This window comes from Malaclemys terrapin, chromosome 18, assembly GCF_027887155.1.
Source record: "Malaclemys terrapin pileata isolate rMalTer1 chromosome 18, rMalTer1.hap1, whole genome shotgun sequence".
In the NCBI taxonomy this organism is placed as follows: Eukaryota; Metazoa; Chordata; order Testudines; family Emydidae; genus Malaclemys; species Malaclemys terrapin.
In genome coordinates, this window is record NC_071522.1 from 10,373,440 (window position 1) to 10,443,879 (window position 70,440).

Consider the following 70,440-nt stretch of genomic DNA (forward strand, 5'->3'; position numbering starts at 1 on the left):
TCAAGCTGCTTGTGTTGCGAAACAAGCTTCCCTAAGCTCAGAGCAATCCAAACAGGACGCTGGTGCAAAATCCACAAAGCAGGTGGTTGATTTGTTTTGAGCTTCATGAGAAATGCAGAGGCACTGGGAAAATGTGTGCCAAATGCACAATGCGAAAAGACATTTGAAGCATGTAAAGGAAAGTATTAGTTCAACTGCCTGAGACACTCACATCCAATTGAAGTTCAGGGGCACTTGGATGATTAACACCTGTGTGCTAATCAATGCTAGAATTTTCACAAGAGCTTGTGTGTCTTAACCCACCTCTGACTCCTCTTCTGACCTGGTTTACACCATTGGTATTTCCCCTTCTTTGCACTAGTGTGAAGTAGAAGAATCCGCAGCTTTTAGGCAGCATCATCTGTTAAACAAATCCCCGAACTCTGCTTGGATTCAACACAACAAAATTAAACTTCTTAGTAAACTACTTTGCACATTTTTATTTTATTTAAAAGAGGTTTAATTAATGGACTAGGACTGGAAGACATTACCAAAAAACCCTTGTGAAAGATGCATTGTAGTCATTTATTGAATGTTTTCCAGGGGGAGCAAGTTCTTTTGGATCAGAGATGCCTCCTGCTTTGTACATTCCCTCCCCCCCACCCCAAAGTTACAAATCCCCACTATGCAGTACAGGAACCCAAGGGTAAAGAGCACAGTGATAGCACTTGTTTTCCCAGGTCATCAAAAAAGCAATGCAAATTAGCATAGTACTGGTGCTGACAAAGAGACCGGACTCCTTGGGCAGCACGATATGGTTTTGGACTAGCAATCATCTCTCACTGTAGGTCTTCATTTACGTGGAAAAGGACATTCAACTCTGTCGGCATACCATGACCTGCAGTGGGGGTATCACCTCTTTGCCTTGGGACTGCACCGGCAGGAAGCATGCTGTATTTAAGGGGGGCAGGCAGAAGCAAGAAGGAAAAAAAGTCAATATTGTTCATTCATTGGCATCTGCCATGTCAGTAACATCCATTGCCTGCAATGGAAGTTCTGCTGGGAGCGATCTCAACCCAGCATGCAAAAAAAAAAAACCAAAACCCAAAACAAGACATTATCCCTAGCGTTAAGTGCTATGGGATTTTTAGTATTCTTTCAGCCAAAGGGAAAAATGCCTAGTAATTTTAAGTTGTGTAAAGACACATGATTCAAACCTGTAGAAGTTTGCCGATTACCTTACAATTAAAAGATGATTAACTTCTGATGCTCATTCAAATGTGTATTAAAGCGGCTGCTGGAAAAAGGGCAAACTCCCCTCCCCCAGGCTATTCCAACAGAGGCCAGGTTTAACTCTTCTGCAAACTGCATTTGTACAGTCCACTTTAATGCCAACACTGATCTAGGAGAGGCACTGGGATTTTCCATTGTAAATGGATTAATGACAGGTACTTTTTTAAAATTTCGTTTTAAACCCTTACTCCTTGGATGCAATTTCCTAAGTTACTCAGGGTCAAGCAGAGAGCACAGGGGCTGCACAATGACCTATGGATCGTGAAATCAGAATGTAAACAGTATGAAAATCCCACGGCCACTCGGACCTGAACAACAAAAGAGAGGCTACAGGACCCAAATGGCTATATCCTAATGTAGCAAAACGCAGTACCTTTCCCCTCACTCTTCACAGGTTTCAAGCAGTTAGACAAACCAATATGGCTGCTTTTCCCCCCCTTAGAGCAGCAACTAATAAAACAGTATCGTTTGGCTTGGAATCCAGGTTTCGAGCTAGAACTGAGCACGAGGATGGGTGTTCTTGCAAAACAGTGTCCCTTAGTCAACATAAAATGACCTGAGAAATGTCCTACCTCCAGACCATTCATTTGGAATTCAGATATATGTACAAAGTCGAAATGGACTGATGACACACACACACACACACACGCGTGGCACACACACACACATACCCCCCCCAGCCGTGACAGCCACTGGCTGTGCTCACCTAGGGTGTTCTCTCGCATGCTGCTGCATCCTGGCCACCTTTCCCCCTTCGCGTGGCGGACACGAGCGCAGTCAGATTCTAGTTCTCAACTTAGTTCTTTGCATTGTGTATTAATTGTACCAGTGCAATAACATTGTCAAAAAAAAAAGGAGAAGCTGCCCCAGGGGAGTCCAAGACCCTGGTTCAGATTCAGAAAAAGGGGAGGGTTTAAAATTTTTTTTTTTTTTTTTTTTTTTTTTTAAAGCGAGGTACACTTTAAGCAGAGCTCTGTGCTGGGGGGACCTCAGCAGAAGGCATGCTCAGCTCAGCCTCTCTCTCCTCGGAGACGGCGTCTTCTGCTTCCAGCTGTTCGCTGCTCTTCACGGCCTCTTGGAGCTGCTGGCGTCGCTGCACCTCTGCTTTAAGGTTCTCCAAGTCCTTTTGGCTAGGGAGGGAGGGAAGCAGAAAGGGGGGGGGCCTGTATTACAGCCGCTTCAGGAACGCGAGACGAGGAGGCTGAACATTGTTGGGGAAGCCTCTGGGATTTACCAGCAGCTCTTGAGCCGAGTGCCAGGACAGAGTGTCTTGGCTACTGCAGTCTGGCCGGGCTCAGCTCACTGCTCAGCATGGAGGATTGGGGAAGGATGGGAAGGGATATAAATACCCTGGGCCTTTCCAAGGCTGGATCATTGCATTGGATTTTGTAATTGCCTCACTGGACTAGTCCTGTAGGGCAACAGCTCAAATCCTTCCCAGCCCTGAACTGGCCCATCAGTTTGCTCCCATCCAATTATCTCGACAGTGACTTCTTGTAAACTTCCGTATAGATTTATACCAGACACTTACAGGCCCTGCTACCTCATCAGTGCCAGATTAATAATCCCTGGGGCACAGAGATTTGCAGGGGCAAATTGATTTTTCCCTCCAACAGCCATGCAGTGGGGCACTGGGACGAGACCAGGGAAGAAGCCCGCTGACGCACGTAACACTCTACCTGAGTGGAATGAAGAGAATTCCATTGATAATGTTGAGCTGCTCCAGCACGCTCGCCATACTGGGAGCGGTGAACTAGGGTTAAAAATAAATAAATCCAGTCAGTCATTTGTAAGCCACCCTAACGAGCAGAGAGACCTCAGCATTGACTCACTTGATAATACTTCCTTACCTCCTAGGGGGGCGGAAGGATAAATCAGGTGCACCCGGTACATTTGAACTGCACCTAGTGCAACGGGGCCAATCTTAGTACTACTGTAGTAAACCTGATTAACAGTGCAATGCTGGAGGCTACAGAAATGCCCATGTAGACAGGAGAGATGGGAGACAGAGCAGGGCAATAGGACGGACTAGCTATATCAATTCTGGGACCAATTACATGGGGGCTTTTTAATTTCAGGGAGTAAGGAAAGATTAAACTTTATGGTCTCTTGGATTTGAGCCATTCCCTCAGAATTTGACAGGAGGGTGGGAATGGGGGCTGGAGGGGGGAGGGGATTAGCCTTGGTATATCTAAGGATTTGCCTTAGTCCCTGGCCTGAGAGCATCACCTAATTCGAATTGCGTCCATAATCTTGCTCAAGATGTTTCATTTTAATCTCTCCAATGCTGTAGCTGAAAAAGGAGTGGGAAAGCCACCAGCGATCTGGAAAGCACAGAGCTGCGGGGCTGTCGACACAAACGTGTTCCTCTCATCCTCAGTGGTTCAGTGCCTCTGCAGAACCAGTGGTGGGAGCAGCCAGGAACCCAGCAGTACAGTAGTTACTGCACAGCCAGTCCCAAATAGCATTCGCCGTGTGTGTTTGGGCTTTTCCCAGTCACAGCATGAGAACGTCGCACCCGCAAGGTGCGCGTACAGATAAGAGCAGCTGGTTTTGGAACCAGACTCTTCACACGTTAATTCCTGCAGTGCTGACGGTTGGGCATGGCCCTGCTAGGATATGATATGCCGTCCAGCCTCCTGTCAGGCTAGCTCCGCCAACACAGTTAGGCTGAACGTTTATTTATGTGGTGCTTGCTTTCCATGGATCTCAAAACGCTTTGCAAAGACCAGGGACCATTTTACAGAGGAAACGGAGACACCAAGACGCCTACAGTCAGAGTGACTCAGTGGCAGAGTCAGAACTAAGGCGTTCCAGGCTCCCAGACGCATTTTCAGCGAGTGCCTGATTCTTTTGTATGGATTTTTCCAGCTGGGACTGACCATGTTGCAGAGCAAATCACTCAACCTCCTAAGTTTAGGGGAGATCAGAAGCCAGCAGGTTCCTAGGCCTTTCTTGCAGTTATCTGACCATGAAACCTCCTGAAAAATTCAAAGCCAACAGCATGTGTGTCACCTCGGTGCATGAACTAGTGTTACAAATGAAGGTTTCAAAGAGTCCATTTGAAAAAGGCACCCTGCGGTATCGGGTGCTTTCCAACTAGCCCATTTCTGCAAACCTACAAACCAAGACCCCTGAGTTTCTCTTGGGGGCAAAAGAAAGTCTTAACTATGAGGTTATGGGTAAGGAATCCAGAAGAACATTGCTAAGCAGGTGGGGTTTTACAATCCAAAGGTTGCACTTGGTCCCTTCTGTTTTGGAAGATCCCACCTGCCAAAGAAACCCTGTGCAAGTAAAATGGGGAATACCGGTAGAGTGGGTAATAGCTCCCAAACCAGGAGAAACAAAGTTCACCAATCACAACTGTTACTGCGGCAAATACCCAGACTGCCCTAATGCATGCAAGTTACCTTAAGTGGCATAATGTTAGCATTGGATCCATTCTTGTAGATCTCATTCATTGTGCGTTGAAGAGCTACTGCCTGCTGAGTCAGGTATTTCAAGTACTCGGAGCTTTCTTTGGTCTTTTCGTGGTGTTCTCCAAGCTGGCCAGAAATAGTAATAAAAAAAAAAATTATATCAGAACAAACCCCGAACTCTGCCTGAATCACAGCATCGAAATGGTTATTTGAGACCGTGTAAGATTTCACCTATTGAAACCCACTGGGACTGGATTGTGTCTCACCGTAGAAGGAGTGTGGATGACCTGGTATAAAATGCAACCCTGCCTACAGGCAGCTGCTTATCAAAGCTGTGCGCTTGCATCAAGTAGATGCATGTTCTCGCTCAGGTTTAGAGAGGTTTCCTCCACCAGGCCGAGCATGTTGTCAAGGAGAGCGAGCTCAATCAATTGCCTGGCTTCTTTGTCAAACAGGTTTGCCCGAACACGTGGGCAGGTTTGCTGCGTCTCAGTGAGTTCTGCAAGCAAGAGACTCCCCCCGGCCCAGGACTGGTTTGTGTGTTAGATTTGGAAGGGCGTTATCGAGAGTGAGAAGTGCACTCTGAATCTTGCCACTGCTTTCTCAGATCTTAGTGTTCTGCAGCAGCGATGAAGCCTGGAGGTGTTTCAGGCAGACTGACGGGAGACCTTGTGGCAATACTAGGAAAGACTAGCTTTCTAAAGGCACGTGGCAAGACAATCACCTCCTAACAGTCTAGGAGGAGTTCTCCACCAGCTGTTCGTATGAACAAGCCTCCCCCACGTTGTAAGATGCAGGACGGTTTCAGCACAGGGGCTTCACACTGGAAAGCCGAATGGGGGAAGCGAAGCAAGCATAGGCCACTGACCTGATTTTTGTAGATTGTGTAGCCTTCCTTTTCATGCTGTAGAGCTGATCGGAATTCTGCTTTACTCTCGTACACTCGGGCTACCAAGTGATGGCTGCAATGGAAAGGAAGAGACGTGGATCTAGCTTTAATGAACGCATGGTCAATCAAGGGAGAAAGAGTTCTTCTCTGCTGCAAAGAGGTGCATGCAATGCTCAGTGCTAAGAAGACAAGAACAGCCATACGGGTCAGATCAATGGTCCATCTAGCCCAACACTGTGGCCAATGCCACAAAAGGAATTAACAGAACAAGGCAATCATCAAGTGATCGATCCCATCATCCAGTCCCAGCATCTGGCAGTCAGGCTTAAGGACACCTAGAGCATGGGGCTGCATTTCTGACCATCTTGGCTAATAGCCAGTAATGGATCTATCCACCATGACCATAGCTAATTCTTTTTTTTAAGTTTTCATCTTCCCATCATCCCCTGGCAAGGAGTTCCACAGGTTGACTGAATAAGTACTTCCTTTTGTTTTAAATCTGCTGCTACCTCACCATCTCAGCTCAAGGGATGACCAGGGTCAAAGGAGGCGGCAGTGTTAATGGTTACCTTCTCTCTGGTTAACTCTTCAGATTTATTCCATTCTAGGTTAGGAAATTACGCCTAAAACCTAGCAAAAGTAGATCAAAACCTCATCACTCCAGCCAGAGAAGAAAAGTCACCTCAGACTGGACTTGAGATGTTGATTTTTTGGTCACTTTCTGCTGCTTGGCAACAGGAAGCTTGTTTTCTGTTAAATGCCAGTTGTACGTTACGTGCTCAGCACTTCCAGATAATGCTGAAGGCCATGAGAATATCTAAGTGGTGAGGCTTCTCTCCCAGCCAGGTAATTAGAATAAGAGGAAGCAACCCAGGGTCCTCCCCTTTCTAAAAGGGCATTTTGTTTTATTGGAAAGCGAACACGGGAATCTCTTAATTAGCCAGCCCTGAGTCAGAATCTTACAAGAAAGACAACTGGCAGCAATAGCGACAGCAACAGCTGCTGATCCAAGTCACCTGGTTGTTCTCCAGTTGGGAGAGTCACCTTGGCTTGATCTCAGCAGCGCGAACATTCTTGGAATGGAAAAAGCTTTCTACATTTGGCTTCATTATTCTAAGGGAAGTTCTGGATCTCAAGGCACATCCTAGTCCCATGGAGGCATGCAGGAAGATGTTCTCTGCAGAATTTGTATCCATCAATTGTTGGAAAACAAATCAGACTCGTGTGGGTGCGTCAGAAGATTTCTCTTCACCCTGACGAAGTGCAGATGGCTGCAGCGTGGGGGTGGCAATTCCGAGTGGGACAATGCCCACTGGCCAGTTTTTCAAGGGAGATGTCTGTAGGATCTGATCCTAAGAGGTGCCGAATGCTCTCAGCACCCAGTGGAGTCACAAAAAAACACTTCATAGGATCAAGTCCTTAACGTTGAAAGACAAACACAAACGATCTCTGTCTCTAAGCTAGTTCAGCAAGAACCAACCACCAGGGGCTTTCCATCATCTCAGTCCCAAAAGTACTGATGATATTTACCCCTCTCCTCCCAGCCTTTACTGTTTGCATTCTTACACAGTAAGCAGGGATCTTACTATGTTTGTGGACAACACCTAGTACCTATTGTGGTAGGTCCTACATGTAAATAATTCTAGACCCAGGATTCTCAACCTTTCGAAGTAGCTATCCCAGACTCAGACGAATCAAGCATCACTGCCTTCCAACTGAACTGGGCGGTCGAGCTCACATTGCAGCAGTCATAAATGGTTGGGGGAAAAGAACGATGTGAAAGAATGGAGGCTTGCACACAGCTGACCAGGGACAGCACTCATAAGCCAGAGTGGGGCCCAATCCCAGATGCGACGAGGGTAGATTCGCAGTCCGACTTTCCTATACAGTGTCACACCCCCCCAAACACAAACTTCAATCCATTTCCCCAGACCGCGGCGCCGTACCTCAGTGCAACCTTCAGAGACTTGGAGCCGTGATACTTGGAGTTGATCGCCAGAGCATTCTCCAGGAATCGGAGGGACAGGTCGTATTCCATAACCCCATGAAGCACCAAACCAATATTGTTCTAAGGGCAATCACCATACACAGGTCAGAGAACAAGAGGGAGTTTCAAAAGGTGACTCCTGACTAAGCCTTTCTAGCTAAAGACACAGAGAAATTTGTGGGCCTGTTATTTTTATTAGCTCTTTGTCGAGGGCCCCACAGAGATCAGGGCCCCGTTGCACTAGGCACTGTGCACACACAACTAGAGACAAACTGTGCTCCAAAGAGCTCTGAGCACGGCAGACAGAGGGGTGAGAATGGAAGTACCCGCATTTTACGTACAGGCAGGTTAAGTGACTTGCCCAAGGTCACACAGGAAGTCTATGGCAGAGCTGGGAACTGACCCCACATCTCCTGAGTCCTAGTCCAGTGCCTTAGCCACAAGACCACCCTTCCTCTCTACAGAGCTACTATCTATGCATCAGCAAGCTTGTTCCTTCCCCCCATAGTGGGAAAGTAGGAGCAATAACGCACGTTGGAAGGGATGGAGAGACATTTGCCTATTGACGGGATTAAAATAAGCGAACAAGCTTCACAGAGCCTAGACAAGGAGTTTACTCAGAAAGATCACTTACGTCTAAGAGTGCCATTTCTGGGTGGTCTTCTCCAAATACCAACAGCATGAGGTAGCGTGCGCGGTATAGTAAGTTTAATGCTGTGGAGAGTTGGCTGTTGGCAAAGCAATACAAAGCAAGGTGCATCTACAGTATAAGAAAAACATTCAAAGGTTAAAAATGTGGCATCAGATCCTCAGTACAAATAAACCAGTCTCCCTCCCACCTGCCCCCCTTTTGTTTGGGGGCACTGAGAAAGGCACTGCCTTTAAGAATAAAAATAATTCAGGTTATAACCATTACTCATCTATTAGTCAACTTAAAAAAGCCTGATATGCCGTGTGAGATATAGCGCTAAGATACGGCTGTGTTATATTATATCTATATATATATATATATATATATATATATATATAGATAGGAGGTTTAGGTTGGATATTAGGAAAAACTTTTTCACTAGGAGGGTGGTGAAGCACTGGAATGGGTTGCCTAGGGAGGTGATGGAATCTCCTTCCTTAGAGGTTTTTAAGGTCAGGTTTGACAAAGCCCTGGCTGGGATGATTTAGTTGGGAATTGGTCCTGCTTTGAGCAGGGGGTTGGACTAGATGACCTCCTGAGGTCCCTTCCAACCCTGATATTCTATGATTCTATGTCAGTAGCTTCAGAAGGTATTTCAAAGTTGACCAGCATGTATAATATCCCAACCGTTACACAGAATTTTACAAAATTGGGATTGGGGAGGGGGACTATCTATCTATCTATATACATACATATATATATACACACACACACACACACACTTTTTATATATAGATAATATAAATATCTGGCAAACCAGAGCAAAAAAGTGTCTCACACACGGCAAGACAAATATAAATCAGAAAAAACAAGACTTTTGTATTATCTTATGGTTGAGCTATTCATTTACATCATCGTAAGCCTTGGTGACATTTCAGTGTGAGCAACTGCAGGATTGGATTTTCGGAGAGAAGCTTTGAATACAGCCTTCTACAGAACGACAGGGCCACACTGACAACGGGAGGTTAGTGGGGAAGAATCCATTTCAATCTCTCTCTTCCCGTCATTGCTATAAGTGGGGTTTTTTTTGCGTGCATATAAAGTATTAGCTTAAGGGCCTGCTTTTCAGGACTTCACTTTTAACGCTTAGGATTCAGTGCCGCCTTGAATGAACAGAGAGACTCACTTTTCCACACATCTTGTTCCTAGCAATAAGACACCTAAAGAAAAGAAATGCCCCCAAGAAAGCGTGCAGCATGGGAACAACAGGTTTACCAAGAGACTGCTTTACAAAGTTAAGGAGGCTGCAGCTGTTTTGCAAATGTGGGCATAAATGTAAGTCGCACAGACATCAGGGGCGAACGCTCCATGCACTGTTCTCTCTTTATACTCACGTATTCTTGGATTGTGTTGGGATGCTCAATGCCCAGGACCCTCTCACTCATTAGCACCGCTTTCTGTTGATTACTTAAGGCCTATGAAAGAATAGCAAACAGGAGGATGTAGCAAATTCTGAGGCTTACGTCTCAAGAGATACTTGGGTGGGAGCAGAAGAGAAGAAGGTGTCTTCGTTTCCAGCCTCTCTCTCAAGAAACGAAAGATGTTCAGCAACAGTTTCCATTCATTTTTGGACTTCAGCAAGAGAAATGCCTTCCAGCAACTCACTGAGAAGTCTGGGTGAGTTGTGCCAGGGCACAGCTAGGTTTGCCTCTTGGTAACTCTTCTGCCTTGGCAAGTGGGAGACCCAGATTTCATTTCCATTGGGAGTCAAAGGATATGCTATTCTCTGTTCCTGGGGTGCACTCTGATAGCCCAAACCTGAAGGGCTGTTAATCCCAACACTCCTCAGCCCAAATGAGCCAGCAAGCAGGTCATTGCTGGGGAGGAGGACACATGTTCTGGGTACTAGATAAGAGAGCCTTCAATAGGAGACAAGGAGAAACCAATGACCTCCAGTGAGGACTACGGGTAAGGTAACAGAATCCAAGTGGGCTTCTCATCAGGATGCCCACCTCTACAGTGGTGAAAGCTACACAGAGTGCTGGCCACATGGCCCTTTGGCTAGCTAGCTAAGATAGTGCTGGCCACATAGCCCTTTGGCTAGCTAGCTAAGATAGCCATAAAGGGAGAAAGGGGAAACCCACTGATGCAAATGATTTTGTTTCCTTAAATAAAATTTAATGCTTCGGTCACTGCTTTTCCAAGAGAGGCTAATGAACCCGTAAATCACTCTTATGCAGTAGGGAAACAGGTGTTCTACCCATTCCAGAGACAGGAAAACAGACAGGTGTACGTGGCCAGAGACAAGACTGGAATGAGAACCCAGGAGACCTGGCCCCAGGCCTGTTCTCACATCCACTTCTCAGCTCAACTATCCTGCTCATTCTGCAGTTATCACAGAGTCGTTAAACTGAAGGCACAAAGGGCAGACGGGAGGGGGAGAAAACAGTTACCGCTGACCAACCAGGACATTTCTTAGGGAAGCGGCAGACGGGTTGAGTGTACCTCTGAGTAGTCTCCCATGATATAGTTGAGGCGAGCCAGCAGCCGAAGGCAGGCACAGATTTCCACATGCATAGCACCGTACACATTGTTAAACAAGTTTAAGGCTTCATTGATGAGCTCACAGCCCTCCTTCAAGAAACCTACAAAAACCCATAGGAAATGTTAGAACATAAGAATGGCCAAACTGGATCAGACTAAAGGTCCATCCAGCCCAGTATCCTGTCTACCGACAGTGACCAATGCCAGGTGCCCAGGAGGGAGTGAACCTAACAGGTAATGATCAAGTGATCTCTCTCCTGCCATCCATCACCACCCTCTGACAAACAGAGGCTAGGGACACCATTCCTTACCCATCCTGGCTAATAGCCATTGATGGACTTAACCTCCATGAATTTATCCAGTTCTCTTTTAAACCCTGTTATAGGTCTAGCCTTCACAACCTCCTCAGGCAAGGAGTTCCACAGGTTGACTGTGCGCCGTGTGAAGAAGAACTTCCTTTTATTTGTTTTAAACCTGCTGCCCATTCATTTCATTTGGTGGCCCTTAGTTCTTATATTATGGGAACAAGTAAATAACTTTTCCTTATTCACTTTCTCCACACCACTATAATATATTATAAAATCACGATTCTTATTAAGTGTTAACCTGGGACCTCAATTTCCTTTTCCTGTAACTATAGAGCAGAGAGAAGACTGGGGAACTTCCTTTGCTGAATCTCTGGGCTACTGTATTACCCATAAGCAATGAGAAAACATAACTCCTAATGCCACAGGAAGAACAAGCATCATCCATAAAGAGGGAGGTCTAGACGGCTCAGGGAAGTAGTAATGGGACACACAGTTCTCTACCATTAGGATACCAGTTCATGTTATGATTCTGCCTTTTCCTTGTTTTTGGTAAAATCTAAAATTTCTCTCTCTAAGGGTAGGTCTACACTTACCTCCGGACCCGGAGGTAAGCAATCAATCTTCTGGGATCGATTTATCACGTCTTGTCTAGATGCGATAAATCGATCCCGGAAGTGCTCGCCGTCGACGCCGGTACTCCAGCTCGGCGAGAGGAGTACGCGGCATCGACAGGGGAGCCTGCCTGCCGTGTCTGGACCCGTGGTAAGTTCGAACTAAGGTACTTCGAATTCAGCTACGTTATTAACGTAGCTGAATTTGCGTACCTTAGTTCGAAATGAGGGGTTAGTGTGGACCAGGCCTCAGAGAGAAGTTAATTCACCCATCTAATCCCGATCTGGGTCCTGTGAACCTATGCTAGATTTCAGAGATCCGACAGTGGTTTAATAGTTTGTGTGCGGTGAGATGGAGATCTCAGTGCCCTTCCTAGAGGTCATGAAACCCTTGTTGGTAGTTTCCACTGCGGGACTGCTTTATGACTGGGTGTGGAGACTGTATTTTCCTCTCCTCTCTAGAGGGTGTCCCCCTAGAACAGAGTTAAGGGGTAATGATTGACACAGGGCAGCCTGCACTGTGGCTAGACAAGGTCAGGACACAAAGCAGCGTTCATAAGAGGCGGCACATGTACCTTGCTGGACCTTTGCTTGCCCGCTCTGGAAGAAGTGGAAAGCATCCGAAGCTTTGGGGTTTACGTGCTTCACGACCGGGAAGATGTTGAGAATATCCTCCTCTGTGAAGGTGGGTTTGTGCCGGTTATCAAAGTTATACTCTTTCAACAGGATCTGAAGGAACCAAACAAACAAAGCCGACATCTTTCAGCTACTTTCCTCCCTCTCAAAGCCCTTCATGGACATCTGGGGCAAATGTAACCCTCAGTGGCGCTTGTGTGACCCCACTGAAGTCCAAAAGGGGCTACCTGGATGTAATTGAGGACAGAATCAGGCCTCCCAGGACGCTGTGCAACCAGTTGCGCAGCAGGCAAATGTCTCCATTTCCCAGACAGGCAACACTGAGGCCCAGAGATGTTAAGGAGTTTGCCCACGGTCACATAGCACGTTGGTGGCAGAGCTAGAAATAGAATCCAGCCGCTCTCAGCCCTAACAACAAAATCACACTCCTTTCCATACTGCAGAATCTAGAGGGGAGTCAAATTCCTCCAGTTCCAAACAAGACAGGCCAGCAGCTTTAGTTGCCAGGTCAGAGACAGACAGACAGACGGGAGAATCAGGGGAAGCGTTAATGCACACACTGCTAGCTGCCCTTTGGATTTTGTTTTTACATTGGTTTATGTATGAAGATGTGGGGACAGTGTCTTGAAAGAGGGCCATGGTGGAGGTCTGTCATGGAAGGCTGACTCATTGTATGCCTATATTAAACCCCTGCAGCAAACCAACCCCTGTTTCATTGTAGGAGCATGCTGGAGGTGCTGAGCTCTGGGTTGTGCCAGCACTTGCATTATGAACCCTGATGTGCAGAGATTTATAGCCTACGATAAGGTGCCATCTGAGCTGAATCTTGGCACAAAAAATCTACAAACGGGAGCCATTTGTTTTCAGTAAAGAGGACAGCATCGTCCTGCTTTGTAAGGCAGAAGATAAGCCTATTCCCCCTAAGAGCAGTGGTTTCACTTTGTATTGTGCAGGGCCATTTGGCCCGCACCAGAGACAGGACTAGACAAAGGACTTAGACTGGAGCAGACCAATCTTCTTCTATATAGCATGTTTACCCTTAATGCAACTACACAAAATCCCTTTGCGGGGCTAGAACTGGCATTTCAGCACTAAATCTGTGGGAGGAATGAAGGGCCAGGGGTGGGAATCATCTTTTGAAAGACCTTGTGGTCTGAATCAACATATGTCCCCTCTTAGTAAATTTCCCCATTGGAGAAAGTGATTAAGGAAAGCCGGAGGACTTGGCTCTCACCTGGATTCCAGTTTTGAGTGAGATCTCACGTAGGAGGGTGATTTTCTGGAGGTTACACACCTCCGCTGCTTGGTCAACATTCTCACTGCAAAAAAGCGAGGCGAGAGCTTGGGGTAAGTTTATACTCAAAAGTGTCCACCTAGGGCGTGCCTGAACCCTCCTCCCGGTATAGTTAGGCACTAATCCACAAAGAAGGTGCAACCAAACTACATCAGCAAGCAAGGAGCTTTCCTGGCCCAGAATGCTGGGTGTACACCAATGCTCCTTACTTCAGTCCTACGTGCATCTTTTCCCCTCCCCCGCCTTACGCGTTAGCGATAGGGCTGCTGGATTCAATCTTTTCCTTATTTGTACTAAAATCTTAAGTTTCTCTGATGCCAGAGAGAAAAGTCATAATTAGATGGTTGAATTCATGGTTAAATCTTGTGTGCGGAGTGTTTTGTTTTGGGAAAAAAAAAAACTTTTATTCATTCGTAATATCCGTTAAGTGTTTTACTCCTCTTACATCACTGGCAACCTCTTCATTTCAGAGTCTGGCTGAGATCTGTCCTTGTTTTAGGAACATCCACAGATTTCACGCCCGCCTGACTCCTGGCCATGAAATCTCTACTCCCCTCTCTGCCTGTCTCGGGCTGGATTCTTGTCCCCACATCTAGCCTTCACACTATCGCCTCTGCAGCTTGTGCCGTCTGAATCAACCTTCTGGGATATCTCTGCCGCATGAATTTGATCTCATTTAAAATTTCACCAGTAATCCTAATTCAACCCTCCCCTGCCCCACCACCACATCTGCCTCGGTTTCTCTCCATCTGCTACTTAAGCCTTTTTAAAGTCTGCTTCCAATGCTTAAGGGATTTTATAAACAATACCGGCACCCTTCGCAATAACGCTACTGATGAAAAAGGAAGGGAAAGTGACGATAATTCATTCTATTTACCATTCAAGATGAAAATCAAAGTAGTTCTTTGCCTCAGAACAAATATTCTTCCAAAGCTCCTGAGGGGTCATGCTGGCCCAGGCAGTGTTATCAGCATTTCCAAGGTTCCTGTTTTTCCTTTTCTTATTCTTCTTCTTAGAGACCAGCTCATCAGCAGGGAGATGGGCAACTGGATTCAGGAAGGAGCTTAGAAAGCAATTGAGGAAGTGACTGATGGCTGCCGATAAGCCAGACAACTCCACGCCCTGTAGCAAAATACTGTAAGTCAATTGTGGAACCTTCTCTGCATTACACATGCAGCAGTCTGACCCAACTCTAATGGAAATCCAGTCCCATCTGTACAGCAAATATCATCGTGGTGCCCGACAGAGATAGAGGGAAGGTCTGCCAGGATGGCGTGTCTCAGAGCAACAGAACAAACATGCATGAAGTGCCACACAAAAAGTCATGCACAGTTTCTATAAAACTCCAAAAGGGGCAGGGCTAGGGGGAAATGAACAACTACTGGGGATCTGGAGATTCTAATGTGGAATTCTTGTAACAGATTTCGTTGCTTCTGGAACAATGCATTGCTCCATGTCCTAGAGTTCATGTAATAAACAAGCATCTTTGGAGGTCAAAAGCACTACTGTTTGCTTAAGCAGAGTAAGTGTTTTACAGGCAAGACAAGCTGTGATTTCACTCTTAAAAGCCTTCAGTGTAATCAGTGAAATTCTGGGGAAGAAAAGCATGAATGATAATCCTCTGGGAGTGCTTCCTTCAAGTGGGAACTTGTTTTCTCTTGGATCCAGGTCTCTACCTATATTAGGCCTAATGAGATTTTACTTCCAGTTGCTAGGCAACATCCATGAACTAGCTAATGAGAAAACAGATTTAAACAGCTTCTATTTCTGAAAAACCATTAACGAGAACCTCACATGGCAAGAGTTTAGACAGCCGCTCGTACCTGAAGGTATGTCTTGAAGATGTGTTTGGCTGATCGAGTGATCAATTCGCTGATTCCAATTTTCTACTCGAAGGAATAAAGAGCAGGGACTAAGAAAATTAGTCAATAGAGGGAAAACACAAACACACCACACACACACACACACACACTTTGCTTTTAGATGTATTTTGATCCATATTGACAAAGGGCCCAATTCTGCAATCGTTACTACTGCGGAGTTGTACCCTACTCTACAAATTACAGTGTAAATTCTTGGAGGCAGGGAATGCTTTGTTCAGAAAGGGAGGGCAGCATGCAGGGCAGGCCCCAATCCCTGGTGGGGGCCTTCTAGGAACTATTCCATTCCAATGGGACATTCCTGGAGCAATGTACTCACTACTCAAGGTGAGCCAGGGTGGCAGAATCAGGCCCCAGCGTAACCTCCTAACCAATCACAAGTAACATCCTTTCCATTCAATCCAGGGCCCCTGTGGGTCACTACATGGCCCAAAAAACGCAGGTTGTCTCGGACCGATCGGCAATGCCTTTTACCCCAAAGTGCTTTACGGACCCTCAAGGCACCTAGCCTCCCTAACCAGAATTAAAACAGAAATATGGGATTAAAACCTTCAACCCCTGCAATCAAAGGCTTTTTCGCCTAGTTTCAAAGCCTGGTTGTTTATTTTTACATGGAGAACGTAATTAGCCGAGTTGGAATGTGGCCAGGCCCCCACTATCCCAGCGGCAGCCAAAGTGACAATCGGAAACGGAACCCGCCGCTTACGTAGATGTGATCCAGCTGTGGGCGGGCGGGGGTCTTGGCGATGAAGTCGACGACTTTGCCTAGGTAGCGCATGTTGATGCCCCTCTGGTGCATGGCCTCTGCTAACGTGGTGCCGTCCATCGGGAGCACGGTGTGGTCAAGGCAGTCTTTCACCTGCAGAGCACATGGAGCTTAGGGAAAAGGAGCCACCGGCCAGAAATGGGACATTTTGAGCCAGGTGTTCAAACACGCCCAGCACCCGCTAGCTCTCGTGGTCCTCAGTGGGCGCTGCGCCCCTCCGAAAAGCTGGTCCTCTCTCAGTCTGGGCTCTATGTTTCAGATCTTTTTGGGGCAGGGGCGCAGCGCATAGGGCCCCGATTCTTGACTGGGGCTCCTAGGAACATTTGCCCCAAACAGGATTCTCAGGAGCTTTACACATCTGATAAGCATCCTCCCTGCCTCTGCCTGAAATGCAGGCACAGACCATGCATGCCCATGGCTGGAGAAGCACAGCTGTATCAGGGAATGCTATGCAAATCCACCTGGTCTGGAGCCGTTTACCCAACCTCCTGCAAGTGTGAACCTACCAACTAAGGAACAGGGAGAAACAAGAGAGTTCTTTGCATCAGTAGCCAGGAGGAGAGACCACCACATTTCCCATGCTCTCTACAAATCACAAGGGACTGGACCAAAAAAAAAAAAACACATGAGGTAGGGTTGGGCTGGGGAGAGGGGCCGGGGGGGGGGGAGGGGGGGGGGGAAGATACTGGTTTCTTGTGCTGGCAAATGGAAGTTGTGAAGTACAATGAACAATGCAAATGTAAATGCATCCCCTTGAGTTCTAAATACATTTATGCAAGTTACCTTCACATATTGAGAATGGGTGGGAGGTGGGTACACAACAGCTCTATACATGTCTGTCACCTAGTTTGCCTGCCCCTGCGTGCATGTGCGTATGTACACACACACACACACACACACAGTTGTGTAGTATTTCTGATCCCTAGTTATGCTGCTCATTGTAAACTAAGTATTCAACAAAGAAAAAAAAAATTGAGCTTGTGCCCTTTTTTATTATTTTCCTCTGGTATAAGGGGGAAGGGTTGATTTTTGTCAGGGTTTTTTAAGATTAGAGTTTTGGGTGTTGAGAGTTATGACGAATACTGAATCAGTGAAATGGTGACATCAGAAGCGTGGGAAAGCCAAGCAATTGATACAGGAAGATTTTCATTCATTGTTTATTTCTCTCTTAGTCAACTCCAGTGACTAAAGAGCACTTTGGAGAGAAGAGAGCTTTGTAGGTTCACCAGCTCGACCCTTCAATTAGAGCACACGATTGCACACCGCACACAAGTATCTGCCCCCCAAAATGCCTTCAGGAAAACAGGAAACAGCAGACTTGTCATGTCAGATATTTCTTACATTAAAAATCAGAAAGCGCTCTTAAAAAATAACCCCCTCCACAGGCCTTTCAGTTCTAGCAAAAAGAAAAAGGGCACAAATCCTGTTTGTTGTTGTGGGGTTGTTGTTTTTTTAAGTCACCATCAATCCATGCAGGGGCAGTGTGAGGGTGAGCAGGCAGAGCACATTTCCACTGTTGCATTTTGTGATTACAGTGTATTTTGTAGTGCATCTTAGCATTGTATTTACATAGCTTTCTCTCTACCACATTGAGTTCATACTCAGAAGTTCCTGTCTGCAGACATGACGTGGTCAGTGTTTAACCCACGCCAGGGAAGCAATCCCCTACACTGGCTGGAAGAGTGATTGGGGTGATCCAATAGGTCTGTTTCATTTGCAATTTCCATGATACTATAACTGAAGAAAGATTATTTTACAGCTTCAGAAAATGGGAGTAGGGTGAAGTTTATGATGGGAGGAATTTAAGCTACACATAAGGAACATATTTGACAGCAAGGGCAACTGACGGACTTCCAAAGGGAATTTACTCACCAGCAGATTCAAAACTGGGGTAGATTATACAGTAATATATCCAGGATGCCAAGGGTCAGACTGAGGGACTTGGGGGCTTTTGTCAGCCATATGGCATTTATTGGCTCCATCTCTTACTAAAGATTTATAAATACCGTTGATCGAGTTCTTTGTTCTGTGGCACATTTTCCCTTCTAAACTAGGGGCTGTGAAAGAGAAAACCCCTCTTCTCTTTGCACCACCAGAGAGGTTTACATTGTTCTTTGTACTTCACAACTTCCATTTGCCAGCACTAGCATCCAAACATTGTTTAAGATGAGAAATAACTGCACAGCTGCGTTGACTGGCCAGATCTGAGGCAAGATTTGATGGAGGACATCAGCGCAACCCCCCAGTGCCTTACCAAGCCTGGGATTTGGCATGACAGTAAGAAAGCAGCGGCATCCTTTAATAACTGCTTCTGATCCTGCATTTCCTCTTTGCTGGACTCAGGGAAACGAACACCTAGGAGGGAAATTGAAGAGCTGAGAAACGGAAGGACAGAAAAAAAACCCTTAATTCTTAAAATATACATATAATAGCAGGTGGCAATAAACAGAAGTGCTTTGCCCTTTCCTGTTTTAAAGATGCTCTTTAAGACCTATCAGTTCTGCAGAGCAATGCCAGCTGGAATAACCATGATCCATGCTGCGTTTGTTACAGGCTGCTTTGCTCCGCTCTGTCCCCGCTCATTCTCGTCTTTGTCTGGCACATTCCGAAGAGCCATGCACACTTACAGGGCTAAAATGAAGAGTCGGTGAAATGAGAGAGGGTATGTTTTGTCAGAAGGATCAACAAATTCTGCAAGCACTAGAAGCTCCTTAAGCCCTTCCATTAGATGGACTCAGGTTAAAATAACCTCCTTTAAGCTGCCATCCCATACAGAGTCAGCCGCAGCCCTGTCTTCACCATCAGCATTAAAAAGGTGCTTGTGGATTTCAGCTGAACACGGCTTCTACCGCATTTATATCCAGGCCAAAATACAGAGTCAAATCCTGCTGCTTTCGACCGTGCATGTGCAGATCCTGTATCAGGCCATGGGGTTAGGACACTCACCCCCAAAGAAATAATACAGCATCGAGGAAGCGTTTCCAGCATCTAATTTAGTCATACCCAGCAGACATACCCGAGGATCCTGACTCATATGGACGAGCTGTGATCAGCTTACAGCAGGTCAGGCGGGTTTGGTTTGTGATCTGCTAGAGCAGAGGCTCTCAAACTTCACTGCACCACGACCCTCTTCTGACACTACACGACCCCAGGAGCCTGCCTGAGCAGGTCATTAAAATGGGGTCGTGACCCACTTTGGGGTCCTGACTCACAGTTTGAGAACTGCTCCTTCCTGCACTGGGGAGAATCAAACAGCCGCCATGTGACAGCCACAGCAATTGTTTACGTGGACAATATCAAGATCGTGTTTAATGTGTTTCTCTGCCTCCACAGATGTGGTCTAGCAGCTGGGATGATGGAGAGCCAACTCCATGTGCCAGGCCAGCATTCTTCAGACCACCACCAAGTGTCTGTGGACTACTGGAGGGAGGCAGCCTACATGTGGTAGCTCGAAGCGTTACAAACAATTACATTGCATCTTTCTGCCCCAGGCCCTGTGCCTATTAGCAAGAGCAGAAAGGGAGTCCACACTCTACTCCGAACAGTTTCAAGGCCATCCCTCTGAGCCCCTACCTGGTGAGAAGATATCTGGGTTAAACCGAATGTCAAAGGACGTGTCGCTGATGGAGCCCACGGCTTTGCAGGCATTTTGAATCACCTCTCTGCTTTTGGGATCCACTGGGTAAGGAAGGAGACAAAGAGACTTGGTAAAGAGTTAGAAAAAAGTAATGCAGATTCTAAAGACAGCCCACAGCGGACATTAAAGTAAGAGGCAAGTTTTATTATGGAGGAGTGATGTTGCTGCATTGCTCTGCAAAAGGCCATTGTAAAGCATTTGGCAACGTAATATTGTTTGGGGTACAGATACAGACCACAAAACCCAGACAAGGGCATAGAATTCTCCGTTCGATCTTGTAGTTAGTGGTGACACTCGGAGTACCTTTCCCAGCCCTGAAGAAATGCTCTGTCTAGCTCGAAAGCCTGGCTTTCTCACCAACAGAAGTTGGTCCAACAAAAGATATTGGCTCCCCCACCTTGTCTCTCTTGTATTTTCAGTGGCAGGGAAAGTGCATGAGGCAGCCTGGTCTAGTGGACTGAACAGGGCACAGACCAGAGATTCCCACATTCTGATTCAGGGTTGCTAATCCCTGCCCAGGCGTACCATGAGGGTTAATTTGCTAGTGCTTGAACAGTGCCAGGTAAATACTCAAGTGCTAGTACTGAGGAAGGCACGGCGTTCCGGTCTGAGCGATGGCACGCGTTCATTTATAGAGACCCACCAACTTGGAGCCGTTCTGATTCGGCCCCCAATCCAAAAGCTACCAGGAAAAGCGTGGCCCTTTTTTGGTGCCTGGGGAGCGGGTACCTGTTCCGTCATCAGATGCAATGGTCTCTGCCAGGTCTTTAACCTGATCTAATCCAGTCACGTTCTCCTCTATTTTACCATCATCGGATTCCGATTTCTCGCTTCCCCCTGTTCCATTCTCGGTGGAGACCCCATTTTCCAGCAAGCCCGAGTTCTCCTGCTTGTTGGCCTTCTGCTGCATCAGCTGCAGAGCAGCTAGTTTCATGAACAAGAGATATCTACAGGACAGGAAAGGAGAGATCCAACAGAACGCAGCATTCAGCAACATAATCCCGATGAGCCAGACAACCAGACTAGAGGATAATCCACATGGCTTGTTCTTTCTCTGATAGACATAAGATCACAGGGGCTAAAGATGGACCATCTGAACCCTGCCTGGACATGTCCTAGTCCTCAGACAGCCGAGCAGTAAGACACTTGACCACAGACAGGACATTGGTCCACTGGTCAGGCGCAGTCATGACTGGTGTCCGTGCTGCTGCACTGTTCATTAGCCATCATGCTGGGAAATTAACTCCCCGCAGCCGGTACATTGCTTTCTGCCACTAGGCACAGGATACAGCCTAGGGGACCCTCTTTATCTCCAACGTCCGATCTCAGAAGGTCCAGGAGCACAGGGCTGCTATAAGAACAGCAGCAGCACTTACCTAAGACCTTAACAGATGGGGTTTTACCTACTTTATATGGGTCAATGAGTGGCAGGACCCTGCAATCAGGCCACCCCCCGTGCTGTTGACCTGGCAGGGCTGACACCGAGCAGTTAAGGATGGGGCAGCACTCCAGGGAACACCTCACGGCAGCAGGAAGCGGGGCTGGTGATTCAGCAGGTAGTGTTTCTCCTGGAGTCAGCACCGAAGCAGTGTCTCAGCCCAGCAAGAGGGCCAGGGCCGCACTGTTAGAGACGGCGAGGGGAATCTAGACCCTGACCATGTGCGGTAACTGAATATCCCACAGGCGGCCATGCAGAAGTAGGAGAGTTAACCTCAGCTCAGGTAGTTCCCAGCCTCTTGCAGTTGCCACAGGACATGGTGTTTTTGTTCAGTCTCTCACGTAAACACCATGCAGCATCATGCAGCTGCTATGGTCTGCCCTAGAGGGCAGTTGCCGTGATCCCTCTATGTACATAATCCTTTCTTGCCTCCACGGGGCTCAGGGAGTGTCTAAAGTGCTTGGAGATCCTTAGAAGGCTAGCGCTACAGGAGCGGTACTACTCTTATTACCCAGACCCTGAATGTGCAGGGTATCTTTGGGGAAAGGAGAAAGAACTGGAGATTAAAACCAAGACATCCTTCCCTGGTTCTCCCATAAGCCTTTCAGAAGCCCCCCCATTTGAATCTCTCACTAAGAAAGTTTTCATAACAGCACTTATTAGGGGTGGGGGATGAGGGGAAAAATATTAGCTGCATGCAAATGGAAGTGTTGCTAAGACGTAGCCGCCTGCAGCGTCTCTAGAATGATGCCGCATACATTCCAGCCTGTGCTGAGGTCACCCAGCAGGGATGGGTGGGGTGGGGGAGAAACTCTGCTCGGCTCACCTGTGCTCTACAAAGGCGTCCACCAGCTCCTGCCTGAGACAGCAAAGCTTGTGCTTGTGCTGCTTGGGAAATCCCATTTTCTTACATTCTTCCGGCATCTCCTCCCCTTCGACGGGCAAAAAGTTCAGGTCGGGGGGGAAGGTGCGGAGCAGGTCAAGGATATAGTGGCGTCCATCATTGCCAATGATGCCTTTGCACTCCACGGAGGAGCACAGCTCTACCTCCTCGTTCTTGTCATTCAGAACTTTGTGCTTCTGGATCTTGAGGGGCCGGCTGGTCTTCTCCAGCAGCTCCAGGTACTTGGGGTGAGAGACGACAGTCTTGCCGAAGTCTATCGACCCGTAGATGACGCTCTGCTCCTGCTCTCGTTCCAAGATCCCTGGAATGATGGACTGTGCCGTGACCCGGTAACCCCGGTAATCCACCACCACGGTCCCCAACGTGTACAGCCCCTCAACGTCCACCGCGTTATAGGTCCGCACCCCGTTGAGGTCGTTGGTGGGCGCCACGTAGGCGGCGACGTCCCCCCCGAAGTCCTTGTAGTGGTCGCGGACGTCGAAGCCCAGGCTGAAGAAAATGTTGTTCCAGATGAACATCTGCATCTTGGTCTCCTCGCTGGGATTGATGGCCATGACGTTGCCGTCGATGACGGCCATGGCTCCTCTGGTAGCGGCCGCCGTGAAGTCGCTGTGGACCTGTGCGTTGGGAGGGGAAGGGAAGCGTGAAGGCAGGAGAGAGCTGGGTAAAGAGAGCAGGCTGCCCACTGACAACGTACGCCCAGCACTTGCCCTCTATTCTGCCTGAAATCCCCTCAGCCGCCACCTCACGAGGGCCAACGGTCGGGATAGCGGTTTTCACCCTCACGAGTCTGGCTGATACGTAGATATTGAATACCTTATGGACTGGCCCCAGTTTCTTCAGCTTGGCCACTTGGGGTGCTACTGTGGGAAGGTACCTGACCGATGGGAGCTAATCCCTGACCCGCCCCAATTGCTGAATGTCCCTTCCCCCCCCCCCCCCGTCAAAACAAGGCTGCGTGGCATGAAACAGCAGCACCGGGCTGGGAGGAGACTCGGTCATTGCTGGCAACACGAGCAGAGCAGGGAGATGAAGACAAAGCTCCTGGCCTGCATCTTAGAAGCCTGAGGCAAAGCTTATAAAGATTAAACCACAAAGCTCGAGCGAAGCTCTCAGTCAACCCAGGGTGGGTCTCTAATTGGACTGGGAATGGATTACCTACAATTTGTGTCTAATCCCCCTGCCCCAGGATTACCTTGAAAATGGCTCGTTCTCTCAGCAGCCTCTCTGGCAGATTCTTGCGGGGTAGCTCTCGTGTGGTTTGCAACTCCTCGTTCCAGTCTCTGGTCTGAAAGGGGCAAGTCTCAAGTGAAACAGGGCCGGGGGAGAGGTCGGTATTTGTAGTCTCTGAGCTAGTTTGCAGGAGTCTATCCCCCACTCCAGATCAGAAAGACCAATGAAGTCAGAGTTGCATAGCATTTAAGAAGAAATTTCTCATCAGCAGCCCGCTCACAGCTGAAGTTCATTTAAACAACAAGCTTAAATAGATAGATCTTGCATTGTCCCAGTTACCAAGTGCAGCTTAGCTGGAATATCAACAAAGGGTTTGATGTGATGCGATGCTGAATTAATTAGCCAGCGTACTGAGATTTAATTACATTACAAATGGGCAGAGAACCATATTTTGCAACCCCAAGGAACTTTCAACATTCTTAGGGCCAGAGCCATCAAGCTCTGCGGATCTAACCCCTAAGGGCTGTTTCAAGCGAAGCGCTCAGAGCTGTTTTTTGAAGGAGAACTAGCCCGTCATTTAGGTCCTGATCCTGCAAGGAGTTCTGCCAAAGCTTAATGTTGTGCCCTCGCTGTAGTTTCGCTGACTTCAGTGGGATTACTCACGGTGAGTGAAGTTGAACATGGGCCTTTGCAGGATCAGGGCCTAAACCTTTATTAAAAAAAAAAAAAAAAAAAAACAACCACCCCCCACACATGCTGCAAAAGATACTTCTCCAGAGAGAAGTCCATGTGCAGAGCAATGTTATGATCTGAGCTGCAAGATAATTCTACCAGGTGGAAGGACAGGAGGCAAATTTAGTGGTTGGAGAAGGCAGCTAGATTGTCAGGATCCTGGCTCTGAGAGACACCTTGCACAGGACACTTGCTGCTTTGTGCCTCCACCTGCAAGATGAGGAGATTGCTTCCCATGGATGCCGGGAGGTTGTTATCCCTTGGTAAGCAATTTTCAGTTCTCTTTATGAAAGGCACTAAGAGTATCATCACCAGCATCAACCGTAATACAGCATGCAGCTCGACATACCTGTCCAGGTATGTGCTCTTCATAGCCCAGCCTTGAAGTATAAGCATCTTCCGCCCTCACGCAGTCCATGGCGTGCTCTGCCTGCGGCGCCGTCCAACTGTATACCTGGAAGGGGGTGGCTATCCTTTCAAAGGGATGCCTCTGAACCCTAGGCAGGAGTTCACAGCTATCAGATTATTTCCACTGAAGGGGACTTTAGATTTGGAGAACACAACAAGAATTCTCCTCCTCCCCAACAAAAGCTCATCAACAAGAACCAACATCAGCCCTATCAAGGGAACACAGCCAGCTCAACAAGTGTCATCTGATCTAGACCCACGCTCAGAACTGGCTTTATTCTCCACGTTGCTGTTGAGCATTAACTGGGCTTGGTACCTTTTATCCAGTCTTGTTCTTGGAACCAAGCTAGCTTTGTATGGAGAAAGCTCTCCCCACCCCAATCTTACAGCTGTGTTAATTCACTCTAGCTCTCTATGTTGGAGCTAGGATCATGCCAGTGTTAAGCCCTGGCCCACATGGATTGTTGTTATAAAAAATATAGCGTATCTGCCAGTGAAGCGAAAAAGCAAGCTTCACCTAATGGCCTTTTGTGTAGCTTCTCTGCTCTCAGCAGGTGTCAGAATCCCATCTGTACTCATTTCTGGCTCAACAGGCAACAGACTAATCATTTTTTAAATGGCCCCATAGTCACAGTGGTGGGTTTCAGGCCAGGGCTAATTTCTAGCTTTCGTATAGTGTCACTTTCATCTCCCTAATGAGACCAGATGCAGGATTTTTGAAAGCCCTAGAACGTGTGTGTCAATTTATATCCTGCAGAGCCCAGGCAGTTCATTAAGTGGACTCTCCAAAGAATGACAGGTTTTGTTTGGGAGCAGAGTAAGTGAGTCCCTGTCGCAAGTACAAGGTTATAAAACAATTAGCACATGTAATAATAAAAAATAAAAGTTACACAGAATTACAAGAAATTCACCTGCATGCGTGTTTGCAGGTTTGTAATGAACAGGAGAGTAGTTATTTTAAACAAAATCACTGTGTGATACTTTTCCGCATATTATACTGGTCTTAGTCTTATTTCTTTATGCCCAGGCAAGAATGTCCACTGATAAGAGCTATCAAGGACGGTTACAGAACTGAGTAATGCTTTACATTAATTCTTTGGTGCCTGGCTAGGCACACCAATCACAATAAAATATCTGCTCCGTAGATTCCTGAGGGCATTTGTTCCTCCAGTCCCATCTTTACTGGAGGTTAAAGCCCCAAGAAAAAAAAGGTGTCCCTTTCCCACGTATTCCCGGGAACCCAACCTTGTACACAGGCATAGACATTAGATTTCTGATCAGTGCAGTGACAATGCAGGCCTCGTGCTAATATATTTACATGCTCTCAGGGAAGGTGGTCTAATGGTTCCTGGAAAAACTACCAAGGGGATTAGGTGTCAGGACTCCTGGGTTCCATGCACAGCTCTGTCACTGACTTGCTGAGTAACCCTGGGCAAATCACTTCAGCTTTGCACCTTAGCTTCCCCATCTGAAATGAGGATTTCACTACCTACCTCACAGAGATACCATTTGTAATGATTTGTAAAAAGCCTGGGGATCCTTACTACAAAAATGCAAAGTTTCATCTAACTTCCAGTAAGCATCCCCCAGCTCTGCCTGAAGAAGAGAGTGTTACAGTCAACACCTGGCTTTATGAGACAGATAGCACCATGCAATCCCCCGGACAGCAAGCCAAATATCTGAACCTCACACCAAGCCATTTGACCAATCAGAAAAGCCAAGGCAGGTCAATATGGAAACGTTGCCGCTACCGTTTCTTCTGCAGAGCTGAGAAATTTCTTTTGAAGGTCGGGCTGATCTGGTTAAGAAGTTCCACCAGGGAATGACTGAGAAAACTCGGATTGGCAGGTTTAGGATTAAAGTTATATGCTGTCGACCTGCAAAGAGAAAGAAGCTCTTGTTATGGCAGAAATAAAAATACCACTCTCTTGTCAAGATAAGGCGGCAGCATTTTGGCAGCTTTTAATTTACACACCGTATGAAATGGCTCAAGATTTAAAAAAAGATTTGCAAAATAGAGACCTTTGTGACATGTTCTCTACCAGTCAGATAGGCCGTAATAGGCTCCTTCGAGGGTCATCTACTCCCTCCACTTAAACCACAATCCGCATCCTCGAGCCTGCATCCTGACAGATGGGGCAGCAAATGTGCCTAGAATCAGTCTAGCCACCACCAGAGTTATGTTTTCCCTTCCTAGCTTGAAAGGTGGATTTCACAGAGCAGGGCTTCGTCACGGTTTTGATCACATGGACCACCTCTTAATACATCTCTCCCTTCTCAATCGGGAAGACCCGCCTCCCACATCCACTCCTGGTCAAACAGCAGTTGCTTTTTTTAAAAAGCTCTTTCACAGAATATTCGGACAAGAAATGGAATGTTAGATTTGAGAAGGTGGAGTCACCAGGACCACACGAACCAGATCCTGCCACAGTTCACCGGCTATTGGTCTGCAGGCCACATTTTGGGAAACTCTTATAAGGAGTAGTTCATTCTGACTGTGGGCAATGACACCTGCATTTGAATGGCCTAAAATCAGACACTTTACTCACGGGAGTTAAGTTATGCACATGCTTAAACCTTTACTTTCCTAGTCCCGACCCTGCAGATTTTGACAAGGGCTACAGACCACCCATAAAAGCTTCTTTTCAATTATTTCTTCTGTGAGCTGGCTTTGCATTGGTCTCAGTGGCTCACTCTCCCTCTGAAGGAGAACAGGACACAGACACCCTCAACTTGTACGTTCTCTTCCTTAGTGAAGGGGGTTTGGTTCTAGTTTTGACTACTGTTTCCTCTATGAATTAGGACCTTACAATCTTCTAGCCCATCAGTTACATTTGCCAAGGAGATTAGCTAGCCTTGCAAAATTCTACTCACCTACAGCAAGCACAACACAATCCATTTATTATTTGCATTAATGTAGCACCTAGAAGCTCTAGTCACGGACCTCATTATTGATCATCTACAGTCATGATAAAGGGTGAGCAAGTAGAATACATGCCTGGGCTGGTCAACTGCCAGATTTTGCAAGACTGGGGTAGACATATGCTTCAAGGCATAAGATGATCACCACAGGGGTCAGGAAGGAATTGCCTCCCATTTCAAACAGCGCCGCACAATTCACTTGGAGCATAACGGAAAGTGTTACCTACTTCTAAAGCATCAGGCACTTATCTACTGCTGAGGAAGGATACCAGACTTGGCCAAATAGCTCGATCCAAAATGGCAACACCTAGGATCTTGCATAAAGGCAGGGTTATATTAGGCTCCTCACTACCGAGACAAAGACACACTTCATTTTAAGCCAGTTAAGGCAAACAAGAGGACACGAGTCATATTTACTCACTGATTCAGGTAAAATCCTCTGGTGGACGCAGTGATACTAACATGTCGATCCTCCACAGTGATGATGTACAGATACATGAGGTCTCCGTGCATTTTCCGGTTGCCAGGTGGGGGGTTCCAGCCGCTCATGGTCAAGACTTTTAGGCACTGCAAAGGCTGTGAAGCACACAACACGAGCGCTTCCATTAGTCCAGATCCCCCGTTTCACAACACACTTCACATGGCTAGAAAGCACACACTTTCATGTGCAAGCTCTCTCTCTCTCACACACACCCACCCCCACACACCCCGCTGCACCCCCATCAGTCCCAGGAACGCTGCCTGCCAAGTTAGTGGTCCTGAAAGTACACGCCCACTAAGCACTTTGCAAGTCTTGCCCATAGGATATTTCACAGCTCACACCCAAGCATTAGAGCGTCGTTCTTTATCCATAGTTGAAGAGCAGATCCTCCATGGCTTTAGGCAGTATAAGGCATGGATTTCTTGACGCAATGGTTCTCAAAACAGCAGCTGCTAAAGCAGTGTTGGAATCCAAATGGGAAGGTATGGGAAGCACCAGTGTAATTAGACTAAAGCAATTTGAAGCCCCAGTATCCTAGAATTTGCAAGGGGTAGAAACACAACATCTCCCCTCCTCCCCCGACCCTTTCAAGACGATGGGTCACTACTATAAAGTGATCCACCTACCCCGTGTAGTCTGTGTGCAAAATACTGGACCTTAAACTTTATGCCTGTGGCCTAGCAGTGCTAGCTATTCAGGCACAGGTCCAGGACTCAACAGAGCAAGTCCCAAAGGTCACTTCACTGTAACTTTCAATCCCTGAATGTGTCCCTTCAAGAGGGGCCCGGACGGCCATCTTCAAAGATGAAGAGAATTCTACCTTCCAGTCTCTGTTCTGGGGCTGGAGGGCACAGAGGGGTCTCTCTTTGCCACCTGGCAGGATATGTTCAGGAGGGGTGCAGTCAATTTGTTCCATTTCAGTACCTTTCTTCTTCCGTTTCCCACTGTCTAAACAAACGGACAGACAGGAGATGAGTGCTGAACAGTGCCTGCCTGGTCGCACGCAGTGCAGAATATTTCCATGTGGAATTTGATTGCTTGAATCCCCCTCCAGAATTAACCCCATCTGTTTGGCCTGTCGGAACTACGCTTTAGCTATGACCACTGTGCAAACAACTGACAGCTGCTCCCTTCTCCCAGCCTGACATTAGCATTATAGCAGGAAGTCGTTTTTATTAAGCATTGAGGCTGGAGTTCGCAAAGCGACCTAAAGGAGTTAGATGTTTATAAACTTCCACTGAAAGTCATCTTGAGCACTGTTGAAAGGATTTTGGCCCCTAACCCCCCTTTACACCCCTTTGAAAGGTTACCTCTGCCTTGTAAGCTAGTGTATCCAAAAATAACAATCTCCACCTTTCCGGTTCGCTTCTCAAGAGTGAAAACATCCCAGCATGAATATAACTAGCCTTGGAAGGATTAGATTTTTAATCAGTAAACATCCATTTCACCGTATGCACACTAACCAATGGAACAATGTTTCTGTCAATAATAATCAAAATGTACAAACAGGCAAAGTAAGAAAAACGCGGCTTTAGAACCCATTAGAATTTAAGGCCATTTACTTTGTGTATTTTGACATGTGATGGTGAAATTTGTGTTTGAACCCTTATAAAAAACTTTACCTTATTGAATCTCAGTGTCGACTGTCATTAAATAATTATTGTCTGACCACCCCGTAATTTCTTGTAACTGTCAACATTTAATATCGATAAAATAATAAAAAAAAGCTTTAAAATAAACGATCTTATCTGTCAAAATTAGGGGGAGGGAGGGGAAATCAAATTCTGCCATACCTAAATATAACTGCAGCTCAACGTCCCTGGGTTAAGACACTTCCCAACTCAATGATAGCAGCTGGCTGCTCAACACTTCTGAAATTCAGGTTGCTTATCCAGATACAGACTTGGGATCCTAACGTTGGGTATCAGGTTTTGAAAGTCTTGGCCACTATTTGAACAGAGAAACAGTCCCCCACCTAGAACTCTCCCCACTGCACACACCTTCACGTAAGAGCCTGGGAAAGTGTGTCCAACTATGCCTTGAGGGGTTAATAGGCCTTCACGTTACAGATGGGCAAACAGACCCAGCCCAGAGAGGGAAGGTAGTCCAGGGGTTAGGACACTAGCCTGGTCTCTGGGAGACCCAGGTTCAATTCCCGCTCCATCACAAACATCCTGTGTGAGGCTAGGCTAGTCCCTTAACCTCTCTGTGCTTCAGTTCCCATCTGCCCATGGGGAGAATAGCACTGCTCTACCTCACCGAGTCCTGTGAGGATAAACACATTAAAGTGCATGAGGCGCCCACATACTGCAGTCATTTAAGCCACACAAGCACCGAATATAGACAGAGTACACGTTAAGTGACCTAGAGCCAGGAAGAGCAGTCAGGACTCCTGGCTCCACAGCGTCTAGCCACTTAACAATAAATCATTTCTATCAGGAAAGGAGCGTTGAGAGTTTTATCCTAGGCCCCGCTCATATGGGGCATCCAGACATTAAACCAAGCGCTTTAACCAATTAAGCAGTCAGCGGGGTGGAACGGCTGCATTTTCCACCGCAGTGGAGGGGGTTCGTCAAACCCGAGAAGCCTTCTGTCCCATACCTCCTAGGTCTCCTTCTGTGAAGACGCTCAGGAATGACAGCGAATTGCAGTCCACGCCATTGAAAGCATCGGACGGGTCAAGGCTCTTTAGAAGGTCCCGAATGTGACGCACGTGTATCCTGGCTTCCCGTACCGTGTAGGGCTCTGATCATCAGAAGGGAGAGAGAGTCTCAGGGTCACAACAGTTTACTCCCATTGTAGCTCTCGAAGGTCTCTACGCACACACAGGGAGCTCAGCCAGGGATTAATTTTGCCCACCTCATTTTATAGCCGTTCTTGTCCCTCACTAAGGACAAGCAAGTGAGGCACGAGCACAAATAGCCACTGGCAATTTTACATCACCATCCACTTGCGCGTTGCTGCAGCATGACAAGATCCCTCTGCCTGTGTGAAGGCCTTGCACGCCGCCTGACCTCATCTCTAAGCTTTCAGGGCTTTCTTGGGAAGCAAGTACAGCCCATGAGCCCAAACTCCAATAACCAGGTTCCTTAAAAGATGACCAGCATGGAGTTGGATTCCACTGTTCTGCTGGTGTGTTCATTTTCCCCTGGTATATTTGGCATGGGTGAAGCTCACTAGATACAGGAGTACCCCCCATTGTGCAATGGCTGCCCTCCCAGGGCCTGATTTGGGGGGGAGGGATAGCTCAGTGGTTTGAGCAATGGCCTGCTAAACCCAGGGTTGTGAGTTCAATCCTTGAGACGGCCATTTGGGAATATAGTTGAGGATTGGTCCTGCTTTGAGCAGGGGGCTGGACTAGATGACCTTCTGAGGTCCCTTCCAACCCTAGTAGTCTATTATCCTATATGATCAACTTCACCTTTCATGGATACTACCTGGGACCCAGTAGTTTGCTGGTTACCTAGCCATTCACCTGCAGGCTAATGGTGCAAAGACTTGTGGCAACAGGAAGTTATCCCCCACCCGACGGATGCTCAGTGGCTTGCATGAGTTTGATCTCAGTCCTGACCCCAACCATGGAAAGGGGTCACATTGCAAGAACCACCTCCCCAACTGATTGTCTTGCAGCCTGGCACCAGAGGGGCCTAGGACTGACGGGGCCATGGGATTGGTTCTGACAAGTGAGGGCTAAGGCGAGGAGGTGGCAGCCAGGAGTGGTCAGTGGGGACGGAGAGGGCCCCTCCCCATCTCCAGAAGTGTCAATCAAGTACCTTGTCCTCACTGGCCCCAAGTCTGTAGAAAGACAATCTAGAGGCTCCATTGTCTATCACTCAGATGGTTTTCCCCGCCCCCCACGTTTATAGAACGTGCCTTCAACCACTTTCAGCACCGACCCCTCCTGCAGCCCTTCAATGGTTTTCAGCTCCGCAAAGTTATCCAGGACGTTCCCATCCAGCTGCAGAGAGAAGCAGGTTCGGTGGCAGGTGTCCTCTCTGTCCATCAGCACTTGGTGGATCTCCTGCACCATCTCTTGGGGAGAGACCTTAAAACAAACAAACCAAATGAGTTACACGCTCAGCTCCACCTGCTTCCTGTCCCTGGGATACATCGTGTACTGGGCCTTTATGGCGAGAAAAGAGCGAGCAAGGGAAGATTACAATATTAAGCATTTGGGGCCAGATTTTTAAAGAATGCCAGTAGCAAAATGGATAATTAGGAACCGAGACTGCTATTTCCCCCATCTAATTTGCTTGGCACACACAATGGTGTGTTGTGCGGGTACAGCCATGCTGCACTTGGGGGAGAAATTCAGCCTTCAAGCGCACAGCTTCAGCAACAGACAAAGCGGTCTTGACTTGCGTGACTGGCCTACCGAGGCTCCTCTCTAACCCTTCTGCCACGTTTCAAACATCATTTAGGCCATTCTCGAGCTATGCAGACCCAGGATGGTTTACATAAGCTGCTGTAAACAGCATAGCCTGCTATTATTAGCTTATTAAATCTAACAGCCGAAAGGAATTAAAGGAAAAAGGAGCAGTGTTCAGATTTATCTGGTTGCGCTGGGGAGATCATTTAACTGTATTTTCTGCCGGTCACAGGTAGTTACAGTTCCCCCTTCATTTAGAGACTCAGACGCCTTGGGGGGAAAAAAGCTTCCCCTAGGCTGTTTTCAGTTCCAAAGTGTAACGGCAGCCGAGCCCATCAAAGCCCATCCTTATCTGCGGGGACGTCACATGCTAGTATATTCATCCCAACTCTCGTGACCAAAAGGAGCTTCTGTAACAACTCTGCCATAAGCAGGAACTCATCTTAACTCTCGGCCGCAGCACAGTTTTGCACACGGCTTAGCACCGTCCCCGAAGCATCTACCTGGAATCCTAGGGACCCAAAGAGACTACGGATTATCATCCCTCTCGGGGCGGGGAAGGCACCTCCTTTACAGAGACCACCCCCGCCACTAGGGACTGACCCACTTTCCACAGCACTTTGCTGCAGCAAGGCTGAGGAACCAGCCCCATTTCATAGCAGTTCTCAAAGCCCCGGAGGAAGGCAGGTGAGCCGATCGCTCCCTTTCTCATCCAGCCAGGCAAAGCAGCGTTTCTCTGAGCAGCTAGAAGGGCCGGCTGTTCGACCCGACATGCTCCGCCTGACTTTGCCTCCCATGAGCTCACGTTGCCTCTCCAAGCTCAGGACCTTGGATCCAGAATGATTTTTATCCTTGGATCCTGCCGTGCGCAGCCAGAAACACAACGCCGCTGCACAAGAACGGAAGGGAGAGAACAAGCCTGCTGGGGGGTGAACGGAGAGGGAGAAGAACTCTCGAAGCTGACCCATCCTACAAAGCAAAGCCACTGCCCACGCCGACAGGGCTGGAAGGTGTGGTAGTAGGAAGGCTAACAACTAGGTACTAGAGGGGAAAAGCACACTCCTAAAGGCGCTCTGAGACATGCGGTCACGTCTCCCAAACTCCACTGGCTCCCCGTTTGTTTCAGGATCTAGTGCACCACGCCTGCCTTGTTGTCACCTGAGCCTCCACAGGTTTGCCCCAGTCGCCTCCAAGACTACATCTCCCTTTGCTCGTCCAGCTTCCTCTCTTTCCCTTCGCATTGCCTCAAGAGCCTTCTCCTCTGCAGCCCTGTGTCATTGTCCTCAGGTAAGATTTGAAAAGGGAGAGGGAAAACAGCCAGCCAGGGAGGAAAGGTATCTTTGTGACCACGAGATGCTGGCTAAGCGTCATTATTAAATTAAACAGACTTCCTGTAAGTGCAGCTCTGCCAAAACACAGCCAGCCAGTCACCTGTTCTTTCCCCTTCACTCCTTGGGAGAGACGGTCAGATGTGCATACACCAACCTCAAAGGCTTCTGGTTAGCTTTTGCCACGCAATGTATGCCGGTATAGGGAGATCCAACGGAAACAGAGTTCTAATCCCAGCCCTGACACTGCTTTCCCGCCTTCCCCCGACACCTGGGGCAAGTGATTTAACATCTCTCGGGATAATGCCGGACCTGCCTTCCTCCCTCACACAGATGCGTTGAGAGGATTAATTAGTTAGCGTTTGTAACTGCTTTGAAGATCAGCTTTGCAAGTGTCATGCTATATGCCGGCATAAATGATTAACACGCAAGCCAGCAAGGGTCAGCCAATCTGGGCACAAGCACCTTATCCAGTCCGGGTCTTTCCCTCATAACCGCCTTGTTCTCAACCGATGCTCACCTGCAGGGAAAAAGGTTCTGTTCCTGGAGCGTAAATCTTGACGGTGAAGCCGGTGTCCTGTATGACGATAACTTCCTGGTCGTTCGCATCATCCCCTGGGTCAACCTCCTCGTGGCCATTCTGCCGGCTCTCCTCCTTGAGGTGCTCGTAAGAGCCGTCACCATTCATTAAAGCCATGCCAGACGGGTGTTCTAGTCACAACGCGGGAGAGGGGAGAGAGAGAGAGATTTAGCAAGGGCCCAAACAACAAAGACAGTCGCCCCGGGTTGCTTAACATACCAGCCTACCATAAGCTGGTGACCTCCATTTCAACAATCTGTGGTTTAAAAAAAGCCAAAGTCATTAGATTTCCCCCCCATACAATTGGTGTTTAATAGACATAGGTGTGCCAGACCTTACCGCTTGCATACGTAACACCCTTTCCCTGGCCCAAGGGGTACACATCTCCCAAAGACAGCAGAATCAGCAGGGCAGAGGTGGGGTGGGGGGGAGGAGGAGAGAAGAGAAACTGAGAGTGGCTCAACCTAGAAAAATTCAGTTCAATTTTAAGAACCTTCTTAATGAAAAGAGATGGGTGTGTGGTGCTTTGCAGCCTGAGGGCAGCTGTAACTGGTGCACCAACAAGTTACGTGGGTTCTTAAATACCTTCCCTTGTTCTCCTGTTCAGCTAAAAAGCTGCATTGCTAACCTGCATGTCCTGTGGGACCCAAGCTACTTCACAGAAACACAAACCGCTCCCACGCCCCTGTGTGCATCACGCAACTCTTCACATTTTAAAAATACTTTGCAGATGTCTTGCAGTACACGGGGAGAGACTTTGCTTGAAGAATACGTCAGCTGACACATGCAAAATGAATGACTTGTTGTTTTGCAGTTCCTCCATGCCCGCCCTGGTCCTACTGCCTGGACATAGCCAGATTTTCTTACTCAATGACAATCTGCACATACAGAAGCCATTGGCAGTGATAAATGGCAGTGATCTGTTCAAAATCCATAACGCTGTGGAATCGTGTCCTAGAGAGTCATATGAAATCCCTACCTCAATTTAAATGACACTGGGCAGAACACTGGGGAATGTGCTGTAGGGAGATTACTACTGTACTGGTCATGAAGGAAGGGGCTGGCCTGGATGTCTAATAAAAGAGCTACACACAATTTTATTTAGTTAAAATATGCTGTTTCCTCAAAGCTGAAAACTTTTGCAAGCAGCACATCAGTCTCAGTGAAGTTTTCATCAGGATGGTTTAAGGAGAGACACTGTCACCTTGCAGCCTGGTGGTTAAGAACAATGACCGGGGATGTAGGAGACCCAGATACAAGTCCCCGCTCTGCCTGATTCAAAGTGATCTGGGATGAAACGCTTCTGTTCTGGTGCCCTCCTTACCAGGAGACAGCCCCTTTCCACATCGAAAAAGATACTTTCTTGGGGGGGGGGGGGGGGGGGAGGAAGAGTTCAAAAGGTTTTTTATTTGTTCCAATACAGAACTAAAACAAATGTCACAACCTCAAAAACTGCCGTGAAATGAAATGGTCATCCTCTTACTCAATAGAGTTTTTACATTTCTACTGCTTTTAGGGAGTTGCTGTCTCATTCCCAGCTGCATTTCTGGGTATTCCGTAGCATTTGCCTAAACTCCTTTAACATGCCACTCCATTTTTGTAGCTGATTCGGGTGAAGACAAGCATTGTGACGCTCCATTACACATCAGTGAGCATCAGCCACGCTAGCCCCAAAGCATCAGCTCCTCTGCAGCCCCAAGATGGTCAGGTAACCACTCAGGCTCTCACTTTTACCATCTGGAAAATGGGGAGAAACATATTTACTTGCCTGTCTCTTGAAGGTGCCACACGAGTTAAGTAATTAACACCAGCAAAGCACTATGCGTTCTCTCCCATGTGTTTATTATTCTGGTATTATGGCTCTAGATTAAGATCACTCCTAATGTACTGGCCTCCTACCGGCAGATGACTGTCAAGGCCAAATTACAAACAGGTGCAAGAAATGAGGCAGGAAACAATTTCTCCCTATCGAATGGGACAGGGTAAACAGCAGAGCTGTTTTAACAGCCTCTGGTGCCACCAGCAGTGGCTGCCCAGATGCTAATGTTTAGTGTCCCTCTACATGTCTCCCCCGCATGCTGTGCTTTGTCAGAAACCCACGAGCAGAGCTGACTACAGGCTCCACTAGGATTCTGACACACCCAAGCCATGCTGGGAAAGAGGAACAGACACACTGCCCGAGTAAGAGTACCCTGAGAAGCCGGGTCTTTGAAAGGCAGAGCCCCGGGGAGAGGCACCCCTAGTTACACCTATAGAGCAGAACTCTCTTCAGACAACCTGGTGCACAGGGGGATGAGGCCACAGGATGCCCCTGAAATGCTATTCTGGGGTTACTAGCGTCGATGACAGCACTATCCCTCCCCTCCCCCATAACCCGACTTCTGGAGCCTAGGACAAGGCTGGCTCCTGCGTGGGTGCCATCGGAGGGGGAAGGGCTCCCTTGTTGTACTCTAGCGGACGTGTAGGTGGGGAGGCAGGGTTTAGCCCCAAGCTGGCTACAGTGGGCCCCATGTACACCAGGCTATTTTAGACTTAGGGGAACTTTCACTTGGTGTCACCAGACACACAAAGGCCAGTCTTTATGCTCTTCCACCCAACAGCCACCCTGAAGCTCTTGCTTGCAGCCCTGGCAAACTACATGGGCTCAGTACAGCAGGTCTCACTCCATCTCCTCACACTAGGATCCCACGGATGCTATAATCAACCCAACATTTGCTGCTCTGCACACGTGTGTCTATCTCCGAGGAGTTGTGCGCGAGGAGGTATCCCACCCAGACAGACCCACAAGAGATACCCAGTTTGGACACAACAGCCACTCCGGCAACAGAGCCCATGGAGAGGAACATGGCCAATTGACATTCTCCAAGATTACTACCTTTTTCTATGGCTACAAAGGCAGGAAACACATCAGATGGAAAGACTTCTAAGTTCCCAGCGAGTAAGTGAAGTTTCCTAAAAAGCAAGTGGAAATTAACTGACTTGCCCAGAGGTGGGCAGTTCTAGAGACAGGCATGCCACTCATTTTCCTACTAGTGTTTTGTTTTTTTGCCGAGGCATCATGGTCTAACAAATGCTGCAAGCCAGGACTACCCTGGCTCCAAGCATGAACTGAGCAATACCAACTGGTCATGGATAAGTGCTAACAACTCCATCTACCCAAGCGAACCCTGCCACCAAACAGAGTCAAAGGAGAGGCTGCATATGAGCTTTCCTACATAAATTCGGGGCGATGCTTCTGTTTGTGACTTTCCTGGGCTATAAAAGTTACCAACTAATGGAGCGAGCAGCATTTTGGTGGACTGCTTCCTAGCAGACCTCGCCACCTCAAGAAGCTGCCATCATGCAATATGGTGCAATATAGCCTCCACTGGCCATCAGGAAAGGATATGAATTGGTAAAGCTATGGGGCGGGGAAGGGCAGCAATAGGAGGCAGTTTAATGCCTACTTGCACCACATGATCCAGCTCTAGCCAGCACGGTCTCAGGTTGAGGTGCAAGAAATTAATCCTGCACCAAAAGAGAGGGCCGGTCTAGCAGATTAACCCAGTAGTTTAGGTCACCTTTCGGAAAAGGAAGATGGTTTTACAAATCAAGGGAGGGTTTTCAGGACATTGCCCTTTCCATACAAGCTGTCTCTTTCGTTGCAACTGCAATTTGGTGCGGTGCAGGGGAGTCTCCTCAGGGCAAGCATCGCATACTCTGCAGTGACTCACAAAGCCTAGCAGAGCTTTGCATGGAAGTTTCGCCTACCCACCAACTTTCACTGCTGCTCTGTAGAACCAGATGGAAAGGGAGACGACAAACAGAAACAAAGCCAGTTGTGCCAGTGTTTTTCCACAGAGAAATGCCTGAGGTAATCAAACAGCACAAAGAGGGAAAGGAAAATAAATTTTACAAGCTCAACTTCAATAAAATGTAAGATTGGTAGTAACAAAGGCAATTTTTTTTTTTTTTAAAAAAGCTAAGCTTTTTTCTTAGAGGCAATGCAGTTTTATTTTATAATTCTCAGTCCAAACCTAGAACCAGTGTGTTGTGCTATTCCATCAATGGATATACTCACATGAGTAAAGTTACTCATTTCTTCAAATCACAACATCTCTGGGCATCTCTCCTGTGTTTTTTACGTTTTAATTTACAAACCAATGTGTTTGTAGGACTGAGGCCCTACTCTACAAAAAAGTGCCACACAAAATATTTTAAAAATACAGTATGGTAATTTACTGAATCATGTCTGAGAATTAGTTGTGTTCTTTTCAGAAACCTTAGCCCAGCAGCCCCTCCTTTCTGCTCAACGACCCTGATCTTATCACTATAAACAGCAACATGGACATTCCTTCTATTTCTAAGTTAAACCTCTAACACTGCTTTGTGGTCACAACTGTTCGTTTGAACCTCCAGGTTCTTCTATTATTTAAAGTGACAATACGCGCTTACAGTAAGAATCCTCGGGGTCTGAGTCTGCCCTCACAGGCTCTTCTAAAGTGACTGAACCATGTTTTCTTTGGGCAGACACTTCAGCTGTAACTAAATATTCTGAGCCATTGGTTCATATCACAATCCTCACCTGTGTTCAGGTTCTGCTGACCACTATGTTGAAAAAACAAGCAAACCAAAATATTATGGTGAAAACCAACTCTTCAGAGGGAATAGAGAAACCTGTAGTACTTGATCAAATTACATGTCATACCTGGTGTAACAGTTTAAGTAGAAGAATTAGTTTCTATCTACTCAGATGGACAGACCAAAAAACTATTGAGACAAGACACCGTATTGTGATTATCTCTATTTGTACTGAACCCACACATGAGGTAGGCACCTCACAAAAACAATTAGATCAAGGTCCCTGCCAAGGTGTAATTTTAATATCTGAATTTGAGTACTACTTCCTGTAAGCAAGAGAGGTAGTGGAACATCAGAAATTTAGATCCATAATGTTCAAACAAGCCAGGGAAGTGCCAAATAGCTATGTCAGTGGTTTTCAATCTATGATCCAGTCAACCCTAGGGGTCCACAGACTAGGTCTAGGATTGCCAAAAGGGTCTGCGCATCTCCATTTGAGATTTTTTTAGAGATCCACAAATGAAAAAAGGTTGAAAACCACTGAGCTATGGTCATTGTCATTCTTTTACTTCAAGAGACAACAACGATGCCTTTTAACAGAAACACTTTGCTACAGATTTCATCCTCAGGCCTAAGACATAGCAGTATAAATGCGGTCCCAAGCAAACCTGCTAAGAAGTTACATTCTAAACTTAAGAAATAAGCGACACTGTCAAAATAAAGTGAGGTTTTTGGTTTTTAAAATCCCCTTACCTGCATTTAGCAACACTAGCATCAGACTGTTAAAGATGAAGGAATTAAAAACCTACTTTGTCCTTACTCATCTTAAGCATGAACCTGTCACCACTGTGATTCCAGGTTCATTCTGAGGGTACAAACATGTCTTCACAGTCTGAAATACGCTTCCAAACTCCAAACACTTGTCTTGCTTTTAAGCATGTCTGCAGAATGAAAATGCACATTTGGCACAAAGATGAAAACAAATAAGAACCCCAGCACGCTAAAAGCATTCCCACCATCTTACTAGCTGAACCCAAGACAGCATTCAGGACCGAAACTCCATGGTGTTACACTGCTGCAAGTACGAAACAGCAGTAACAGAGCAGAAAATGCAGCTACTGCACATTCACAAGGGCAGAGAAGAGCAGAATCTTTGACCCCAGGACTTTTATACTCTGCGTCCAATAATCTGGGTGGAAACAGAAGCCTGATGGGATTATCACTTTGATCCCAGGTTTAAGTGACTAATATTTAGATTTAAGCCACACTAGTGTCAGTTTTCAGAAAAAAGCAAAATGGGGGGAGGGGGGGGGAGAGGAGGACGGGGGAACATAACAAACCTGTTCTCCAAAGCATTTCCACTCAGAACAAAAGCCAGCAGGTCTACTAAACTCCTTAGCACCTTTTCGGTAGAATTCTGCCACAAGCTGATCACAACTGGCCTGAGTTTTAAATAAACACATTATTTTTAAAGATCGGCATTGTAATAGTGCACACATGAGTGCTACTGCAACATATCACTCCGGTTTATTGCTACAGATAGTACTCCTGGGGAGAGTACCAACCTGAGGACCAATAAATGCAAATCAGATCCCACATGGAATTCCAAGTAGCTCGGCTCCTATGTGTTTTATGACATCATAGAATCATAGAATACCAGGGTTGGAAGGGAACTCAGGAGGTCATCTAGTCCAACCCCCTGCTCAAAGCAGGTCCAATCCCCAGACAGATATTTGCCCCAGATCTCTAAATGGCCCCCTCAAGGATTGAACTCACAACCCTGGGTTTAGCAGGCCAATGCTCAAACCACTGAGCTATCCCTCCCCCCATCACACCAGAACCCTCACTAAGCTATCTTGCTTGGCCTTCACTGACCTCACTCACCTCTTTCACATAAAAGATATCTAAACTGTGCAGCTATCCAACAGTACCACCAGTGACTTTAGCCATGTTGCCCTAACCTAGGGGCTTATTCTTTGCCCAGCTCCCACTTTAAGCATGGGAAAGATGGAGGAAGAGGTTCGTTCTGAGTATAAATGCTCTTTACATTATTGCACTGAAGGCTGCCCCAGTCTAGAGCAAGTGCAGAGCTTCTTAGAGGCTGTTTCATCCACAATGGCTCAGATAGCCCTGCCCATCTCGGACTTGGCTCCACCATGAGACAAGGAAGCCAAAGACTTACAGAGCTGTACTTCTGATCCCTCCCTTCCCTGGGCCTGCCTTCAGTGCAATAATGTAAAGAGCCCCTTGTCATCCAGCTCTGGCCTTTGAACAGCACAATCATATCCGGAGATGCATAAACTGGGGCTGGATTTGCCTACAAATAAAAAGGAATAGCAGACTAAATACCTTAATTCTTCATGCAGAAGTTTGCACACACCCTGGTATAAGCACACACCTTGTGACACCAGGCATGCACAGGGGACAGCCAAATGATAGTTTGCAGAATCACATGGAAGACGGTATTCAGCAGGCACCTTTCACAAGGGCACCATCCTCCCTCCTCCCCCATACCACTTTAAACATTCTAGACCGTGAAAAATAAAAATGAAGGGGGGGAATGGCCACAGAAGCATGTATTCTCTTCCCCTCCTTAACCGCGGAACTTCGCCCGGAGAGCGACATTGGCCCAAGGTTAGGGTTCCATTCTCTTACCCTAACTAGGCTTTAGCCATCAGATCACGCTACCTCTCTGCAAAAGAAGATAAATTAGAAGTTAGCTGGTAACCTTCATGTTACATTTACGCACGCGCAACCAAATTTTCATAGGAGCTCATCCATACTGCACATAAGTACACATTGTGTCTCCATATATAAAATAAATGGGACCACCCGGTTCTATATGTAGATGTTACTGTTTCTTGTGCAGTTCCTGATCGGTGTATAAATGCATAAAGCGAACACTGCAATAGCTTACTCTTTTAAAGAGCCTGGGGAAGGAGCAGGATGCAAAAATAAGTCCTAGTTGGTTGCACAGTGCAAATGCACACTTGGGTGTTAAAAATCCGCCGCCCTAAAATACCCTGTACTTAAGTATAGTTTTGCACAAACCTGCAATTTTTGCACGTTACCATAGTGCTGCACTTTGGAAACAGACCCACTGCACACAGAACATCTCTTTAAAAAGATCACGACCTTGCAATTTCATACAGCAACTATTCCTTACCGAGCTCTAGTCACTTGTGAAGTCAGAGGTTTAGATTGCAGTGATTGAGTTCTGTGCACAAAGAAAGTTGGCTTTCAAAAAATGGAACAAGCTTTTGTGCAAAGATCAACAAAAAATAACATTAAAAAAAAAAGTCTCCTTGAGACAGAGCAAACATGGGATATTTCAGCTGAAAAGGAAAAGTTTGGAGATAGTTAAGGGAGTGAATCCAGAGTCTGTATGGAAATGTGATTCTTCCCAGGATATCCCTCCCCCCCATAAACACACACACACACGGAAGAATAAAAACTCACTCCCCAAGCACCTAAAAAACAAAGCTTCCTTTTTCTCCTCCTTTTCTTCTGCTTTGATGGCAGTATGCTCACTTCGCGATCAGGATCAAGGTTTAACTCGCCATCTAGGCCAATTGCAGGATTGGTCAGTAAGTAACAAGTGCTTTTATCCTGGATCGTATGTGTATTCTCATCCGTAATGACAGACAAGACCATGTCTTGGATAGTCTGGCTTTTCTCTGCCTTTACAGAGTGGTTAGAGTCAGGCGTTTCAGCCGTTTCACAGCTCCCCAAGTTAGAAGCATTAGTTGTGTGTTTTAACTGGACGCCTGGATCTGCTAACGATGGTTCCAAATTGGAGGCTTTTCCCCTCTTAGAGAGGTCTCCGTTTTGCTGCCAATCAACAATAGGCATTCTATGGGCTGCAGCTCTTGTGTCGGCTGGTACCACAGGCTCTTCCTGGTTGAACGATTCAGAGTCTAGGCCATTGGCCTCAAGTGTCCCGCAATTCTGGCAGGCCTCAAGTGACGGAGAATGATTTAACTGTGTAGCTGATCCTTTCTCAAGGTCACCAGGAAGGACAGCCAGAGCAGAAGTTGCCTCTGCCTGCTTTATTAAGCCAGCAACAGCAACGCTGAGTTTCGAGCAGCTGTTTTCGCAGGCCTTCATCATTTCTTCACTGCCCTTCTCCTTGGGTAAGCCTTGAACGTGTTCTGGCCATTTTTGCAGACTTTCACTCGATGCATTGCTGAGTATAATGTCCGGATACAGTGGCACGCACTTGCAAGCTTCCGAGACATCTAACTTCATTTGAACAGGGAGGGAGACATCAGGAAACGCAGTGCAACTAGCGGGAGATTTGGGTAAGAGAGGGGCCCTCTCAGCCGAATTAAAGCTGTGTGTCTGGAAGATGAGATCAGTGACGTGTCTGCAGCAATTTGCAAAGATACTGTTTCCCATGATTACAGGTTACACAGATAAAAGACCAAATGGGAGAAGTAAGTTTTGTTTGCAATCTCTTGTTTGTACACATATATTAAAGTACACAACAAAGACAGGTCTCACATGATCTACAGTTTGGACTTGTTAATGCCGTCACGTAGCTAGCTGATCAGATTTTCTAAGAAAGTTCTTATTTGAACCCCATGAGACAAAAAGAACAAGACTAACAATTTAGACTGCTAGCATGCAAAGAGACATACGTCAGGGAACAAAGAAAGTATTCTCTTAAACACTCATGTTTCTTCCCTTCTAATATCTTATGCAGATTTAAACCTTGGATTCACCAGAGTGGGAGTTCTCCCAAAGTTCCTTCCAGTGACCTTCATCGTCCAAACATCTTTGCCTCGGTCTTCAAAATATCAAGTTGCAGAATGCCAGGATAGCCACAAAGTAAAATAGAAGTTCCCCAAAGCTGAAGACTTCCTCCTCTCCCCGCTGCCCCAGAGACGGGAGAAAAAAATCAAAGTTCTTCCAAGTCTCTAAGAGAGAGTTGATCCGAGCCGGACTGTTAGAACCCAGCAGTGAGTTATAAATAGAGTGGTGATAGCAGGCTCTGTACCGATGCAGTATGGGACCATGTTACAGTATTTCAGCTCTGCCAAGTTTATAAACAAATAAGATGCATTGAATTACAAAACAAGGCTAGTTACTATGGCATGCCTAGGCTTATGCAGAGCCATCCATATTAAACAGACTGGCATAGAAAGAGACCGTGGGGAGTGAACTGGGTAGATAGAATTGCCAAATTAGTTTTCTGGCCCCACAAAATGCCTCTATTTCAAACTAACTTAAGGAATCTCCAGTAACTTTGCAGGAGTTGTAGGTTATATAGATTTTCACCTTGTAACAAGGGCACTAAAAACCCTCATAGGGTACAATACAAATCAAAGCTGCCAGACATGAGTATTCAAAGGACCAAACTAAACCACAAAACCCAACCACCCTCCTTGCTCTCTTCCTATCCCATATATCAGTTCAAGATAAGCACCACTAATGTGTGGGCACATATGACCCAGTAAAGTGTCTAGTAAGCTCTTAATTATATTTGCTTCTGTAGTGTTACCGGACAGTTATTTTCCTTTGGAGACATCCTCTAATTAAAGCTAAATTGGGAAAAAAACTTTTCAAGGAAGACCATTACAAAGTCACATTCCAAGAAAGATACTCAGCCTGAAGAACCAGAAGATTTGACTCTGCAATGGCAAGTTTTATGCTCCTAGTCAAAGCATTTCCTTCAGTTTTGCTATAGCTTAAGTAATTTTAAATGTTTGTATCTAGTTTAATTGTAATTTACTCTTGTGAACTCTAAGATAGTCCATCTATACATAGGCCAACTCCAAATTTATGGAGGTAAAAAATAAGTCCGGTCTCTGCTGTGAACGTCTCAAGTGTAGGGTGAAGACAGACACCATGTCACAGACACATTTGTTAACAGTCAATCCCACACCCATATACATAACAGAAGAATCATTTCTCTTAAGAAAATTTTAGGAAGTTAGAGCCAATCATCATAGCAGAATTTTGTACGCCAGCTAATGCCCTGCCAAGAAGAAATGGAATGAACAGGTTGAAAAACAAAACAAAACACATAGGCTGAAAGTTCTTTATACAAAATTAAATCCCCGATTAGCTTCTATTGTTCTTGCATTTTGCTTTAAAAAAAAGCAGAACAAATCTCTCTCCCACCGAAACGCATTCCAACTCCAGATCCAGTCAAGGCAGCTCAGATTTCCTTTTTTAGGACTTCTGTCTCATTGCCCCTTTTATAAGTAAGACGCATTAAGGGCCTAAGCAAACCCTTAGTCACGAGAAGCCCCATTATCTCAGGATCTAGTGCCAAGTTTGAAATGCTTAAAAATGTCCACATCTTCCAACTAATGTGTCTTTCAGAAGCATCAGGAAATGCCAGATAAACTGACAGCTTCAACTCTACCTCCTTATACATAGAAGCAAAGCTGTACGTGCTCCAGACTTCAGTTTAAAAACCCTTTAAGTTCAGGTGGGTGTTTGTGTAAAAGACAATCTCCAAGAAGAGACCCTCCTGGTACAGACTCATTCTATTTTAAAATGGCTTTGCTAACTGCAACAAATTTAAACTTCATTCTAGTTACCAAAGCTGTAAATTCACCAACTTTATCATTTTACTTCTACACAATGTGTACGTGGCCCCTAACTGGAAATAAAGAGCCAGATAGAGACCCAATTGAAGCAGGTGCAACTAGCATAGGAGCTGGATCTATTTACTCCATGGGGGAATTTTGGCCAAACTGTTAGCTCAGATTGAACAAGTTATAGTTAAGGTATTCGTACGCACACTAAAGGCAATGCTGGCTTAAGAACGAGCAGTAAAAGGATCCTATATAAAGTTCTTCTTATATCAAAAATTGTGATCAAATAATTAACACCAAACGGAGTTCCTACTAATGGTAGGTATACAAACAGCAAAATTAAGCTAGTTCAAATTGGACCTGAACTAGAGAGAATGTACTGCATTCAGCACCAGCTATAGTATTTTACATTCACTAGAAGAAAGTTAACCAGATACAGTGAAGGCATTGGGTAGGGTTTCACTTATAGTGAGTGATATTTATGTAGGAGGAACCACGTTTAATAGGGACCCCAAAAGCTTATGCCATCTTCAAAGGAGGATCGATTATTTCCTTAAGATTCCATCGAGAGAGGCAGGATGTCATGGGAACCTCTCTCCCTCCCATCATGGGGCACCTATAACCTGGAGGTTCCACTTTCCAAATGAATTTCCATCGTCTCTTTTGATGCAACCAACACCTCTTCCTTAGCGAGTGCCCCTAAGCAAGTGTGTTGGAGTTGTCTCCTGGGATCTGTAAATCCATGTTTGTTTTAAACCATCTGTAGGTATCATTAAGGGTTATAAGCATCACGTTTAGTCTCCAGAGGCTTCAGGATACACAGAGTTGTGTCATGTGAAGTTCCTTCACTCCCTGTAGTTTGTAGCTGACCAAAAGAGTTCATCAGCCCCACAGATAAAGTGATGCCCATTCCAGTTAAAACAGGAGGTAAACCTGAGATGGAAAGTGCTATACTGGGAGTCTCTTCTGTGGACACTACATATAACACGGATATTTAAATGGGGAAAATTCTTCACTCCTTTAAAGAGAGTAGAGTCACACCAGAATCTGATCGGTTAAGCCCAACCATGATCAAGCCACGTTTAACAAGAGCGGTTCTAGTTCAGGTAGAAGTTTGCACCTTTTATGCTCTTTCGTGGATACCGGAAAAATAGTTTTGCTGTAGTTGCCCCTGCAGGCCACATTCATTTGTGCTGTGTCAGTCCTGCTGGTTCAGAGGCTCTTTCCTGCAGTAACTGAAATGCTTTCTAAGGTTTGGACTTAGCATCTTGAGTCCCTCTCCTACACTTGCCAAGTCTGGGAGTTACATTTCAACCAATTTCCAGCATGGTTTGGCTGGCCAAAACTTTTTTAAAAACGTGGTTCTACCATTGGCTGGCCAAAAGGCTTGGCTGCAATGGTAAACAGTTCAAACACTGCTCCCAAACTGTGTTGAAAGGCCAGAGCTTAAGGCAAAGTGCAAAGTTCAAAAAAATATATATCAGCAACTACAGGAGACTGTGTCTTGACTTCCCAAATGGGGAGGAAAAACCCAAAACAAGACTGATGGGTACGGGCACCTGGAACCCAGAACAGGGATAATTTTAACACTAGTTTGGTTTTCTGGAGTTAAAGAGACCCTACAAAGGGAAATTTAGGTTAAGTATTAGTAACAGATAAGGAATTTTGTTTTAAGTGGACTGCTCCTTTAAAATTTTCCTTCAGAGAAGAAAGAGTAAGGGGGAGGGAGAAGACAAATACGGTAGCAAAGATTTCAAAATACGATAGCAAAAAATATAACTTTTCCTGGAAGCTGGAATGAAGTTTATTCCAATGAAGATAGTTCTGCCCCTCCCTAAGGGCGAAGAGTTTGTTACAGGGACTAAAGGTCTGTAATACCACTTACTAAGAGCCAAAGACGGGTTAACAAATTATTCTAGTTAAGAGCAGTTTAAAAAAAAAAAAATGCAAATCTCCTCCAATTGTAGTAACTGACATATGGTCTATACAGTAAAGCTTGTTTAATTAAAGTGCTCATGTGCTTACGGAGATGAGAACAAGTGTTTTTACTATTATTTATGCAGTGCCTAAGCAAGTGCCTTGCAGCACAAATGAAGGACCTGTACCGTGCCCCAAGGAGCTTACAATCTAACCTCAGGCATGCCACAATGGGGCTGGGGGGAGAAAGTTGAGGCATTAAAAAAAAAAAACAGGGAAGAGACGAGTTACAGTAATGACTGGTTACTTTATGTGCATATCTGGATTTTTAATGTGGCCGAATAAAGACCCTCCCTACCTTCTCCCAAGGTCTTATTGCTTTTCCCTCTCCCTTCTTTTAGGCCTCGTAAAAAAGTGAGTCGTTAGGGCCTTGTCTACAACAAAGGATTTTAGCAAACAAATTTCCACCCAGGGTATCACTAGTTCCGGATGCAAAGGGGAGGGTTATTTTAGAAGATTCCCTCGTGTAGAGACTGCCTAAGGTCTCTCTGCAGGGAGACATGTCCACCACTAATGTTGGTGCACAGGCCTGTCGAGACAGTGGTGTTTGAAAGTTGATCGGCTTCCAAACACAAAGCCAGTCATGGATTTCAATGCTGAGGAAGTGGTGATATTTTATTGTGTGTGCTCCAGCCAAATCCTACACTCTCCACCGATGGTCACTTTACAAATACATATAACAATACAGGAATGTCAGACCCTTAAATAACTCCTCAAAATGACAGACTGCCTAGATTGACCAACCAAATATGTGACAAGAAAGTAAATAGAGCCTCCAAAGTTGCCATCTGAATACCTTCCCGACTGCTATCACTCCCTTGCAGGCAACCTAAGACTGTAGAGTATGGCTTCGATCTAAAGATCAGCCCCTTTTAAAACTTCCATGGTCGAGTGACAGACAGTCATAGCAAATCCTCAGATTAAAAAGCAGTCTCCTGGCCTTGTTACCGCTGTACGACTGCACTTGCCTCTCAACAGCAGTTTTCCCACAATGCCTGTTCAAACCAATGGCGCAACAAGACGTACCTGGAACATGTGGCCGAACTAGAAGAGTTGTATCTAGAAAAGCCAGGAAAGGTGGCTCTGAGAGGCGCTAGAAGAAGTCGGGTGAACAGCATTCCTTTGAGCTGACTGTATTATTAAATCTGCATCTGAGACAAGCTCAGATCTGAAGCAGTGACAGCAGTAAAAATGCTAGTAATCCAGGAAATGCATTATCACCGTCTCTTGACTTTCTATAGCTTAACTAAACCAAAGGGTTAACTATCCTAGAATTGTCCTTGCTGGAAAACATTACATGGCCAAACAGTGTGAGGGGTTTTAAAAGAACGGCAATCTTCATGTAAGAGAAAAAGAAAAGATGGCATTTCATCAGCTACAAGCAAACTCAGAGTTCAGCAGCTACAAAATTACACCTAGCTTCCACAAAATACTGGCAGAACTCCTTAAAACAAAGTAACGTTTCACGTATTAGCGTAACATTATTAAGCAATACACAGAAATTGTCACACTGGGACCAAACCTTGATCTCTCTCACCTGAGCACATGACGGAGAGCCAGGAACTCTGAAATGTTAATGCCAGACTCCTTTTGTGGCTGTGCACAAATCATTTAACCTCTCAGTTTCCTCTACGGTGACCATGCTGCTCTACCTCACAGGGATGTTGGAAGGATTCATAAGTAATATAGGTAAACTGCTTTTAGGCCAGAAAGCATGCAGTATCTTCCTCCTGCCTATGGCCTACACCTGATGGTTCAGAAGAAAGTGAAAGTCCTCCAAAATGTACCTGGCCAATTGTGCAATGCTGTAACATGGACAGGAATTATTTTTCCACCCAACACCAGCTAGCAATCAGTTAATGCCCTGAAGCACAAGATTATGCACTGTAATTTTTTAACCAAGTTAGTGGAACTGCAAACATGTCAGCCATTTGAAAAAAACCTGAAGGAAAAAAAAAAAAGTGCTCACCATGACATTCCTGAATCCTTCAATTACTTCCAGTCCACTCAGTCACCTAAAACAAATGGACTTCGGCTGAGGTATGAGCTTCAACAGCTTATTACTACTGAACAATTTTTAAAAAGTTTCAGTCAGATCAAATATAGGTGCAAACTTCTCTCTTGCTTGGATGTAGGTCTTCCACAAGGTGTACGGCTCTCACCCCTCGCTTTATGTACTTATTTTTTTTTCTATTCAAAGATTATCAGGGAAGGGGTTGAGTTTGGGATCAACATTCAAGTTTATAAGATCCTCTGCACAACACTTTTTTTTTTTTTTAAAAGTACAAAACTGAGCACCTTTCACATTAAGATTCAAGTTTTCTCAAATGAGATGCCTGTTTTGAATGCGTCTTTAGGGCTTGTGAAAGGTGCCCTGTTGAGAACCCTAAAGATAAAACCCTCTAGTTATTCACAGTACTAACAGAACAGGGACAGCGGCATTGCAAGCTTAGAGGTGCACCCCCAGCATTCCTGGGGGTGAGCCCCTCAGCTAAGATTGACAATAGAGGGTAGTGATTTTAATATCTGACTATTAAGAAATGGACTAAAGTGATCCACTCACAGATCACTGAGCAACCTGACCACAGGTCACTATCAACCTGCAATGGATTTGCATTAGAGACCTATAGGCAAATGGCTCCATATCCCCCTTACCCAGTGCTTCATTTGGGCCAAGGCTCAGCCCTGGCACATCTATGTTTGGCAGTTCATAGCCCTAGCACCTCTGGGCTTGCCGTGTCAGTTATGAAAGTAAAAAAAAAAAAAAATTATTTGAGCCTCGACACCTAATTGCTTGAGCCCCAGAATCTCTTTCATTACAAATTAAGCACTGCCATTATCCACTCCCTTCAGCCTCCCCGTCTCCCTAATTTAATGTTACAGGATGACCAGATGATAGATAACCAACTAAGCATGTTCAATCAAAGACTCTAATGTTATTTATTTATTTATTTGGAGGGGATTATTCTGCATATTATTTTTAATTCTCCTAATTATTTTTTGAGATTAAGGCCCCTTCTTGAATATTTTCTGACATCTCTTAAAAATGCTCAGGCTTTAGTTGCTACAATAACGTTAGGATTGTTTGTTAATAGTGAGAGACTAAGATCCAGAAACATTGGCACCAATGGATTACAATTTGCATGGTTATGTTATATACAACATATCTGAAAGGAGTTTAGTGGCCTCAGGACAATTCCCTTTGGAAAAGCAACCCCATCAACCATTACCACAACTGGCGCTAAGTGGTGATTTCAACAGATAGGTCAGGGATTAAATAATACTTTCACCCCTAGAAGTTTCCCCTCCAAATCAGGAGACAGCAGCACACTGATGGAGCAGTGCATGGGGGTGCTTGTACAACTACTGCTGCTAGCACAGCACCTAGTCTGTGGATATAAGTCAATCTTAGAATTGCCAGTCAGGCACTTTTTCCATGAGCATGAAACTCAGGACACACAATGTAGCAAATACAGGGCTGGATTCTGAGAAGGGTACAGCATCCGTGACCGGAAGGAACTTCTAAAAGACACTGCAGTTGCTTAGCACCTCTAGGAATCAATCCGATGATGAGCCTCTAGAAAAGATTTTAAAACTTTACCTAATGTAGGACTAAGCCCCAAGGGCCTAAAACTCAGGCAAAGTCCCATTAGAACATCAGTGGGAGTCTGCCCGAGTAAGGACATCAGGATTTCTCGAAAAATAAACATCCATTTTGTCTGAATACCTTATGCAAAGACAAAATTAAAGCCAAGTTTCTAGGCATTCAGTACTTGTGTTGTAGGTTCATCACATTACATGGCTCCCAACTTTGTGTAGTGTAAACACATGAGCAGGTTCTGGAAAGATCAGAAATTTAACCCCCTTCAAAATACAATTACCAAAGACAAAATGTGAGTCTGATCATGGGAAATCTTTGCACTGTAGCTTAAACCACATTAATGGGAAGATGTATAAAGCAAAATTTTCAAGTGGCCTTCTCCTGCCACACCAAAATACACTCTTCTTTCTCACAGAACTGCAGTCTGCACATTATTCCAGCATACTGAAACAATTTGGGGCTGGATACTTGATATAATGATGTCAAATTCATCATAAGACTATAGATAAGAGATTTGAAAAAAAAGGAAGTAAAGATGAAATCTATATTTACAATATCAAAGCATCATAAAAAGAGTGAATCCTGAAAGTATATATAACTCTCTGCTTGGTGGTTTTGCAATCACAATTATGCTAGCAGAGAGAGCACAATAACCACTATTTGTATTACACCAGCAAGTGAAATCAGGGCCCCATTGTGCTAGGCTCTTACTAGGTATTTGTACAGAGAACTTTCTAGACAGACAAAGGTTGAGAGGGACAGTGACTTGCCCAAGATCACACAGCAGGTCAATGGCAGGGCTGGAAACAGACCTGAAGTCTCTCAAATACTAGGGGAAACGGCTCTGCTCTCCTAGTGTAACATCGTTCTTTTCTCTCCTCTTGTACCTTCCACCTCAGCTCCTCAAACACTGCAACTCTTATTAATTATGCCTCGCATCACCCCTGTGAGGCAGCATCCCTCTTAGGGACAGGGACAGGTTCAAACAACCTGCTGAAGGTCACAGAGCAAGTCAGTGTGGGAACTGGGAGGGCAGCAGCCCCCTTCCGCTAACTGCTGCAGCAGGCTGGCTGCGGAGCTCTGGCAGTCCTGACACCCCCACCCTCCCCGCACAGAGCCTGGAATGGAGCCCCCGGAGCATTAAACTCCCAGCCCCCAGGCAACACCAGGGAGAGCCGCTGCCGCTTTAAATCCCTGACCCCGGCAGCCAGCGGCTCCGTGCCGGGGGCGCGTGGAACGTCGGGGTCGCTACATTGTCTCAAGCCCGGGCCCTCGGGCTGGGAGCTACCACGTGTGCGGGGGGGGGGGGGATCATTCTTTCTCCCTCCCCGCTGTCCTGCGCGCTCCACGTCGGACTCCGCCTCCCCCCGGCGAATCCCAGCTCCCGACTCTTTCCTTCCCAGGCCCGGAGCAGACCAACGTGCAAATCGGGGGGTGGAGGGGAAGGGAGAAGAGGAGAAAGGATACGGAGGGTTCTCTGCGGCGAGGGTATTCTGCACCCCCCCCCCCTTTGCTTAGTGACCCTGCCCCAGAGCAGTAAGGGGCGCCGGGGGGGGGGGGGGGGGAGACGCACACCAGCGAAGGCACATCTCCGCCCCCCTCGGCTGGCTGCACAGTGGTGTGTTCCAGTGAAGGTCACCTTCATTGGCGTTAGGCGAGGAAGCGGCGGGACCAGGCGCTGCCCCCCGCCCGGCTCAGCCCGGGCGCCCCCCCCCCCCCTTGCTGCGTTCCCGCCCCCCGGGGCTCCCCTGCCCACTTCTGGCTGATGAGCAGGGGGCAGCCCCAGCCCCGTCCTTCCCAGCACTCGGGGCTCCCTTGCCCGGCGCATCCCCAACTCCTCCGCTGACCTGCCCGATCCCCAGCAGGTCCAAAGCCAGAACCCCTCTTCTGAACCCCCCCAGGAAACCCAGCGCCTCCCCCACCCGTACCAGGACCCCTTCCGCCGAGGAGAGGCGTTCGTGTCATTCACAGCCCCTCCAGAGCAGTCCCGGTTCCCTTAGTCCACGTTTTTGCAGATGGTGGGAGAGCCCCAGTTTGTTTTGGGGGGGCGGTTAAAGAAACAGTCAGCGATGCCCATTGAATTGGAAGAGATCTGCTCAGACCCTGCAAAGGGAATTCGTCCACTTGGGGGTGTGAATGTGAAAGGGGAAGGCGGGGTGGCGGGGGGAAAAAGAGAAGGGTGAAGGTTAAGAATTTAAACTAAGCAAGCAAAACCCCTCCCTGCAACGGACAATCAAAGGAGGCGGCAGCAGCAATAAAATAATCTGGACCGGTAAGAAGAAGTAGAAGCCCTTTGCTTCCAGTCACTCCTTTCCCCCTTCTTCTCCAACCACCACTAAGCCTCTTCTTTGGGACAGACTGGGTTACCTGCCAGGCATTAAGTGTGTGTAAACGATTTTGGTTTAAAGAATTTTATTTTTTGGCTTTCTTACAAAAAAAAAAAAAATCATCTTTCAGGCCCTGTTTACCAAAGATTTCTTCTCCGCTTGCTTTTCCTTTAGAACTCTCAGTTCGGGTCCTAGGTTTCCTACTTGGTTGCAGGGTGGTGGTTTTGAATCTAGCAACTTTCCTTTATTCAAAAGGCTAGTCGTTGACATTAAATAGGTATTCAAATGAAAGTTTATTAGTGACTAAAATCCTTTCCCCTCTTGATTGCTCAGCTTTCACTCTCTACACTGGATAGATCACCATTCATCTAAAGTGGTCAAGTCTAGGCCAGACCTGAATTTCTCATGTAAAGAACCAGACAGAATTAAAAATCTGTCAGGGCTTTTGTATCCATCATAGAGCAGGAAAAAGGGCACAAGTCTTTTAAAAAGTACTTCTTTCCCAATTTTCTTCAGAACTCCCCCCCACGTACATAATCTCATCATTTGCTCCAGGATTTCCCTTTAAATGCTGAAAGTAAATAAAACCCTGAAGATTTTTTTCTGTATAGCTTTAACCCAGCTGGGGTGGGGAGATAAAGGACGGGAAGACTTTCTACCTCCTTATCATGCTAAATCAAGAGTATTAAGGCCAGGACTAGGCTAACCCTTTTTGAATACTCTCTCCTTTGAAAGCTGCCCTGCATTCTTGGCATCCATTATCTCCCACCACCTATACTGGAATCTCCCAGTAAAGAGACAACCTTCCTATATAGCAGGGGTCGGCAACCTTTCAGAAGTGGTGTGCCGAGTCTTCATTTATTCACTTTAATTTTAGGTTTCGTGTGCCAGTAATACATTTTAACCTTTTTAGAAAGTCTCTTTCTATAAGTCTATAATATATAACTAAACTATTGTATGTAAAGTAAATAAGGTTTCAAAATGTTTTTGAAGTTTAATTTAAAATTAAATTAAAATGCAGATCCCCCCAGACCGGTGAGCAGGACCTGGGCAGTGTGAGTGCTACTGAAAATCAGCTGGTGCCATAGATTGCCTACCTGCTATCTAGGATAAACATAGCAATGGGGGCACAGGGGGAAAAAAGAAGAAAGACTCCTTAACACCCCCCCCCCTTCAGCTCCTTCCCCCCAGGAAGACACTTCAATACAGGAAACTCTCACACAGCAACAGATGAGGGTCCCCACTGTACAGTCCTGGCTCCACCGGAAAGTATTTCTAACAATAAGGGTCGGGTGATCTTCTCTGTACAACGTCACTTAGAAAAGCGATCGGCCCTATACAGGTTTCCCTGCGATGAGCTGCTCTCCTACAGCCCTCAGTACAATAGGACAAGACACTTACAGCATACAGAGAGGGCCCTCACATACACAGTATGGGGTGGCCACAGTACACTCTCCGACAGTATCCCCAGAAAATCAACCCTCTCAAGCTCAGCAGAGCTCCCCACTAAGCAGCCCCTCCTCCAACAGTACAGAGGGTCTCCTCTGGGCAGCCTCCCCCCTGAATAAGTATGGCTTCCTTCCTGCACAACTCCCCCTCCCCCATACATGGACCTGAACCAGCACATGGCGGTTCCTTGCTGCAGTCAGGAATCTCTTCTCCCTCATATTAGAAGAGGGCTGCACGTGTGGAGCCCTCTCCCTACTGTGGGGACAGTCGCTGAGTTCTTTGGTACCTCAGGGAAGCGTGCACAGGGCAAAGCTTCCCTCCATATTATGGGCCAGACCCCTCTATTAGGGGAGGATGAACAGCAAGGAAGTCCCCCACCCCCCAATCCTGAGGACGTTCCCCAGTGTACAGGCCCCCTTCCCCCAATACACACTGGGAGAAGGCAGTGGGGGGGGGGGGGGGGAGTAGCTGGTTCCCTGCTTGCATAACTCCCCTTTTCCCCGCCCACTACCAGGGCTTTCCTCCTCCTTATGCAATCCTCCCTCCCCCAATACCCAAGAGGAGGGATACTGGGGTAGCGGCTTCCCCCTTGTGCAGCCATCCCCCAAACACCCGAGGGAAGGGGGGGCTTCCCCTCTCGTGCAGCCCCCCACCCCAGCATCCGAGGGGAGCTGCCGGGGGGGAGAGGCTTTCCCCCTCGTGCAGCCCCCCCAGCACCCGAGGGGAGCTGCCGGGGGGGGATTCCCCCCTCGTGCAGCCCCCCACAGCATCCTAAGGGAGCTGTCGGGGGGTGGGGGGGTGAGAAGGCTTCCCCCCTTGTGCAGCCCCCCAGCACCCGAGGGGAGCTGTCGGGGCCCCCCACCCGCGCGGAGGGGGGTTCGGGGTGCCCCCCTCTCTCACCGGAGCTCGGCTCGTTCTCTGGCTGCGGCTGCCGCTTGCTGCTCAGGTGCCCGGGCTCCGGCTGCTCCTCGCTCTGGGCCGTGGCTGGCACCGCCGCCGGCGGCATCTCGTCTGCTTTAATGACCATGGCCGGCCCCCGTCGCGCCGCTGCCTGTCCCGGACTCCGTGCCCTGCCGCTGCCGCTGGAAGGACAGAGCCAGTCACAGCCCCACGTGGTGCGCACTCACCTCGGCCACCCCGACCTCTGACACGCCGCTGACTACGGCTCGGCGGCAGGGACACACCTCCCCGCCTTCCGAAACGCCTTAAAGGGACAGGCCCCTGCCCAGAAAAACATGTCTGTGTGTGTGGTGCGGGGGTGTGTGTGTATGTATGTATGTGTAGTGGGAGGATGGGCGGCTTACATACTGCGCCAAAGTCTGTCTGTCTGTCTAGCCATGCCTACACTCTACCTGTCTATCTGTGCCTCTCCATACAGACTAATAATCTGTCTTCAGAGACCATGCATGGAATATTTCAGCCTGAAAGGTAAATATTTGTCAGTGTGGTAAACACCAGTGTACATAGGTGATTATAATGGGACGTTTGGGCCAATTTAAGTAGAGCCCAGATTCAACTCTGGCTATAATATCAAGAGACTGTGTATTGTCTGAAGGGATTAACATGGGGCTGGACATCTGAAACAAATCCCAAATAAAATAGGCCAACATTTTCAAAGGTGAGGCACCCAAATCTTTGTTTAGGCAGCTAAACAATGTGGCCTGGTTTCTAAATGTGCTGAGTGGGTTCTGACTTCTGAAAATCAGGCCAAGATGCCTAAATGTGGATTTAGGTATTTAATTTTAGGCACCCAACTTCAAACACTTTAGTCTAAGTATATAAATATATAGGACTCAGTCTTGAACCCATTAAAGTCAATAGCAAAAGTTAAATTAATGAAGATATCCTATCTCCTAGAACTGGAAGGGACCTTGAAAGGTCATCAAGTCCAGCCCCCTGCCTTCACTAGCAGGACCAAATACTGATTTTGCCCCAGATCCCTAAGTGGCCCCCTCACAACCCTGGGTTTAGCAGGCCAATGCTCAAATCACTGAGCTATCCCTCCCCCCCATTGATCTATCCCAGTGAGCCTCAACCTTTCCAGACTACTGTACCCCTTTCAGAAGTCTGATTTATCTTGTGTACCCCAAGTTTCACCTCACCTAAAAACTACTTGCTTACAAAAATCAGACATAAAAATACAAGTGTCACAACACACTATTACTGAAAAATTGCTTTCTCATTTTTACCATATAATTATAAAATAAATCAATTGGAATATAAATATTGTACTTACATTTCAATGTATAGTAGTATATAAAGAAATATAGACAAGTCATTGTCTGTATGAAATTTTAGTTTGTACTGACTTTGCTTGTGCTTTTTATTTAGCCTGATGTAAAACTAGGCAAATATCTAGATGAGTTGATGGACCCCCTGGAAGACCTCTGAGTACCCCCAGGGTACACATACCCCTGGTTGAGAATCACTGATCTTTCCCATTGTATATGTAATAATATATGACATTATGCAATATATACTACTGTATGCAAAGTTATATATACATGGTTTGTGAGGCAGTAGTGTATAGGTTAGAATGACTGGGGAGAGGTTATTCTCAGTAAAGGTCATTTGACTCTGGAATTTGCCTGCTCCCTTGGTCTGAAACAGCTTGAGTTTGCTGACCTTCATGCCATATGCTGCAAGGTCATGTTTGCGCTCAGCTTTTTTGGAGGAGCTGGGTTGAATTGCAAAGATTTTATTTCAGTTTGTGGCTTGGGAGACGCTTGTTACCAATACCTAATATCTGTATTATGTTTAATAGCAATCTCTCTGTTTTTCTGAGAGTTTGCTACAAAAGGGCCAGATTCTGGTCTCTTCTCTCTGATTTAGTAGCACCGTGACTTCATGAGTAGCCCCATTTCTTTCAGTGGGACTGCTCAGGAAGTAAGGTACTCTTCAATATGAAGGGTATCAGAATCTGGCCTGAAAGTTTCCAGCAAACTATTACTGTCTCTATTATCATTCTCCTTTCTACCCCACAAAAGGGTATTCCTTAGCTTTAGGCTTGTCTACACACAGAAATTGTCCCAGTTGTACTAAAGGTGTGAAGTTCCCAAGGTGTAAACTAAACTAGTGTAAACCAGGTTTAAACTAATGTCAGTGGCTACACACAAACTTGCTCCGGTTTAAGTAAATCAGTGCAATGTTATACCTGTAGTTAAACCAGTGCAATTCTAAGTGTAGATCTTTATGAAGAGTCTAATGCATGTGACCTGAAGTGAGTTGTGGATGAGAGAAGGGAAGGATTTTTTCAGTGGACACCATTGATGGATTATACTTGGATTGTAAATTCTTTGGGGGCAGGGAACTGTCTTTTTTCTTCTGTGTTTGTACAGCACCTAGCACAATGGGGCCCTGGTTCATGACTGGGGCTGCTAGTTTCTAAGGTAATACAAATAACAATAATCACAATGATTAGGGCTCGTAGGCACTATGATAATACAGATAATAACTGCAGTAATAATAATATACATTAGACATAGTATGTTGGGCAATTTGCTTGATGGTGACGGGTAGCATGACAGTCCTGCACTTCCTACTTCACCCAAAGCACTGCCATCCAAAACCATGCAGCATGTGTGCACCAAAGACATCCCAATCCGGGCATCCTGCTGCAGGAACAAGACTCACGTCTCAAAGCCCTGCAATTATCATATTAGACAAGGAGGCTGGCACACCCCAGATGTGGTCTCTGTCTGTGCCTCGGGGTGCAATCCTGATGCCCCTCTCACAAGAAGTCAGTATTAAAACTGGAAGGTCTTCCCTGGGAACTCAGCGCGGCTATGATGGGGCACTGCTCCCTCGGCCAGCCTAGGATGGGATATACCGACCCCACACTGACCAGACAGGGGTTCATGAGGGCCGGCGGGCTCAGTCAGCCCCACCTGTTAAACCTGTGCGAGGTGTGAAGCCTTGGGAGAGAAACTGAAGAGAGAAAAGCCCTCAGTAGGGCTGTGAAGGGAGTCTAACCAGACTCTCCTTGGGCCTGGTGGGTCTGGTGTGAGACCTTTTGTTCCCCATAGCTAGCTTGGGTCTCCTTTTTGGGGGCTCGGTAGAAAAGTCAGCCTGGGAAGAGACTGCGAGAAAGGCCAAGCTGTGGGCCACAGTAGGAAGTAGCCCCGGGATACAACACAAACACACCGTATCTGCTTCATACAGGGTCCCAGAGTAGAGGGTGGGCCTGGCTTCCTCTACCAGCTCGCCTAGGGTGGCAGTGTGAAGACCCCAGAGCTAAGGACTTGAAGGCCCCCAACGCCTAACGTTGGGTGGAAGTTCTGGTGTGATGATACCTGGCTGTTGGACTTGGTTTATTCCAGAAGGGGTAGGATTAAAAGTGACCTGGCTGGAGGGTAGAGTCACAGACAGAGTCAGACTATGGCAGGGCTGGAGCAGCTGTTGGCAGGAGGGTGCCAAAGGGCTGCTATGCCATGCCCAGCAGTGAGGGGGGGTGTCTGCGATGAGTAGGTTCTGCCACACAGCTACTGTAATTAGGATGGTGGAGGGAATGAAAGGGGTGCATGGTTTGGTTTCGATGAGATACCATGGGTGGACTCTTTTTTATTTAAAAACAAAACAAAACATTGAATGATTAGGAACCAAATGGATGACAGCTCAAGGGAGTTTGTAGGAAAGTCAGAAACAGAGCAGGAGCAGTGGGACATGTATTTTTGAAGGTTTAATATGATTATATAAGTTGTTCTAAAAACCTGGTGGAAAATGCCTTTAGCTTCACACCAAGGCCCACGTTCTAAACCCTGATTGTGATGGGTGATCGCCTGAGGTCCTTGCCTACGCTACAGATAAGACCCTGTTAAGTAGAGTCAGGTTGTGACACATTAAACTGACACAGAGGCACCTAATATGATTAAGCCCATCTACACAGCAGAATCTCTTCAGGCACAACCGTATCTGCCCATCCATACCTACCCCGATGCACAATGGTGTTCATACCAGTGCAGACTGGGATGCTGTGCCAAACTGCCTCCACAATTGGTGGCAGTGGTAGAGGGGTATGGGTGCTTTTCACATGGCATGGCGAACTATGGACAGTTGTGTGACACAGAGTCCTGGGAGGTTGGAGAACTACCTAACAGTTAGGTGGGGTCCTGTTTGCAGGACAGGAGAACCCTGGTAGAGGTTGGTTATCAGAAGCACAGGACATGGGTATGTGATTCCGGCTGTGTGAACTCACCACGAGCTGGAATGGCAAAGGGGGGCATCTGGTTGCACATGGGGAGGTGACATTGTGGTCAAGATGACCTCGGAGCAATAGAGGACACACAAGTAAACAGGCTGACCCAAGTGTGCACAATGCAGTGTAGGATAGCAGTGGAAGGAGTAGCAGAAGCAGAATAGCTTATTTGAAACGAGGATGCATCCACACGAACCTTACTCTGGGATAACGCTTTCTGAAAGAGAGTTAACCCACTTCCAAAGCAGATTGGTCGATGCACGATGAGCTGCCAGATAATTTGCAAAAAAAAAGCTTTTGTGTGTGCATGCAGGGCAGTTCATCCCGAAAAAATGAAAGTTAATCCAAAATAACTTTCCTGGAGAGACAAGCCCTGACTACCACTCTGCTTATGACAAGGGTTGAAATATTATACACCCACACAACTAGGAATCCCAGATTAGCCCGTTGTGCTTCCATGTGACCTGTATGTGAGGTCAATCATATTACAAACTGGCTACGATATCAATAAAACATCTGTAGCATAGACAGGATCAGCGTTTCTGTCTACTTTACACGTCCAACAGTGTCATTATGATGGTTCCTAAGCATGGTTAAAGCATGCTTTCATTTTTAAAGGCAATGGGATTAGGGTGACCAGACAGCAAGTGTGAAAAATCGGGACGGGGGTGGGGGGTAATTGGCACCTATATAAGAAAAAGCCCCAAATATCAGGACTGTCCCTATAAAATCAGGACATCTGGTCACCCTAAATGGGATCCATCCTAGGATGCGCTGAACACCTCCGGCAGGAGATAAAGGTGCAGTGTAACCCACTGTTACTTATCTTGCTCTCTTCCTGGTCAGCAGGTGTTCTAAATCTATGGCAGATGCCAGATAAAGGAGCTGGTCCTTTAGTTCAAGTTGTAGAGATCTGTGCTCCATCTCTGGGGGTCCCACATTCAATCCTGGCCCAGGAGCAAGATGACAGGTGCTGGGCACCCCTCACAGGATAGGTCCCCAAATAACTAGCTAACAGTGCACTGTGCTGTCTTTAAAAGCATTTAATCCTTAGCTTCCTCTTTAAGAGCTTTTCTGCCCCGTTTATGCATAGGCTGCCATTTCATTTCAGTGCAGGCACTCCTGAGTTCCTTTCCCAAATGGGCAGGTCTGGAGGAAGAAAAGGCAGACCCATACAGATCTGAGTCCTTTATTAAGAAAAAGGCGTATTACAATGACATCTAAAGTACACGTTCATATGGTAGTTTGTGGGTATGCAGAGAATACATCTTGAAAAGCACAGTCAGCAACAAAGTACCCCTTTGCCCCCTCTTTTGCTATAAATCATAATGTCCTGTAATAAATTGAACATTCAGATAGAACAATATCAAACCTTTGGCTTCTGTCTCATTGTAATGGTTTCCCATAGCGGACCATATAGGCAGCTCACAGAACTGTGCAATTCATCCTCCGTGCAGGACCTCACTTGGGTGAATGAGGATTCTACAGGGGAGTACGTGTTGCGGGATCCACCCTACCAATCCATGTTACCGTGATGCCTAAGAACAAATTTGGGGCTCAACTCTGAAAGGTGCTGAGTAACTCCTGGGAGGTGCAGAGCACCCTCAACTTCCATTGGGTTAACTCAGTAGCGCCTCCAAGGACAGACCCGGCTTCTTTTTTCAAACGTGTAGAATTTCTGGGCTGTCCCTGTCCTAATGCTGCTTTGGTTTTGTGGTCATTGTAATTATAATAAAGGGAAAGTGCATCTTTCTTTAAATATAGTGTCAGTAACATTTAATGCAGAAAGGAGGAGCCTTCACCTGCACCCCTTAGTGCTACGAATGTTCAATAAGCATTTTGACCTAGATTTCCCTTTTCTTCTAGGCGTGCACGTGCAATTTGAGCGTCCCAAACGTCTCTCGGGAGTGGATTAAGGTAGGATTTATTAGATTAAGGGATCTTTATCTTCCAAAGCTCCAGGGAAACTTCATGGAGTTTCCTCTACCCCTGCTTCTGGGTTTAGTTTCCCATCAGCATTCCCCTTTCCACTGGGAATGCAGTTTTGGGGGGTCCTAGTTTTTTTGTTTGTTTGTTTTGATTGGTGTGTGTGGTACTCTCCTCTGCTTTGGTAGAATGTCTCCAGGCAGCGTAGCAGAGCCCTGGGACTCTTTATGCTGACATGCATTTAGTGCCTTGCCAGTGTCAGCCAAAAGGGCAACTCATGCAGAGAGGGAACAAAAGAACAAACTTGGCAATTGGGAGCAAAGGTTGAACAGGGCAGGTTCTCACTAGTGTGGCGAAGTGGCACTTTTATCTTCATGCTTTCATACAGTACATGAGGCCTACAGGATCTTGAATGGGCCTTTAGAAATACAGGTACTTTTTGGTGCAAGTAAGTAGCAAAAAGCATGTCTGGGACTTCTCTCAGTTACCCAGCTTAGGTCCCACCCATGAAGGCAAAATCAACAACACGCCGATATTATCCAGTTGTTATCCAGCGTGAGTGAAGCAACCTGTGAATCTAAGGCCATCCTTCCCTCCCCTCCTCCCCGTGGGACTTGTCAGTCAGGCTTCATGGAAGTGCAAGCAGAGACAGTGACAAGAACAGACATGCACTAAGGAGACGGCCTCATTCTTACAATGAGATTTGTTGGAGCAGCCTGCACTGGATCAAGCAAGAAACACGATCTAGGGTTGTCAGTAACAGGACTCCGAGTCAGGAGAGTCCTCCTGGTTTCTAATTTGATTAAATGACTGAATCTCTCAACTACCTTGGGCAAAGCACTCAGTATCCCTGTGCCTCCAGTCTGCCGACCAGGACCCTGCAGCAAAATAGCTGCTGAATCATATTTCAGTTTGCCCAAGTAACTTTCTTTTGCTCCCAAAAAACCTCACAGTTACCTGTAGGCCATGCACATCTGCTGCACTGTCATTTGGCTTTGTTTTTAATGTGACACTTTATTGACCTTGTCTCCGGCAAAACTCCTGCTGGAGTCTACGGGAGTTCTGATACTCATGGGGGTTATATGCTAGTGGGGTACAGAAGAAGGGACCTTAAGGATACCTAGTTGCTCACACTTGACTACCCTCCATGCCAGCTAAGCTGTCATATGGGAATTTAGGCCAGTAGAAGGCAGGCAGTGTTTACTTTCACCCCACCACTGGGTTTCTAACCAGGCGAAGGGCAGTTTTAATTTCCGCAGAAACTCCTTTGGAGCACTGCTGGTGAGGAACGTTGAATGAGATCATACTCTAGCTACACAACTTTCCTGATCCACAAAGGGGGGCAGATATAGCTCAGTTTGAGTATTGGCCTGCTAAACCCAGGGTTGTGAGTTCAATCCTTGAGGGGGCCACTTAGGGATCTGGGGCAAAAATCTGTCTGGGGATTGGTGCTGCTTTGAGCAGGGGTTGGACTAGATGACCTCCTGAGGTCCCTTCCAACCCTGGTATTCTATGATTCTATTGCTCCCTCACCCCCCCTTTTTTTTTAGCTGTACTGGCCCCACAGACATAAAGAAAGTTGCTGCTGGCTATGGACTTTCTGCCAGCGCCACTGATGGAGTGACTCTGGCCCATCCTCAGAAAAAGTGACTTGGTAAAAGGGCACTTTAGTACATCTCCTGTGTGGTAGAGTCAGAGCTGCTCACTTTTAAGAAGTTTTTGCTCCTGTTTAGCCCTGTATCACCAATTCAGCTATGGGTGAGTCATCTGGGTTCTATTGTGCCTCACGCATGTGCTCAGCAGAAGTGTTGGCTGAGTTGCAATCTTTGCTGCAGCTGTTGTGAGAGGCAGAAAGAGCATGGCTTGATTTTTCAGCTCCTAGACTCTGTGTGCATGTGGTGGTGTGAACCTTGTAAAGTGAGCAGACTGGGGGGGGTGAAACCCTGAATCCATTGGAGTCAATGGCCAAACCTAATGGAGTCAGGATTTCACCATTGATATATGTCACCAAGGGAGTGGACAAGGTCATTTTCAGAGTCATTATTCTGAATAACATACACAGACTTACAATCACGCTTTTAAACTTGGATGGGAGAGGGGAATGTTATAAACCAGTGGCCCTTATATTAGACCTACCAAATGCATTGGGCTTATGTGAAGTGTAGCAGCATCACTTGACCAATTCAGAGAATATGGCTTTATAAATATTTATGCCAGTGGGGAAAATTTCCCTACCAACTTGCCTTGGCAAAAAAAATAAGATAAGTTTTCAGTGAATCAGTGACTGAAACCATCTGCATTTTGGTTCAGTCGGTATGGCCAGATTCCAGACATGTTTTGGGACATGGGAACCATATGAGCAAGCAATGTAACGACATCCTCTCTCTCCCCAACCCAGCTGCTAGGTTACAGTTCAGCGGGTGTGATCCTGGGGGATGAAATTTCTCATTGGCAGAGAGCATTATGAATTAAAAATTCAAAAACAAAACCAAAACCCCTTAGGCCATTGTACAGTTCCAGAACAAAACATACAGTTTAAAAGGGAAAGGAAAGTCACATGACTGCTAGGCTGTCTATAGAAAGTTCCCAGCACATGTATATACAAGACATCCATTTAACAACAAAATGTTATTGCTATGCGTCCATTTCCAATCTAGTTGTGAAGCTTTACAAGTCAACATTAAACATATTATAGAAAGCATGTAGATTTCAATTCTTACACTCCCTGATATGTGCCTCTACATATAGAGATATACAGTATAGATATAACTTCTATTTATCCTTTCTGACTCACAGGGAGTACGTGAAAGTGCTGGATAAACGCACAGTACAAATCTCCTTTTTGAATATATATCTTACATTCTGATAGTTAATTTACACTCAGACACTAGAGAGTCTACAAACACGCTCATCCATCAACCGTAGTTAGAAAACACGTGTGTTTCATTAGGTGTGCGTTGTTCCTTTGGACTCTCTGTGTCTAACATGATGCTTCAGATTAAAAAGGAGGACCACCGACTTTCATTTTTGATCATTTATATAAATACAAAGATTAAAAAAACATAGATTCTTTTCAACATATCTGCTTCGAGCATAGTGTTTTCTCTTCAAAACTAAATATATATTTATATATAGCCTCCCCGCAGAAACACAGCAATGAATAAAAAGGCCAATAACGAAGTTTAGGGGCTTATCCTGCAAGCTCTTAGGCAAGAATTCCCACATAAAGGGCTGCAGGGTCTGGCCCTTACAACTAACTTCATTAGACATTATTAATAAAGGGCAAATCCTGACGTCCTTACTCAGGGCTAGCTTGCAATATCCTTAATCATGGCAAGTGGGATCTTGCCCACCTGAGTGGGCATTACAATCTAGCCCTTGGTTTTTAATAAAAGAAACCCTTAGATGAAACCCTTAGTGATGTCAGCAGAGGCATGAGTGAATGAACATCGAGTAGGGGCTTCAGGATTTAGCTCATAGGAATAGAAAGTGCTCCATTGTCTATGGCTCATCAAAAACTGTCCTTGCTCCTCCTCCGTTGCACTGGTGCAAATCAGAAGTAATGCCATCGACATCAGTGGGGTTACAATGGTCTAAGCAAGGTCAAGATCAGGCCCAATATTGCATGCATTTTGTATGTTTGTTGTTTTTGATCTAATGGAATTTGTGCCCTCCCCTTGCCACCTCCGTGTAATCTCTGATCAGGATTTTGCAAGGTTGCAGTGATGCCTGCTGGTGAGGCGTATGGCCACTTGGCTTCAGAGTATGAGCAGCTTGCATGCAGAGCTAAAGGGAAGGTGTGGGCAGGAGGCAGAGCATGGGAAGAATAGTTGAAGAGAGCTGGAAATTAAATAAACTCCTTGCACGAGCCCACAATTATCAGTAAAGCAGGAAGGCTCCTACAGCTTAGATGGAGTTGTTCCATTTACATACCAGCCACTGAGAAATAGATGATTGGTAGGAAATTATTTACAAAAGAGAACTATTGTATCCTCTCTCTTTTTTATACTGAAGTCTGCTACAGTCTCTGCATCAATGATTTTATAATAAACATTTAACTGAGTCTGCCCAGTAGGATTGTCCAGAAATTAAAAGAGAAGCCATGCAAATCACCACTAAAATAAAACCCAACTAAAACAGTGCACAGTGAATTTATTAGCTCCTCTGGTATTAACCTTCCCCTCTCCCCCCGCCCACACACACAAAGAAAGAAAAGTTCTCAGCAGAACCTCTGTGAACCTGAGAGAAATAACCATTTACAAAGGCGAGGTTCAAATCTTCATCAAGTCGAAGGGATACTGCATTTCCACAGCTATAATTTGCACAGTGCAATGCAAATTGCTTATTGCTTTCACCGCTCTCCGGCAGATTGTGTCATCAGAGCAGGATAGTGAACAATCTGTGCCCTCAGTACGGTAGAAATCTTATTACATTGCTTTGCCAGCAGAGGGCCTTCTCCTTTTAATAATCCTTAATAGAAACAGACAACAGAGTATCCCATCATAGCGTTCTAAGAAAACTGGACCCATAAAGCAGGTGTCCCTTGGAGCGTGCATATTTTTCTCTTGTTAATAACTTGGATGTCTAGTATAAATGCGCCTGATTTTTCCACAGACCTCTTTGCAGGGGCTTCTGAGGCAATTTTAGCCCCAAGTTGATAAGAAGCTTAACAAACAAGAGAATTGTGTCCAGCAAAAGGAGCATTATAGTAGCTCCCGTCTCACAAGCAAGCGTGTACTGATGAAACACCATGGCTGGGGCCAGATCCTCAGCTGCTGTAAAGTGACTGACTTCACTGAAGCTGCATCAGTTTATCCCAGCTGGGGATGAGGCCCGGAATTCCTGTGTGGGTTTTGTTTTCCTTTCAATACAAACTAATTCATTTGGTACAATTTCCGTGGAGTAACTGCGCTGGACTCTCCTCTCAGTAATGTGGGGATCACTTAGAGCAGGATCCACCGAAGTACTTAGGTGCCTACGTCCTGGGGTTGGCTCCACTGCAATCCACAAAACTCCCACTGAATCTTGTAGGCACCTGACCTTACTTGACGCCTACGTTGTTTCAGGGCAGGGTAAAAGTCCTTGACTCCCTAGGGGCCTAGGTTTCTGCTTCTGGGCACGTGCACTGCTACCTCCCTCTAGGCAGCCGGGTGCCTGTCTTCTACCTAAACTCCAGAGCGATCTGGAACCAGGGGAAGATAGGCGTTTCCCCGCCGAAGTCGCCTGCAGGGCCTGAGCCGGGAGGCTAACCACTGGGCTACAGGGTCATTCCCTCTCTCTGGCCCACTGACTCTTTTAGTATTTATCTACTGCGGAACAGTCATTGGGTCAGACAGAGGGCGAATGACTCTATATCCCAGTGGTTACAGCACCCACCTGGGAAGCAGAAAACCCCGAGTCCAGTCCCCCTACTCCAACCCCTCTTTGATTATGGATCCACAGCGGAACAGCTTCCACAGAAGGGAGCCTGACATCAGACATCCTCTGAGAAGTGGGATCCTGCCCCTAGCAGAGGTGGGAATTGAACTTGGGCCTCCCACATCCCAAGTGAGTGCTCTAACCACTGGGCTAAAAATAACCATGTGGGTGGCACCCACTTCTGTGAGAGATGGGATGGGGTTTAGGACACACCCATCCTCAGCACCTCCCACTGGCTAGCTTAGGCAGCGCCCCGCCTAGCAGGCTGGCTTTTGTGGATCTCATCCTTAGGCGCCTCTCTCTCCCCATTCATTGTGTAGGGAGCCTCGGTGACAAAGTCGAGCAGGGTGTTTTTCCTGGATTTTGTAGGTGCTTAAAAGTTAGGTGCTGCAATGCCCAAGTTCCTCTGTGGATCCCGCCCTTCCCTCCTCCATTTCAGGGTGAGCGTTAGCATGCCCATTGAATCATACAGTTACAGATCTCCTTTCACTAGCTGCTCGGCTAGTGCAATAAATAGGCTGAGATAATCGCCCTGGATTATTTCCTCCTTTCTCACACCCCTAGTTAAGCCTCATTTTATTCCTTTGCGGGTGTAAACTCGCAGCATGGGCTGTCACTAATTCAACCGCGCACTGACACCTCCAGGGACTGAGCAGTAGCAGTGCAGTGATTAGAAAATATAGGGCAAGACGACCTTGACGAGGAGGCAAGATCCAAACAGGATGCCCTGTTCATGCCAGCAAGTTCGGCTGTCAGGAGAAATAAATGGCCCCAGCAGCTTTGCTGGCAAAAGAAACAGCTATGCCCGATGTAGTGATTACAGCGAACACTTGCTGCACAAAGACAGCTTTGAACAGCACTGGAGTGGAATCTAAAATGACAGTCTATTACTTCCATGTAGTGAGTCAATAGAAGAGTCTAATGAGCTGTTTCTCAAAAACAGACGGCAGCTAGCAATCTAGTAAAGGGCCCTGGAATGACTGGCTAACTGTACTACTCCTGCCCGTTTGCAGCGAATGCAGTCAGAGGTGTGACTGCAGTGTGCGCTGGCAGAGCCACGCTACCTTTTGTCTAGCTAGCCTGGCTACAAAGAGCCGTGAAGACGTAGCGGTATGGGCTCCAGCACAGGCTATCAATGCCAGTACACACCCAGCCTCACTGGCGTGTTTGTACAGTCTGCAATGAAGCCCGTGACACTGCATCTACACTGTTATTTTTAGCTGCACTAGCTAGATGAAAGCTAGCGTTGCTATTCCAGCGCTGTCACATCTCTGATTGCAGTGTAGACGTCCCCTAAGAGGTGCAGCTCTGTCTCTTTCTCCTACATCCTTCCGTTCCTTGCTTTGGAAGTGGTCAGACACTTAGGGACAGATTTTCAAAGTGCAGATAGGGACCTTGTGCGATACTCAAAAGCAGGCATTTGTCATGAAGATCAAGGGGATTTAGGCGCTTCACAGGCTTAGGCACTTTTGAAAATCACACTTGGGACCTATTTACATCTTCGGGCGCTAAATACCTTCGTAAATCTGGCCCTTAGGGCTTAATTGATAAACCAGTCCTGTGCTATAGAGAGGTCTTCACAGATGACGCCATGGCATTTCATACCGAATTCAAAACTGCGTTTAAAGAACACAGATCAAGAACACATCTCCCGTAGAGGGCAAGGGAAGATTTAAAGGAACAGATCATCTTCTCTTTCAAAGAAAAGGTACAAAAATGCAATTTTCAGCCTCAATAGAATAAATCTTCTATTCTGAATTTTATTTTTATAATTCAGAAAGTTGGGCTAGTAATTGTTACCTAGAAACTGATAAAAGTATTTAAATATAATATATAAATATTGCACTACAAAAATAGACACATTTGAATGCATATCATATGCATGAGCACTACACGGGCGAACTCAAATGATTGGTAAATAGGGCTGGTCAATTAGGACCAGATTTTCTAAGAGGTTCCAAACGGGCTTTGGAAAAATGGAGTCTGCATTATTTCCCTACAGACACCTATAGTCACATGCAAATTGAGTAGCTAGCTGGATATGTGGGCTGAAATCCAGGCAAAATTTCCACTGATTTTAATAGGTCTGGCATTTTAGCCCTTGTTACTAGATAGTCACACATGCATACACAAACAGCCATGCCTGCAAAAAAAAAAAAAAAAAAAAGTGCCCCGTTTTAGTGGGTTGTGTTTGCAAATGTGTCCCTGAATATCAAAACAGCAAGTGATTGGTTTGCTGTTTGTAATATTTAACCTAGGCATGTATTTGTGCCCTGGTAAGACACAGTCAGAGCCACTAACCTAGCCACACTTCCTGTAGCCAATAGAAAGGAGGGTGTAGATAAAAAAAAGCTAATTGGTTAGAACAGGTCATCAAAAACCACATGGGTCAAAATTTTGCTCTCCGTTACTGCAGGGTAACAGAGGATCCTTCAAGGTGCCGAGCATCCACTGAAGTCCTAAAATCAGACCTCAGCCCTCTGTCTAATCTTCACAATAATTTTTCCTTCCTGTAATTGTTAAGCAGTTGCAAGATGTTAAAAGCACATCACAGATTTTGGAGGGTAAAGCCTTCAGCTTATTCATGCCTTTTGTTTTAAAGTTGGGTAGTGTTGAATGGGTGGCACTGCCTCTTTGAAGTGACACACCTGAGGACTGAGGGAGCTGTTGAAAAGTACCAGAGAATCACTGAGGTCCAAGGATAACACCATAAGGGGGTCAGTGAGCGAACAAGAAGGCTCTAGCTTCTGAAGGGTCTTGGGAATCAAGAAGTGACCATAGATGGTCCACAGGGCAAAGAAAGAGCCTCTGTGGGTCTGCGGTTGTTGAAGCAGTAGAGTCAGAGGGACCATGGAAGATGACAGTAATTTCTGGAAGGACCAAGAGAAAAATCAGATGATCTCACCTCTTCAACAAAGGGCCATTTTTAGACTCTTTGATCAGGGCTGGATTGACACCTTACGTGCCTCTAGGCACAGCATCTTCAGCGCCCCCCCGCCCCTGCCTACAGCTGATCTTTGTGTTGCACACAGTTTTAGAGAGCTAAGGTGTCCCTAGAACGACGGCACCCCTAGGCATGTGCCTACGGTGCCTAATTGGAAATCTGGCCCTGTCTTTGGTTCTAGTTATCTCTTGTTGCTTCTTTTTCCTTCTATACGTTTTCATAGCCTACCAAAACCAACCAACCAAAAGATACTTCTGAATTTCATTTTGAAAATATAGCTTGTAAAT

At 46.4% G+C, this 70,440-nt stretch overlaps 1 protein-coding gene across 2 annotated transcripts; it reads right to left on the bottom strand.

Moving 5' to 3' along the window:
• Positions 1–464: 464 nt before the first annotated feature.
• Positions 465–55,782, bottom strand: CLUH (clustered mitochondria homolog). 2 transcript variants are annotated; one of them, XM_054008172.1, is made up of 26 exons: positions 55,572–55,782; positions 34,150–34,340; positions 31,806–31,977; positions 30,534–30,677; positions 28,753–28,880; positions 27,873–28,027; positions 26,281–26,406; positions 24,471–24,618; positions 23,412–23,504; positions 22,139–22,833; positions 20,604–20,821; positions 19,811–19,915; positions 18,492–18,592; positions 16,178–16,330; positions 15,415–15,477; positions 14,469–14,713; positions 13,532–13,616; positions 12,237–12,390; positions 10,704–10,843; positions 9,593–9,673; positions 8,202–8,327; positions 7,527–7,648; positions 5,560–5,653; positions 4,683–4,817; positions 2,952–3,025; positions 465–2,402 (listed from the first exon to the last, which is right to left on the bottom strand). In XM_054008172.1, exons 1-26 carry the CDS (start codon positions 55,696–55,698, stop codon positions 2,234–2,236), a joined length of 4,044 nt encoding a protein of 1,347 aa, XP_053864147.1. In that variant the 5' UTR covers positions 55,699–55,782; the 3' UTR covers positions 465–2,233. The 2 variants fall into 2 exon arrangements, with proteins under 2 accessions (XP_053864147.1, XP_053864146.1); XM_054008171.1 differs by lacking the exon at positions 55,572–55,782 and adding an exon at positions 42,240–43,226.
• Between the last annotated feature and the right edge of the window lie 14,658 nt (positions 55,783–70,440).

Excerpts from the sequence above, each read along its gene's own strand:
- CLUH (XM_054008171.1), bottom strand. The coding sequence starts at position 43,167 with ATGGGAAACAGTATCTTTGCAAATTGCTGCAGACACGTCACTGATCTC. Across the intron at positions 28,881-30,533 it reads CACAGAAGGAGACCTAGGAG|ACAGTGGGAAACGGAAGAAG; the intron begins GTATGGGACAGA and ends CCGTTTGTTTAG. Across the intron at positions 19,916-20,603 it reads TGCATCTGATGACGGAACAG|TGGATCCCAAAAGCAGAGAG; the intron begins GTACCCGCTCCC and ends TTCCTTACCCAG.